This window comes from Cupressus sempervirens, chromosome 3 (assembly GCF_028749045.1).
Source record: "Cupressus sempervirens isolate cs-2001-9-10 chromosome 3, ASM2874904v1, whole genome shotgun sequence".
In the NCBI taxonomy this organism is placed as follows: Eukaryota; Viridiplantae; Streptophyta; class Pinopsida; order Cupressales; family Cupressaceae; genus Cupressus; species Cupressus sempervirens.
The window spans coordinates 323,725,470-323,797,558 of NC_143120.1; positions in this window are offsets into that span (position 1 = coordinate 323,725,470).

Here is a 72,089-nt window from a genome sequence, read left to right on the forward strand (position 1 = left end):
AGGCCACTCAAAGGACCTTCTAGCACTTAATTGACATTTTGCAAATCAATGATAAAATAAGTTTTACATGATTGTTTAACAGTTTAATTCTTTTTGAATTAGTATCAGATGTTCAATAGATCAATTTGAGAAGTTAGGTGTTGAATTTGATTTTTTTTTAGTTGGACCTACTTTTAGGGGCTTGACTGATTTGAATAGATTGATACAACATAGCTAGTAGCTCTCGCAAACACCACCCATATTTTGCATAGTTCTCTAATAGTATGGTTTTGTGGAGCTGAGCACTCTTTATTACCTTTTCTAGTACACTAGGAAAGTGATCTCCAATGGAAAGCTCTTCTGAATCAAAAAAAATCTTCAATCCCATGTCTTTGAGTACTCTAATAAAAAATAATCTACAAAGAAAGTTATGAATACAAAACATAGATGATGAAGACTGAGGATTTGCAACAACAATTTGAAACAGAGGCCTCTAACTTTATAAAACATCCCTCATGGTGCAAATTGGTACTCATTCATCTACATTTGATCATGTGTATTGCAACACTAGTTCTCCATCATCAATGATTTTTGGAGAATGTGTTGCTCCACTTGTTGATGGTTTATTCCATGGTTATAATGCCATAGTTCTTTCATACAAATAGACTAGTTTTGGCAAGACATGCACCATGGGCACTAGTTATGTAGAAGATGAAGATATAGGAACTATTCCTCAAGTTATGGATGCGATATTCAAAAAAATTGAAACATTGAAAAATCAAGAAAAATTTTAGTTAAGAGTTTCATTCATTGAGATTTTGAAAGAAGAGGTGCATGACTTACTTGATCCTAGCCCTTCCTTTGTTTTAAAGGTAGATGCAATCAATGTTCTTGGACGAAAGCCAATGATGCCTGGAAAAGTACCCATACAAATTTGGGAGATGACATGCAGGGGAAGGAGACCACTACAACATAGAAGTGGAGATGCCCAAGTAAGACACTTACATCCATACAACTATGAGGATGTACATGAGTAGTAGGGGATCTCCATGTGGGAATAAAGTCTTGAGCTTCCACACCAAGGAGAGATGTTAACCGCACACACAAGGAATGCCAAATCGATCAATAGATTCCCTCAAACTAGCAATTCAAACATAGTTGCCGAAAAGATTTAACCATTTGTTAAAACACTGAGTATGGGTTTTATTAAGTATTTAAACCAGAACAACCCGCAGCATAAAGGAGAGGCTAGCGGCCTTAAAAGGCATTAATTTTATTTACAAGAGGTAGGTAGGCATGTTAAAGTCAAGGAAGCCTTGTGTTAGAGTCAAACCACATCAAAGGCAAGGGAGTCCATGCATAAGGGAGAACAAAACTAACCAAAAGGAAAGAAGTCATGACATGGAAGGTGGCCCATGGATAGAGCACATGAATGAAGAGGAGTACCACGTAGGAGGAGAGAAGATTGTTGGCACATGAAATATGGCATCCACTCTAACATGCATTGAGCAGTAGGGGGTATTAAAGGAAAAAGCCACAACATTAGCACAAGATGCCTGTGGCTTGCAGGGCCTCCAAGGAGGAAGATCACACAATAATGAAAAGAATGGAATGGTGGAAGTCATGAGCAAGTGAAAAGAAAATGTTGTGGGAGAAAAGCAGGAGCAGAGTAATCATGAGGGGAGTTGCCTTGGATGTTTGACTCACGACAAGGGAAGCACCAACCATGTCAACAGCAAGGGAGATGCCAACAGTCATTGGCAATCCTTAGGAACGTAAATTGTTGTTTGATGTAGGAGATACAAAACAACATAAACATTGAAAATGAAGCAAGCCATAGTCAGAAAGGAAAAGGAAACTCACAACAAGTAGGGGACATAAGGAAATAGGAGGGTTGTTATTGATGTCAACTCAAAAATAGGCTTTGGATCACATGCCCCATCATCATAAGGTAGCCATCTGCATTGGTATGGGTTTTTACTTGCTTGTAGGAGGAAAACCAGTGTATCATGGTCACGAGATTGTTTCAAAAAATAGTCTTCAGCATGGGAGATGTATTTATTACCTTCCAATCAGCGCCAATACCTAGATGCAATGTAACCAAACCCAAATTGACCAAGAGAAAAGGAGGAGGATGCTGTTGCATGTTTAAAATGAACTTTGCTATGGAGGCCGAGCATCAGATTGCCTATTTTGAGATGCCTTTGCCAACATAGTCATAGGGAAACCATGTAATGAAGGAGAGAAGAGGAAAACCATGAAAAGGTTTAGTCCCACATTGAGTGGGCGATGTTTTCCTTAGGTGTTTAAATATACATCCACACAATTAGTATAGTGTCTTAAAGACACAAAGGCTTTTGAAGCCTTAAGCTCATGAGTGGGTCTTGGCTAAAGATTAAGATGGAATAAATTTTGAACAGTGCACCTATTGACATTATGCTAACATCAACATGATGCAAACTGATGACCAATGAACTTCTGACATGTGGTAATTGAGAACCAATTGAGTGATGACATGTGGCAAGATGGTTTAGGTGTGGTGCAAACAATGAGGTGCTAACATGGCACATGGGACACATGTCGTGAAGGTGCTTTCCTGCATGCATAGTTAGCACCTAGCTGAGATGTGTCAATGAGCCCTAGTCGTAGTTGATGTGGCAAGTTTGAGATGGATGCATAGGATTGCCCCATGTGGTGAATTTGATGGTTGGTGCTTCCTCGCTTCATGGAAGTGCTCAGAAGATAAGGAAAGCAAGAATGCACCTAGGCACCATGTGGCAGTGGGCTCGGGTTGGAGGTGACATGGTGGGGATTAGTTAACATGGTGACATGGAGGTGATATGGTAGTCTAAGGGAAAATAAGGAGATGACATGTGGTGACCACATGTTAGCCTATCATAAGGTGACATGTGGTGCCTAGTGGATGGTGACATGATAGATGTTGGCCAATGGTGTGCTGCCATGTGGCAAAAAGTCAAACCATGGGTTAACCCAAAGTGCATGGGTAGGGCCAAAAATGGAAAATGATATAAAAATTGATTTAAAAAGTTTTATCAAAAGATGCAAATGAAACAATTTTTAAAATTAAAACTAACTATTTTCTAAAGTTTGAACTTTAGAAATTTTAAATTTTTGAAAATTTAAAGTTTAGACTAGAGATTTATAGTAGAGGAGCTAATTTTTCAAAATGACATTCTGGGAGTTCTCGATAAGAAAACATAGGCATATTATATATCGCTGGAACTAGGAGAAGACAAACTTTTTGATTATGGAGTTTGCTTTTGAATAGGGAGTCATTGGTTCATGTTATAAGAAAAAATGTAAAATTTGGGCCTTTTTAGTGAAATGGACAAAAATTGAAAATGCAGTTTCAGGCATGGTAAAAACACATGGTAAAAGGTCTATTGGGTTAATCTTGAGAATATTATGCCAATCTAGTATAATTTGGCTCCAATTTTTAGTTATGATGGATATTTGTTTTTCTAGTTAGTCTGAATTTTGGGATTGAAGCTAGAGTCATGATTGAAGAATAAGATCTTTTGTGAAATGAAAATATCTTCTAGGTTAGGATTGAATTATTTCATCCTATATATGTATCTTTCTCTCTTTCATTTGGGGTCAAAAAATATTTGAAAGGTTTAGGAGTTGGAAATTGAAGCAGAAATGGTTTCATGGAATTGATGAAGTCTGAATGGAAAGCATTTGGGATGTGCTAGTTCCAAACCATGAAGCTATGTGTTGGCTATGATACCCCCTTCCCATCCCATTAGTTTCTCATTCCCACCATTTTCTCTCTTGTATGACAACATATGTTTATTGTATAGTCTAGTTTATTAGGTATCTTGTGAGTCATTTAATGCATTTTCATGCATTATTTCAAGGGAATCAATATAGAGAACAACATGTGTTGAGTTTCATTTTAGATCTTGTCTCCTTTATCAATGATTTGTAATGTTTTATGATCTTTGAACAAAGAGTCTAGATCATAGTTGTAGTCCATTAAGGCTGTATGTTGTTTTATTGTTGCTTTTAATTCAATAAGTTATGTAAATGCTTCAGGGAAATCAATAGGGTTGTGGGAAATTGAGGAGGATATCGAATAAGAATGAGATTTAGATTGAACATTGATATCCAATTTACAAGGTAAATGGATAGATCTAGAGTCTCAGCATAGCATATGTGTTTTAGATATCCAAAATACATGAGAGAGATTTGTGAATTGCCTAATAGACGAGGCACTAATCAGCTATAGGATCATTAGCTTGTTGTTTGTACTTGGTTTTCATCCACTTTCCTACCCACATAAAATCAAATCAAATTCAAAGCATCTTTATATTTTATGTTTGAAGAGATAGAATAGGATGCCCTCACTTAGCTTATGAATTGCATTGTCTTGCACTTAGCTATTGCAGATTTATGTTATTGCATGAGTTAATAGGAGAAATAAGGGCTAAATTTGCTGTTAATAGATTCAATAATATGTTTAGCACTGGTACCATATGAATTGAATTTGAGGTCCACTTGCCTAGGTTTTGCAAAGCCTAAAGTAGAAGAAGGGTCTAGCCTTATATTTGGCCCAGTGTCTGAACTGGTATGTTGAAGATGAGAGTTAGTTGCCCCTAGATGTATCTTATTCCCATCGGGGTAATTTGGAACCGTCTTTGTTTCAAAACACCAACTCTGACAGTGAATCTGAAGAAAACACAACGAACAATGAAATGTTATATGCTATAAATGATGAAGATACTAATGATAGTGATGCTAAGCTAGTCTAGGCAGAGTGGCAACTATAACAACTTCTCAACTTCAAGTTCTAACTTTTGTGTGAGTCAAGTAGTAGGATAGTAGCTTTGGTCTTACAATTTCAATTCAAATTAATTTATGTGCTCTGGTCTCACCAATGTCTAAGACTCTATCTACTAATTAATTATGTTTGTAGTAGTTAATTTATACCCTTCATTCAATGTCCTATTATATATGCTTAATTTTTTTTTATAAACATGTTGAGATTTTCATTGAAACTAGATTTTACTTTTAGAGTCCGAGTCTACACATGTTGAGATTTTCATTGGTTCTAGTTTCTTTAAGAACTCATAAAATTATGCATTTTATAGAATAAGCTTTCTTTAAAAAAAAATTGTATTATAATTTATAATTATAAATCAAAGTGTAACATAATATAGTTAACAATTACAAAAAATTATATAAATATAGAGCCTAGATAAGTAGAATATTAAAACCCTTTACAAATGACTCAATGTCAAATGACCCTAAATTCCCTTTTATAGATACAAGAGAGAAACAATAGCTATAGGTCAGTTTGTAATTATATATATAACTAGATTAGCACTAAATTACGTGTGTACAATCACATTTCCATATTGTCAATTGTACAATTTTTTTCAAGTAGGAGTAGGGAAATTTTTTCCATATGCTCTATATAGTACTAGTATGTCTAGTTGTCCAACTATCCTGATATGTTGGCTCTTGATTCCTATAACAATTAACATTAAACATAGTTGAAATTAAATCCAAAATTTGAAATTAAAGAGAATAAAGTAACAAAATGATTATAGTACTATCACTTACTAAGTTTTTACTTCTTAGTGCTATGACTGACACTAATAGATTTAGTAGATGAGCCAACTCCAATGATGTTCTTTAGGGTGCTCCATTCTGCATCATTTGGAAGCTCTATTTTTTTGAGGTTTTACATAAATAATTGTAACATTGTTAATAATGAATAATTCAAAGATATATTTTTATATGAATTGAGAAATTTATCTATAACTGCATTCATTGTTGACAGTGGTTTGATGCAACTTGCGATTCTTTTTGGAGTGGTTTCCTCAGGCAAGTTGCCTAAATTAGAGTTCATGGTGCTGTGCAACTCTTTTATGCAATCTTCTTTTCCAATTAATTTTCTATTTGAGTCAGCTGGATTTGGTAATCCAACATTTAGCAAGTGAAGTATGTTGTGATTCATCTTCACCAAGTCTCTAGAAGCAGATTTTAGAGCTTCATCTATTTTGATTAGTTTTTCACAATTTTGACAGATAATGAAGGTCATTATATAGGCATCATAATAGTTGTTTATTCCTTGATTTTCCAAATCCTTTTCACTAGATCTTTGCACTATATTCAAAAAAGATTTTGCAATATTTTTTAAGGAAGTGGTGAAGATACTTTTTTTATCGTCAACATCTTTTGTTACATTTTCAAAGACATCTCTAATATTTCTATTTAAATCAAGCCGTTCAAACAAGCTATCACTGATCTACATTAGTTTCTGCCAAATTTCTTGTTTGATAAGCTTGACCATGTTTATCATAGTATCCTTGACATGATGGTCTTCAGAAGATGTAGCTAAATTTTGTGCAATTGCATTCTCCATCTTTTTGTTCATTTCAGACATCTCCATTTCACTATTTTTCTATGTTTCCTCTACTTTCCCTTGCCAATTAGTTTCTCTCTTACTCTCATCCTCCAATTCCTTCTTCAAATATTGGATTGTCTTTGTAGTAGTTACCTCTTTTTCCTTCTCATCCCCAACTTCCCTTTTCATATCATGGATTGTCTTCACAGTGGATTTCTCCTTTTTCTTTGCATTGTCCAATTCCTTCTTTAAATCATGGAGTGTGTTTGCAATATGAGTAGATTCCTTTTTCTCTACATTCTCCAATTCCTTCTTCAAATCAATAATTTTCTTTTTGGTTGACTCCTCTTTTTTCTTCACATTCTCCAATTCCTTCTTCATATGGTGGATTATGTTACTATTTGCAGTTGTACTAGACTCTGTTGTCTTTGCATTCTCCAATTCCTTCTTCAAATCAAGGATTGTCTTTTTAGTTGACTTGTCTTTTTTCTTCATATTCTCCAATTTATTCTTCAAATTGTGGATTGTGTTTGCACTAAACTCCTCTTCTTTTTTTTTCTCATTCCCCAATTCCTTTTGTAAATTATCAATTATCCTTGCATTAGACTCATTTTTCTTTTCATTCTCCAATGTCATCTTCAAATTATGGATTGTATTTTTACTAGAGGAGTACTTTTCCTATCATTCTCCAATTCAATCTTGAAATTATTATTTTCCTTGATAGTAGAGTCCAGGTTAGTTTCAATTTATTGTTTACCTATGCACTACTCTCTATAGACTTGAACAAATCTGTCAAAGATGTTTGTTCATGCTGAAACCCTTTTTTTGCACTCATCCAATTCTTTAGCCAGGTTTTTTAGTTGTTCATTTATCTTTTCTTGCTGAACAATTGCCTTTGTAAGAATAATTCTTTATCTTGTTTTGCAATTCTTTGAACATATTGTCTTCTTCTTTCTCCTTGGCCTTCACGTTATCAAGGTCTGCCTATAAATTTTCTATTTACTTTGCAAGCCTTTTTTTTTCCCTCTCTACTTTTAGAAGTGTAGAGTAGACGATTTTGTTGCTCTATTTTGATATATTGATTTTGTCAATATTTTTCACTTTTGAGAAATCCATTTGAAGACAGGTAACTTGTACATCATTATGATTTATTAGATTTTTTGGTGGATTATTATTTCTAGCTAGGAGCATAACAACCATGAAATTTATGCAAGAGCTAGAGCGAAAGAGCGAGGAATAACTCTCGCCCATTCTTTTGTTTTTCTTTATCTTTTGGCTTTTGGTCTAGCTTTAGGCCGTGGTTTTACTTGTCTTTTTTCTTGGTCTTTTCTCAGAACTCTACTTTTTGGCTGGGATTAATGCTTATTATCAGCCTTTGAACTTATACTTTTTTGGCTGGGCTTTCACGCTTATTATCTGCCTTACATGTTTTAACTATTGGGTTTCAAGATCCCTATAAAACCTATTTATCTAATAAAAAACAACCATGAAATTTATCATTTCAATGTTTGGATCATATGTTAGAAATATACTATTACAAGATCCCCAATGTTCAACAACTGCATCACTTTTCACAGTCTTCATAATTTTCCTAATTCTTTTGCTTGTTTGATCAAGCTTTGATGCAAAGTCATTTAAACTAAAATCTAGGTTTGTTGACACAATTGCGTGTTTGAAAGGTGAATTAGTAGTTGTATTGCTATATGCTCCTACAACTCTAGTTACACTTCACCTATAACTATATTTTGAGGATTTCCAACATACTGAAGATGACCCATTCCAAATCCTAGTGTTTGAGGACTATTTTCATGGTTTTATGCAGAAGCTATTGGTGCATACATTGGTGAATTAATTGTTGACATTAATTGCATTGTAATTGTCATAATTTTTTCTTTTTTGCACATGGTCCACCCGTGCTAGTGCCAATGCCAGTGGGATCAACTACAACTAGATTTGAATATTTAACAAATTTTTTCTTAGGATGACCTTAAGAATAAGAAGTATAGTTTTTTCCCCCTTTCTAGATGAATCATCTTCAATCTCATTGAAGAGTCCAATGATTGGTTTACTTCCACTTTTGGGTGGGTTTGGTACTATAATTGGATTCCAATTCTCTTCACCACTTTCACCAATGGGCCCTATACCTACATAACCCATGTTTTGTATCATACTTGCCCCTTTAGTATGCATTTGTTTAATATAACCACTCATTTGAAGTTTAACAATATGCTTGGTTGACCTGAGATCCTGAGTACCTTGAATGCCTTTATTAGACTCAAGGTCCTTCTGTCTTTGACTAGCACTATCATTGCAAGTGCCTAATCCATAAACTACAATTGGATGCTCTTTATTCCAATAATCTCTAAAAAATTCATCCTCTTCAATTTCCTCAAAATCTGTTGAGGTCTTTGGTTCACCCAAATTTTGACTCATTTTCTAAAAATCAGTCATCTTGGTTTGACACCATAATTCAAATTTATATGCCTCTTTAATTGTTTTTGGCATAGAACTCTTAGAAGGTTTAGATGCTTTCTTGTAGAAATTTAAGTATGTCACAGGCTTTGATTTGTGTGACTTTGATATGTGCAATGTCATAATTTGGGATGATAATTATCACATTGAAATTTTATTCTCTTTTGCATGTTTCTCCATCTCTTTCTTAACCTCATCCCATGAATCTATGTTTTTAAAACTTTTCTATCAATGACATCTCCTAAACTTGATATTTTTCTACAGAGTTTCCATTGGAAATAAGTCTTGTTTTTATTATGTTTAGTGGATCATAATTATAGTGATTGACAAAATCAAAGATAAAAAAATTTGCCAATTCATTTGCCACTTTGAAAGCCTTTCTCTCAAATGTGAGGCCTCCAATTACAAAAGGAAAGGAAGAAAATATCATTTTCTTTTATTGTCCATTGAAAATTTCATCAATTCTCTCCATCTTTTGTACATATTCTAGTGAAAAAACCCTTTCTATAACATGCATTAGAAGTGTGCATAGTTCAATCGCTGAACTGTAAAACCTTAACACAATGTTGTCTTCCATAAAGAACTAATTAACTAATTGAATTTGACTTCTAGTTGAATGCAATCATTACAAGACACAAGAAATCTAGGCATTGAAGTGCCTATGATTTTTTGGTAAATAGGTGCCAAAAATAAGTCTACAAAATGGTTGTAGTTATTATTGTTACCAATCATACTCATCTTATGTGTCCACTCATATACTAGACTTGGAGTCTTTGATTTCTTCTAAGTTTTCTCATCAAACTTATAGACCTCAATATCAAGCTTGTTGTTCTTTGTCTCAAATATTGGGTGGTGCTTTGCTAAAAGAAGGTAGCACAAGTAACTTGTGAACTTAAATATCTTCATCTTGCCTATAGTTGTACTTTGTTTTATCATTAGTAATTGTTCTTGCATAGATTCAATACTATGTTGAACATAATTATATCTTACTTCTACCTTTTCAACTAACTAACCTCAAAAATGGATATTATAAATCATTTCAAGAACATTGGCCCCCACTTCCTTGTTACTGTCCAATCCCAGACAAAATGATAATAAAGAAATACTATTCTAAACCCATGGCACAAAAATATCAAATTGATAAGGAGGCTTATGGTCTATTTCCAGTGTAACAGTAACACTAGAATGATCAATAGATGACTCTGAGTTTATTAAACCCTTAATATATGAATCTTGAAAAACTCTATCTAGTTTGTCATAATTCTATAGTAGTTTATCCAAGTCAATGCACTCATTAAATCTTTTTGATTTAAACCCTAGCTCTGGGTCTAATAGAGTGAAAAATTCACTCTTAGTTATGGATAAAATTTCCTCCTAAGTGTTTTGGTTTACAATTATCTTTCTATTTTCATCATAATTATGATTGCATAACATTACAATTTTAGGGCAAGAGGGCACTTTAGGTACAACAAGGTTTACTAATCCAATAACCAAAGCACCTAGTTTATTTGTATGTGTCTTAATACTTTTGTTACATTTCAAATAATTTCTCCCCTTTTTTGGATCTTTCCACTTATTAAACAATGAATGTCTAATTCCCATGATTCCCAAATCTCCATGGATAACATGATAAAAAATATTATGACATTCATCAGTGAAACCTGGGACTTGTAGCACTTGCCTGAGTTCTATAATGTCTTTCTTTTCCTTTATGATTGCACTTGTACTAGAGGTTTTTCACTTTTTTTGCCCATACTTGCTACTAGTTATTACACACAATTATTCTTCAAGCCTTGACCCCTATTTTAATTTTTTTAAAAGAGTAAACCTAAGACAATAAGAATCAAGATTTCTATTGCTGCAATAGCACTGTAGTTTTTAAAAAAAAAAATTAAATACATGGAATCAAGATTCGATAATACTAGTGCTAGTAGATACTCAGATAATTGGTGCTATCCTATGGTACTCAAGTTTCAGACTTTTACTCTTTAGAACAGAAAATGGAATTTAGTCACAGTCTTTAAAAAGTTAAAATTTGAAAACCCTATAGTATCAAACTGATGCTCTCGAGAACTCTAGACTTCATAGTCTAAAAACATAAAAGTAAAAGGTTAATAGTTAAAAGTTAAAATGTAAGTAATTAATCGTTTAAAGTACTTTACTATATACAATGTACTTGTAACTGTCATCAATAATGTGCATAATTATAACAATAAAAACTAATAATTAATTATATTAATATACATTTGAATTTTGAAATTTGTACATTTTAAATAAACTAAATAATAAAAATTGAACTTCATAATCAATATGATTTTTGGTTCAATTTGTTGAATGTTATTTTTGTTGTCAAGATTCATCTAGAATCATGACACTTATCATGAACACAGGTCATGATTCCAGATGTTTCTTGACAACAATGATAGCACTCCCAAAATTTACCCAAAATTCATCTCGAGCCATTGACCTGTCTTTTACTTAACAGTAGTGATTAGCTAATAAATAAGACTAAATATATTTTTTAATAACTTAAACTAATTCTTGACACTTAATTGAGCATTATGATGACTAGACACATGTCATGATTCTAGATGAATCTAGGCACATACCAAATCAATCCAAAATTTATCTCAATTCTTAGGCCGTCGATCTTTCTTTTAATCAATGGTTGAGAGTTGGACATAACTATAAGAAAGAATCTTGGACTACATGTGTCTCAATTTCAGGTAGTGGAATGTTATTGTTGTTGTCAAGATTCATTCAAAATTGTGAAACTTGTCATGGACACATGTCCTTGACATGTGTCTTGACAACATCGATAACATTCCAAAAAATTCATCCTTGGCCATTGATCTGTCTTTTACTTAACAAACTATTAATTAGGATTACCTAATAAACAAAACTAAACATAATTATTAATAACTGAGTCTTGACATTTATTTGAGAATTACAATGATTGGACACATGTTACGATTCTGGATGAATCTAGGCAGATGGGAAAACATTCCCCACATCGATCTAAAATTCATCTCAAGCTATCAATATTTTTTTAATCAACAACCAGGACTTGGACATAATTATAAGAAATATTATAATTAATATTTTCTAAATTCCTTCAGCTTGATAATGATAAGTGTGTTGGTGAATAGATTGTTCTTTTTTTTTACTCTTTGGATGCCCAATATTTGTAAACAACAACTGATTAGAACAATTGGAAATTTGTTACCAAGTGACTAACCTCCCTATGAATTCTTAGGTACAACTCCCATTTGTATTTATAATTTTCAATGAATTATGTTTGTTCCTAACTCCAAATGGGGTATGTTCTTAACCTAAGATTAGGAAAGGTGAACCAAGTTAGGCCTAAACATGAACTAACTTAGGTGAGGATTTCAGTCGTAGGATTAGTCAAATTTTTGGATTCACACATCTTATAAATCCACAAAGTTTAACAATTCAACAATGAGTTCTATCTACAACTAAATTAATATCAGTAAGATTCTAGTTCTAGGAATGGGAAAGACTAATTTGAAAGAAAAGAATGGAAAAGATTCTCTCTTGAACTTCCAATAAAAATATTATTATCTTCAATTTTCTATTGCGAAATAGGGGAATAAAACTCTATTAATTCCTTGACTCAATTAAGACCAAAAGAGAAACATAAAAATAATATAGAAACAAATGGAACAGAAAATGATTGATACAAAATACCCTCAAATTGTCTTTGCAACATCAAGTATTTTACCAAAAATTAGCTGACCTTCTATTAATCTTTCAATTGGATACATATAGGATTCCAAGATGACCGTTACAAAATGGGATTCAAAATGGTTCATATCATCAAAATTGTCAAATGGCAAGGAGCCAATTGGTAGTTACAATCATTACATCAAAATGTGAAAGGGTGGGATAAGAATTACATTGCCTTCTTTCCTTTTTTTGACTTCACCCTATAGGCTTTGGTGGCAACAATGATTGGGATCAACTCCTCATGTCTATGAACATGAACATTAGTGCATCTCAAGAGCCATTTGGAATTCTCTTTGGCTAGATCTTTCATGATATTCAACTACTCTTGTATTTCCTCCATGGCCATGCATATACAACCCCCAAGTTTTTGGAGCTCTGACACTCTGCACTAGTGATCAAAAGATTTCTCTATTCTAGATAATTAGAGAATTTTTTTTGCATGATAGCCACTCCAATTATCCCCTTTCCTTGTCCACTAGCTTGGGAATCTATATGTAGACCTCTTAATAATTCATAGTCTTTATCTTCATCCTTTTTAACTTTAGCTTCCATTTCCTTCAATCCTTCTTCTACCACTAGGATCATTTTAGATTTGAATTGCATGCTCTATAGCCATTCAAAGAAGGGCTCATCTCCTCTAGGAAGAATCTTTGCCTCTATAACATCCTTAGCCTTCATGTGAATGATCATCTTTAGTAAGGAAATGTAATCTTTGTTTTTGGCTTTCTCTACTGCCAAGGTAGTTCGATTATCTAAGATATTATCTTTTTTTGTTTTAAACCTTAGCATTGTATTGCTGATTTTTTCTATGATTGCAAGTCCCTCAGACTTGAGTTTTCTACTCCACTCCCTACTATTTTTTATGAAATGCTTGTCTTCCTATAATTAGGAAATGATAGCCTGAATGATAGTGTGTTAGAGTAAGTAATTTATTACTCTAGGTGCTTTAGCTCTCTTAGGTGCATATAATTAATATCTTATATTAATTATAATGCACAAACCTAGCTTTCTTTCCTTTAGGGTTTTGTTCACCTTAAAAGGTTGAACTTTTGTATTTTGTTTTCATAACTTAGAATACATTTTTTTGCTCTCACATTCTTGAGAACTTCTAAGCTTTGCTTTTTCCATTTTTTGGCTTCTATTCATTGCAAGATATTTCCATGCAAGTGTTCTTGAGGATTTGTGAAGTTGGTTTTCTCAACTTCTACATGGTATAAGAGTAGACTTGCTGCTTCCTCATTTGAAGATTGTTGAAGCCATGATTCATAGTTAGAAACCCTAGCTTTTTTAGAGTTTTTTTCTTCAAAAGGGTGAAGGGAAAATTTTTGGGGCACTTTGGGCTCAAACGAACATCGCCATTGGATTCGGAAGGCTGATTGCAATCAAAATACATAAAAAACCTGTTGTTTTTGGCCTCTAGGCATCTTGGAAAATTTTTTAGCCCCCCGGGAGGTCATACAAACATGTTTTTCAAAAAATAAAAAAAAATAGTGATTTTGGGCACTCTACCCATGGGCCACCTCAGCGCCACCATGCAGCCACCGGAGAGCTGCCTACACCCAGCCTGTGCTCAGTCATAGTCGGCACAGCACCAGTGGCATGGCCAACACCTCGCTGCCACCAGCTGGCTACCTAGGCTTTGCCTCCACTCTGCCTCAGCTAGAGGGCACCGCCTGGTTCTCCTCACAGGAACCACCTCCGCTAGTGGCACTATTGAAGTAGAATCTCTGGCTGACATTAGCTTTTCATCTACTAAAGTCAAAAACTGACTGCTGACGTCACTTCATGGTGACATTTTTTGGCAACTGCTGACTTCACTTCCCAACATGATGTCATTACCTGATCACTGACATCATTTCCTAGCTACTAGATTTTTTTCTCAGTGATAGCCTGTTACGATTGTACGGGCGTCAAATTTAAGCCCCTCTTTGTAATTATCTAGAGAGCTCTTTTTTTGGACCAACAGTTAGTTTTTCATCCATAACTTGAGCATAAGGACATATTTTTGCGATTTGAAAGAAGCGCCAAAAAGCTAACTCAAAGAAAAAGATAATGGTGCTAGTTTTATTTTATTTTGAGTTCATTTGAGCTTCCAAATTTGGTGTTGAAGTAGAGGTTTCTATTTTCCTCTTCTCTGCATCCTAATTCTAAGTTCTTTTCTCAATTTTTGTGTTTTTCCATAGTTGTTGCTTTGGTTTTGGGGAACATTTTTATTCATTGTGGGGGGGAGCATTTTCTATTTTGTAATTTACTTCAAAATTAGACCCTTCTACTTTCGTCTTTTCTTTCTCTCAATGTTGGATCCTTCTATGATTTGGCTAATGCCGCACAACTATCACATTTGGAAGACATAGATGGCTAGGCTTCTCATGTCCAGAGGCTTATGGTCCTGCTTAGATGTTAACCAACCTATTCTACAATGCCCTTTTGAGGTTCTTTAGCATAGAAACAAAATGGATGAAGCCATGGGATTGATTGCACTAAAATTTTTAGATAGTCTACTATTTCACTTGGATGGTTTGACTACTCCACAAGCTTATTGGCTCAAATTTTAGACTTTGTTTGGCCAAGTGAATGAGTTTCAGGCACTTCAACTTGATGCAGAGTTGACTTCTTTGACACCTGATAGCTTTCCCACCATTAAGGACTTCTTGATGAAGTTCAAATCTCTACGTATAGTCTTGCAGGGATGTGGTAGAAACAAAATAGATGATGAGTGTAATTTTTTGATACTCTCAAAGTTGCAAGGATAGTATCAGATCTTTTCTTCCACTTTCTACTCCACTATGGATGCCTTAGGTAACAAATATCAAATGCCCTCTTTTGAGATATTCTGTGACAGGTTAACTTGTGAGTAGTCCAAGCTCATTCAGATGGATTCACTTACAAGTTCACCATCACAAGAATTACTTGCCAAGGATACATAGGAGTAGAAGCCGAAGTAGATATCTAATTCCTCTTTTCAGCACTCTACTGGTCCATCCTCTTCTTCTAAGAAGAAGGAGAAAAAGAAGATTGAGATTCCTTCTTGTTCCTATTGTCAGAAAGGAGCTCATGATGAGGCACATTGTTTTCAAAAGAGATTTGATGGCTTTGAGAAATAGATTGTAGATTTGCAAGCTCTTCTTCAAAAGAGCTCTATTTCATCCCCATCCTCTTCTACCTCATAGGGGTCTACCTTTCAGTCTTCATCCACCTCTTCAACATCTTCATTAGATTTTGGATAGGGTCATGCATTACGAGCTTCCCTTGTATCCCCTTCCTAGGTCCCTTGGATACTAGATTTAGGTGCTTCTCACCATATGGCATCTTCTCAAGGGGTCTTCTCCTCTATTGAGGCTTCTCTAATTCCTCATATTTTCATGGTCAATAATCCTACTCTAAAAATTTGCGAGAAAGGTTCAGTTTGCATTCAAGATGGCACATTCCATGATGTATTGTATGTTCCATCTCTCTCTACAAACCTTCTCTTGATGTATCAGATTACACACAGTGGATCGAGGAAATTAGTTGAGTTCACTACAGGTTCAGTCTACATTTGGGATAGTGCAATAGGAGGCCTTGTTGCTATAGGGATAGTTGATCATACCACCCATCTCTACACCTTCTCACACTTTGGTCCACCATCTCCATTATCAGTGCATACTTCTTCTCTTTTGCAAGAGCATCATGTGGTGCAATCAGGACATGTGAACCTTTGTATTGTTCCTGAGTTCACCACACCTCATTCCATTAAAGTCTTTTCTTCTTTAGCTCTTCTAGACTCTCCAACTCCACTCACTGAGCCTTCAGGAGCACTTGTTGTGGATTCTATTGAGGATGGTCATCTCCTCTTTCATGACAGTGTCAGCACACTTGCATTGGGGATTCCTTTTCAGGATCCTCATGTCTACTCTTTTGAGCATCAGTTAGGCCTTCCTATCATTTAGTGGTTTCCTTGTTCTATGCCCTTGTTTCTTCCACATTGGAGTTCCATTGGCACATTCATTTCTATAGGGGCTTCATCATTCTATGGGGGCTTTGATGTCACATCTCTCTCTCACAGGGGGGTTTTTTATGGTTTTGAGAGAGTCTCTTGAGCCATTTTATTTCTGTTGTTTTTTTTTTAGCATGTTTGTTCTATCTCTTTTTGGAGAGGGGTTTTTTCCACTAGGTTTTCTCCTTTGTCTCTAGTTCACAGAGATTTCTTTGTATTAGGTACTTGATCAAGGCTTGTTGCCGGGATCCATTTTCCTGCTTTCATAGCTTTGCTAGGTTAGCTTCCTCCTAAGCTTCACTTAAGGTGGGATGTTAGAGTAAGTTATTTATTACTCTAGGTGCTTTAGCTCTCTTAGGTACATATAATTAATATCTTATATTAATTATAATGCACAAACCTAGCTTTCTTTCCTTTAGGGTTTCATTCACCTTAAAAGGTTGAATTTTTTTATTTTGTTTTCATAACTTAGAATATGTTTTTTCACTCTCACATTCTTGAAAACTTCTAAGCTTTGATTTTTCCATTTTTTGGCTTCTCTTCATTGCAAGATATTTGCATGCAAGTGTTCTTGAGGATCTGTGAAGTTGGTTTTCTCAACTTCTACATAGTGGTTGTATGATCATTGGTAGTTGACATTGTTGACATTCCAGTCATGTTTGTTATTAGTGACATACACTTATTTAGGTTTTAAGTATCTACCAAGCATATTATATAGTTAACAATGTTAACCAAGCATTTTAGTTGCTATCAAGTTCTATAGTTGCTACTGTATATGAGAAATATGTTAGCAAGTAATACTAATATATTAAAAGAACAAAAGCATTAACTAGCATAAAAACCATAACATATATGAGAGACAAAGTGAAACCCTCAAATGAGAATATGAGCCATGGAATGGCTCTCCCAATGAGAATAGTCACTTGATTTAGAGATGAGTCTAATGGATTAGTGTGGTAGGATTATGGGATGTATGCTCAAAGCTTCAAACTAGCTTCAATGGAGATTTTGAGATTTTTGGTGTGGATGCATGCAAAAGTATGGATTTGGCTTCAAAATGGCATTATAACTTTACTTGATGGATTGTGATTGAAATGGCTTGGGAGGGGATTCAATTTATAGGCTAAGGGCTTGAGAGATGGAGGGCTAAGATGGAAGGAAAGATGAAAGCTTAAGGAGGGCTAGGATGCACTCAAAAGGGAGCACATGGATTGTGCTTGTTTAGCACCAATCAGGGAGTGACACATGTCACAAGGTGATTGGATGGAGGAAAGGGGAAGGATGAGTCAACAAAGGAGGCTCAAAGGATAATATCTTCATAAAGACCCTTCATTATGGCTTGTAAGAGCTTGTAAGAGTCTTTATGGCTTTTGTAAGAGCATTCATTGTTGGGTGGTTGGGATATTTTGAGGGGAGTTGAGATTGTTGACTTTCCTTGGCTTAAGAAAGTCTTAAGCTTGCTTAGGGAATGTGACAACATTAGGGGGTGGATTAGGCTTGGGTTTAGGATTAGATTAGGGATGTTAGAGATTTGCAAGTGGATGGCATTCATGAGGGTGGGTGAGTTAGTGGCTAAGCTTGGTTAGTATGGGTGGATGGGGTGGATTAGGCTAAAAAGAGGGTTTAGGAATAAGTTAGGGGCTTTTAGATTTGAAGGTTTCATTTATCAAATAGGTTTATTTAATAAATGGGGATTTTTGAATTAGATAGAAGAATAGGATTTAATTGATAAATAATAGGTTATTTGATTTATCAATTAGGACTATAGATGATTAATTAAATTAATTAGCTAGGGGATGGTAAAGGATTAATTAAATAGGAATTTAATTAATGATGCCTTTAGAGATAACTAAATAGGATTACCAAAGCAATGTAATAAAATTTAGGTGTCTACATTTTGCCCCTCTTTGACATAGTGTTGAGACAACACTATTTCAAATAAGTTTGAATGAAGACAACATGAGGAAGATGTTTTAGCAATGAGGTTGCCCCAGTCTCGGATAAGAAGAGGAGAGACTAGACTTAGATGATGCCCCCTCAAGAAGGTGGTGGGGAGAGAAATGAGGCTCGAGGACTTCTTGAAAAGTAAAAGAATTTGAGATGAGCAAGGAGACTTAGATTGGCAAAAAGAAGGGGCTGAATTAGCTCAAACTCTCACTACGAGAGGATGATAAAGGGAAATCAGGGGCACAAGAGGAAACAAGCTTAAGACTCTTGGGATTGGGGGAAGGAGTAGAGCGCTATAAAAGGAATCCAGGATGGAGAGATGGATGAGGGGATTAAAAGGGTAACGCAACAGGATTTCAAAGAGTCAAATTGGCACAAGATGGGTTTTTGGAGATCCCTAGGACTAGGATTGTGGATCTCGAAAGATGAGGCTTGGTGGATTGATTTGATTGGTGGATCCCTAAGACTAGGATTGTGGATCCCTAAAGCTAAGCGTGAGGAGAAATTGAAAGAGGTATTGATGCATAAGCTGGGGCAGGAGTGACAGATACAGGATATGGATGGGGGATAATGGAGATGAAGGGATTCCATTGAAGCTTTTTGAGCGGGGGGATACTTCAAAGAGAAGTACCACCATGTGGTTGAGCACTAGATTTTCTATAGGACTATTGGTTAATTGCCAAGGTTACCAAGAACATCAAGGCCTATTCACCAACTATCCAGAGGACTGACAAACTGACTCGAAACAAACACGCAAGGGTTGCCCCAGCATCACACATGAATCCCAGAGGAAGCAGTGCAGAACCGACACTGGGTAACCCACAAGCAAAAAAGAAAAACAAACAAAAGACATGATCAAGACCTTACACTCTAATTGCCCCATTCGTAGCATACCATGATATGGAAGATCATGGCAACCTTGAGGAGGGAACAAGGAGATTGCTTGGAAAATATACTTCAAGACCCAATAAGGAAGATCCCAAATCGAAAGAAAGTGAAAATCCAAAAGAGAGCCATTTGCCAACAAGATGGGTAGGACGAGGTACTAACAGACCAAGATCAGACATGAGGAAAGCTATATCCTGCAAGGACCTATCAGAGAGCACCTAAGCTGGTGGATCGGGATGAGTGGTGTGTCTGGCAAGCTGAACTAAGAAGGATAACACTTTGATGATAGGAGATCTAGCTAAAGGATGCATTGGAATAGCTAACCAACGGTTGTGCAATGTGTGCAAGATGCTGATCAAGGACAAACTGACACGAACGCTGGATAGATACAATGGTACTAAGCTAAAGAGGATGTACAAGCTAACAAACCAAGATATTTACAAGCTAAAGCTGATCAAGATAGTTACAAGCAAGCAAAAGCTCAGGATGATAGGGTAGCGGGATGGTTCGATGTTGTGCAAGATGCGAAAGCTAAGGGTGGGGTGATAGTGAAAGATATGGATTTGGCAAGATGCATCCAATGATGATGAGAGATTTTGTGACCAAGGATAGCTAGAGGAGCAGGATGAGATGTCTAGATAGGATGGTAGATAGCTAGGATCATGATGGATATAAAGAGCTGACATTGGGTTTGCATGAGGATAGCCTAGAGCTAGATACCAATGACAAGGAAGGATGGACAAGAAAAGATCTCCAAGGAATACAATGCCCCTAGTTAGAAGATGACATGTGGAAGGATGTCTTATGATGGATGTGATAGGAATAAAGCTAGGATGGAAAAAGCTGAAGGGGCTACGGAGATGGATGATAGCTATGATGGTTGGCTGAAGCTGTAGGAGATAAGTGGATGGTGATAGATGGAAGATGGAGGATGGAGGATAGGTGGATAGATTAGAAGATGGAGTTGGATGTCAAGAGATGACCAAAAGCATGAGGGTGATAGGCTAAGCTGGGGATGGCAGGATTACGCATGACGCTTGTTTGCCAAGTTTTCATCATGGTACTTGTCTAAGGCGCTTGAATTGCCAAGTTTTCACCAGTGGATGCTTCATTTTTCTTTATTTTTTTGACTTTTTGACTTTGGACTTAGCTAGAATGATTTTGGCTTTCTTCAACTATTTTGGCTTTTTTCTTGAGATTTTTCACTAGCTATTGGAATGTTCAATTTTGTTGCTAGCTGTTGGTACACCGGATGTGTGATTTATGCAATAGATTGGATTAGATGGGATTGATGATAGGAGATGGAGGGATGAAAAGATTGGAAAGGAGCATGAGATGGAGATGCTTGCAAGATCAACATTGGCACATGTTGGGACATGTGTGAAAAGAGCATATGGGGAATATATGGTAGATGTAGCCTTGATGGTGGATTTATGGAAGTGCTCTTGGGGATATAGGCACCCAAGATGGAGTTAGGAGATGGGGGACATGAATCACTGGATGGGGGATTAGTAATGGTGGATGCCATTATGCCTTGGGTTTCAACTTTTTTCTTTGGGATCCACATGGTTTTGGATTTTCTTTTCATAGGCTTTTGCATTGTTTTGCATTCTTTGATTAGATTTTTCCTTTTTGGAGTATGTCTTTTAGAATAGACATATGATTGCCTAGGATGTGGATTTTTAGCTTTATGTATTTTGAAGTTGGCATTCACATTGCTATGGTAAGCCTTGGGAAGATGGTTAGGAGAAGCTTTGTGAGATGGAGAGAATATGGGAGAGCGTGTAGGGGGATGATGATGGATGATGTGCCCTGATATGTGCCTTTGTTGATCTTGCATAGGAATGGAGGGAATAGGATTTGAATGATGGCTGATAGGAGGATGGAGGATGGTAGATTTTGGGACATAGGGACCCAAAATGGATTTAGCGGATGAAGGGGGGATATGGTAGGTTGTTTTAGGTTGCAAAGATGGTGGAGGGGGGATGACATAGGATTTCTTGAAGGAGTGATGGGAGGCTGGCATGGTGGGCTTGGAGATAGGCTTGGTTTGGGGGTGTGGTGTACCAACACCTTTAGATGGTGAGCCTTTGGATATATATCCAAGACCATGAAATCCTGGATTCTTTTGTGCAATAATAGGCTTTATGATTCCTTGCTCTTGTGGTCCTAAACCTTGACCTTGATAATGCCATCGATTGAGCATTTGAACTAGCTGAGGATAATTTTTGTTTGCAGAAAATGGTGGAAGTGCTTTATCAGATGTACTGCAATAGGGAGATACTATTCTTAATTCTTCTACTGAGAGGAGGCCACTATGGATGAATGTAAGTGAACCAAGAGGGTATATTATAGATGGTGGGATAGCTTGGATAGGTGGTAAGATGGAATCACAGAGCGGAGGATATGGTAGGATAGGATCTTGATTTGGCTAATGGGATGAAAAGATATCCTTTAGTAGAGGAGGTATGGCTTGAGTTTTTGGAGATGGAGGGGATGGTGACTACGCTATGGATGGAAGACATGGTATGAGGATATCTTTATTTATGCTTTGGAGGATGTCAACATGCTTTTGGGCAGGATCTTGATAGGATTGGTTTGGAGTGGATGGTGTGATAGGAGGTGAAGGGATGGACTCTTCAAAGGCAGTGGATGGATAGATGGGAGATTCAGTAGTGGAGATGGGTGAGTAGAAGATGGATGCATAAGGGTCATTATGGGAGATTTGGGAAATGCTTGGAGGTGATGTGGATAGGATTTGGAGGGATTTGATAGGTGGTGGGATTTTGATGCTTGTGGGAAGTGGAAGGATTTTAAGCAATTTGATGGATGGTATGGGGATGATAGTTATGGGAGATGGAGATGACATTATGGATGGGGAAGCTTCATCACTGACTACTTTAGATGGTTGGATTGGATGACATGGCTTATTGACTGCTGGAGGCTCCTTTTCTTGTATTTTCTCTAGGAGATTCCTTGGAGACTTGTGTGTCAGAGATGGAGGTGGATTGACAGGAATAGCTAGTGTAATGGGGGTGAAAGATTGGAAGATCAGTTGATTGGGTGATGGACGAGAAGCTGGGATATCAGATGGCATGACTAGATAGTTTGGAATAACTCTTGAATTTTGGGAGATGGTTGGTGGAATGTTTCTAAGGCTCTCAAGATACCCTTCATAGTCAACAAGATTTTCATCATCATTGGAATAAGAGGTGGCAGAAGCAAGGACAATATGACCAAACACATCATGATAGGATTGGTACTTCATGCTTTGATGATGAGTTTGATGGGGATGGGGTCTTGCATATGGATGAACACGAAAGCTCATGGTTGGATTTGGATTAAGCTCAGATTTTGGATTGGTTGACGAAGGATTTCCTAGGGAGAGTCAAAGCTGTATGACAGACCTAAGGAGGATTGGCTGGAGATTCTTGACTTTCTTGTGGATGGAAGACTTCAAGGGCATGCTATCAAAAAGTGAGAGTTTTTCTTTCCTATGTGCAGGATTGGTGGAGATTGTGTCAACTTGAGGATAGACTAATGATCCTATGGGCATGACATGAGATTGACCACTTGTGGATCCCAACCTTTAGCTCAAGGTGATGAGGGATAACAAGTGACAAAGCTAGATTACCCTAGACAAATCTCTGTCAAAGGGATAACCTTGGTGAGGCTAGTGGATTGGTCAGATTGATTGGATAGCAAATTCTAGCAGAGTGACAACAACTCTCTAAAGGCTTGGGTGTGATTCTGGATTGGGTTGCTGGCTGGCTAGGGGGAATGATTTGGAGAGACTTTGGATTTTGAATTGTTTTAAAGCAAAGAACTAAGGGATCTTGGATGATTTTCTAATGAGGCAGTGACTACGCTAAGTATGCCTTGAGCTGGGAGATTTCTGCTTTTCTGAGATTTTGACCAAAGTTGGAAAACATTCATTCAAAAGCTATGAACAAACAAGCAAACAAAATTTTGGAGCAAGCACATCAAACACACCAACATCCTAGGAAGCTTTCTACAAGGATGGAATTTGGTTTAGCTAGGGAGTCCTCGATATATGCAAGGTACGTGAGGACCATATCCGTAGATGAAACCAAAAAGATGTCACATAGCCAAGAGGAGCGGTAACCCACTTCTCCTCTTTCACTTCTCAAGGGTATAAAGTTCCTTGAGGCTTAGCCCAAGTGACAAAATCTTGATCCCAATAGAGGTGTCTTTCGATTCACCTCCCAATCTTTATACTCCATCGGAACGCTGGAGTTGAGGTCATCCAAGGGGTGATGAAATCTCTAAGCAGGCCTCCTAAAAAAAGAAAACAAGGTTTTGGATCCTAATCTTATGCACCCAAGATGGCCTCGAAAGACGACAAGGGGAGAGAAGACTTGGATGACCTTGGGCTAAAAAGCAGAGTTCTTTTCCAATTAATGTTTTAAATTTTGTAAGCTATGATTGAAGACACTCGTGATTATGGCATATAATGTTCATTCCAACTTGACAGCGTCGTCAACATAATGGAAATCGAGAATTCGTCAATGTAAGAAATTTGAGCGTCATTGAGATGCGGCAAAACCATGCAATGTTCATTGATTGTTAGGCATTCAAGATTGTGTTAGAGTGTTTTAAGCCCAAATTGGAAGTGTGAGATATTGCAATGGTTAATTGATCCTTGGCATTCAAAATTGGATTTGTTGTTTTAAGCATGCATTCCAAGAAAGATTGATTTTAAACCATTGCATTCAAGATTGTGTTTGAGCGACATACATTCAAAGGAAAAACGTGTTTAAACATGCAAGTTCATTCCACAAAAAACCTAAGAAACATGATTGAGTTTGTTGCTCCAACCTGCAATAAGACAAAAAAAGAAAATTGATTAGTCACCCAAAATCTTCCAAAAGGAAAGCTTAACTATGGGAAAATTTTTTAAAACTTTTTTTGCTGTTTTTCCTATGCGTAAAAATGCTTAAAATGGTCTAAATCTTACGGAACCACTAAAAGTCAAATTTTGATTTATACTCTTTAAAAAAAAAAAAAAAACTACAAAGTGCAAAAATAAAGATTTTAAAATAGAAATGCAACATAAACAGGCCGAGACGACAGTCTATCAAGCGGAGATGCCAGACTACGGAGACGCTGAAATGCAAAGATGCTAGTATTCAGAGACGACAGAGCAGAGACGACAGGTCAGATTTGTGGCGCAGAAAATAGGTGACAAGCGAAGACACTGATTTGTGCAGACGACAATTTGGGTTGACGATGGCGGAGACGACAGAACAGGTTTTAGAGACAACAGAGTAGCTGGCAGAGACGCGGATCTGCGGAGACAACAGTTGAGGATGCGCAGACGACAGTCTAGTGGTGGTGCCGACAACAAAAAACCAGGCGAAGATGCCAAACTGTGGAGATGTTGATTTGGTTGCGTAGATGACAAAGTAGCCGACGAAGATGACAGTTTGCAGGCGCAGACGCCAAACTGCGAAGACGACACTGCGCGAAAAAAGATGAAAAACGCAAATTTTTTCCAATTTTTTTTTAATTTTTTGCTATTTTCGGATTTCCAAATGGTATTTCTTCTTCCTAAGTGCGTTCTTTAACCTTCAAAAACAAGAAAAACACCTTACAACACACTCAAACAACAACAAACATTAGATGGTTAAAAAAAAACAACATATAGATGAAAATGGATGATTAAATGACCCATAGTGGGATCCCACCGGGTGTGCCAAAATGTATATGAGAAATATGTTAGCAAGTAATACTAATCTATTAAAAGAACAAAAGCATTAACTAGCATAAAAACCATAACATATATGAGAGACAAAGTGAAACCCTCAAATGAGAATATGAGCCATGGAATGGCTCTCCCAATGAGAATAGTCACTTGATTTAGAGATGAGTCTAATGGATTAGTGTGGTAGGATTATGAGATGTATGCTCAAAGCTTCAAACTAGCTTCAATGGAGATTTTGGGATTTTTGGTGTGGATGCATGCAAAAGTATGGATTTGGCTTCAAAGTGGCATTATAACTTTACTTGATGGATTGTGATTGAAATGGCTTGGGAGGGGATTCAATTTATAGGCTAAGGGCTTGAGAGATGGAGGGCTAAGATGAAAGGAAAGATGAAAGCTTAAGGAGGGCTAGGATGCACTCAAAAGGGAGCACATGGATTGTGTTTATTTAGCACCAATCAGGGAGTGACACATGTCACAAAGTGAGTGGATGGATGAAAGGGGAAGGATGAGTCAACAAAGGAGGCTCAAAGGATAATATCTTCATAAAGACCCTTCATTATGGCTTGTAAGAGCTTGTAAGAGTCTTTATGGCTTTTGTAAGAGCATTCATTGTTGGGTGGTTGGGATATTTTGAAGGGAGTTGAGATTGTTGACTTTCCTTGGCTTAAGAAAGTCTTAAGCTTGCTTAGGGAATGTGACAACATTAGGGGGTGGATTAGGCTTGGGTTTAGGATTAGATTAGGGATGTTAGAGATTTGCAAGTGGATGGAATTCATGAGGGTGGGTGAGTTAGTGGCTAAGCTTGGTTAGTATGGGTGGATGGGGTGGATTAGGCTAAAAAGAGGGTTTAGGAATAAGTTAGGGGCTTTTAGATTTGAAGATTTCATTTATCAAATAGGTTTATTTAATAAATGGGGATTTTGGAATTAGATAGAAGAATAGGATTTAATTGATAAATAATAGGTTATTTGATTTATCAATTAGGACTATAGATGATTAATTAAATTAATCAGCTAGGGGATGGCAAAGGATTAATTAAATAGGAATTTAATTAATGATGCCTTTAGAGATAACTAAATAGGATTACCAAAGCAATACATTGTCGGAGTTATACAGTGTGAATCAAGTGATTTAGTTTATATGCCAACTTTCATAGTATTGATCAAGTCACTAGTGTAGATTGAGTTTAAGACTACTTGGAAGTGATCAGTATGGACTGAGCTTCTACATCTATTGAGTGCATGATAATGTTGAGCATTGATAATGGATGCTGAGTATAAGAACCTCAGTAAGTTAGTCTTCAGAACCTAAGTTTCTACACTTGGCCAACTTTGCAATATTTGTGTAAACTATTGTTGTGGCCCACTTTGTAATTTTGTAATTGGATTGATATATATGTAATTTATTGTATCACATCCAAAGCATTGTATTGAAGTAATGTAATCATTAGAGAAGAGCAAAAGAGTGAATTATAAAGGCTACAATAGTATAAGGAGCAGAAAAGATTTATCTATCACAACAAGGTGATTTGTATACCCAAAGGAATCTCATTCAACAAACTAAGTTGTAGATCAAAGATTAACTATTTCTTCATCCTAATAGGTGGATCAGTCAAATCTTTTAACAAGGTAGACCTAATAGTCTTATGTAAGTCTCTTTGCCATTTGCATACCTCATTGTATGTTTGTAAATATTTTTGCAAGGTTGACCTCGTAGTCTTTAGTGCTCCTAATAGGGTAGATCATCAAAAGTGATCATTGTAAGCCTTAACAAGCCAACTTTATACTGCAATACTAAAGCTTGTGGGTGTCATCCCCACCCCATTTTTAATTTCTATTTGGAAGGTTTCTAGGTCATCAAATCATGTGTCAAAAGTGTTATGAATGATTTAATGTTCTTAGTTTCTCATGCATGCAATTAGATCAGAATTCACATGAAGGATTAATTGCTAATTAAGGATTAAGTTTTAAAAGTTACTGATTCACGCCTCCCTTCTTAGTAACTTAGCCTATCATAATATTTCCAACAATTGGTATCAGAGATTTTTGGTTCTCAAAGAAAAGTTTAACAACTTGAGTAAAGATCAAAGGCAATGGAGTTATTCAAACTTGACAAGGCTATTGAGAATGAGAAGCTAGATTTGGAATTGGCTATTGGACAACTCAAGAAAGCAAAAGAGAAAATCTCTCAATCCCTGAAAAGAAGAAAAGATCTTGCAATCTAGATGAATGATCCACTCTACATTGAAGACATCCATTCAAGCAATTCAAATGAGGTTGATGAAGAAATCAAATTTTTTTTGAAAAATAATAGTACTCTTCAAGAAGAAGTAAGAAAATTAAGAAGAGTGTGAGAAATTTAGTTAGTAAGATTTTGTGAAGTCATGGAAGAGAAAAACTAGATAAGAGAAGAGATAGAAGGAAAGAACAATCAAATTCAACACCTATCCCTTTAGTAAGCAGACTTTATTGATCAAATCACCAATGCAAATGAAGAAATCATGAACCTAAGATTAGAGAATGAAAGATTGTAGAATGATCTAAACATTGAAAGGAATACCAATGAAAGGATAATGAAATCTCAAGTAGACCTAAATTAGTTGAATGAAAAAAGTCATTACAGACAAAAAGGGAAAGTAGGAATTAGATATATAGAAGAAGGTGAATATCCAAGTAAGGAGGTCAAAAGAATCAAAGACCTACTTGCAGTCACTATAGTAAGATAGGTCCTACATCAAACAAATGTTGGAGCAATGGGAAAGAAAAATTCAATGGAAAATGCTATAATTGTAATCAACATGGTCATAAGGAAAATGAATGCAAAGAGAAACTAAGATTTGAAGGTGAATGTCACAAATATAAGAAGCGTGGATACAAGTCATCAGAATGTAAAACTAAGATATTGAATCTAGCAGAACAGATTGTAAAAGCTATATTTGGTTGGGACTACAACACTTGGTATAGATGTCATTACTGCGGATAATTTGGACACATTGGAATGAATTGTGAGAAACATCACATGAGGAAAATGTTAGTTTGTGGTGACTGATCAGGGAAGTACTATACATACTTATGGCTAATTTTATGGCCAACGTATGGCTGACATATGGCTGACATGTTTTAACCCTAAAATGGCATAAAATCACTTGTGTAAAAGGGCTTAGGGTTAGGGATTATTTTATTATTGTGATGCAAAATTGGTTCTTACAGTGCTATTGAGTTGTAAGGGATTACAGATTGTAATTAGGTTGTAATCACTGGATCATAATAATATTGGACTTGTTGTTTGGTGGATGTAGCCTAGGGATTGGGTGAACCACACTAAATCTTGGTGTCTTGTATTTTTTGTGTGATATATTATTTTTTGATATTGGTTATGTTTGCATGTAATTGTTATTTTTGTCTATGGTTTAATCCTAACAAGTGGTATCAGCGTGAGGTTGTCTTTTAGTTATCCTCTGTAAGAAAGTCTTATAGTTGAGTGGAGCTAAGGGTTGACAAGTTTAACAGGAAGAACTTTCAGTTATGGAAAATGCAAATGGAAGACTATCTTTATTAGAAGGATTTATGGAAGCTGTTGGAGGGCAAAACCAAGAATCAAGAATCTATGTCAAATGGTGATTAGGATCTTTTAGATAGAAAGGAACTTGGAAGCATTCAATTATGCCTATCACCATTAGTGACATTTAATATTACAAAAGCAAAGACAATGAAAGAGTTGATGCAAACCCTAGCAAAACTGTATGAAAAGCTCTCTGCTTCAAACAAGGTATTTCTCATGAAGCATTTATTTGGATCATTTAAATGATTTTAATACTATTACTAGTTAGTTATCTGCTATGGGTATCAATTTTGATGAAGAAATTAGGGCTCTCTTGATTTTGTGTTCTTTGCTTGAAAGATAGAATGGCTTGGTAATGGCTGTGAGTAATTCTATTCTTATATCTAGTACCCTAAAATATGATGATGTGATCAGTGTTATTTTGAGTGAGGAAACTCATAGGATATGCTCAGGTGGATCTATATCAGGAAGTGCTTTCAATGCACAAAGTAGAGGCAGAATGATTGAAAGAGGAAGTAATTCCAAAAATTGTGAGAAATAAAGAGGAAAGTCAAAGGGGAGGAGGTCTCAATCGAGAGGACCAAATAGCTACTAGTACTGTGAGAAACTAGGGGATAAAAGGAAAGATGGTTGGAATCAAAAGAAAAATGAAGGAGATAAACTAGATGGAGACAAGGAGGCAAAAAATTTGAAGAGGATGCTTTGCTTCTATCTTTAGAAAGTGTTGATGATTCATAGGTTTTAGATCCTAGTAATTCATTTCATGGTACACCTAATAGAGGTTATTTCATTGATTATATCCAAGGGGATTTTGGGCTTATTTATTTGGGGGATAATGAACCCTATCAGATTGTTGGAAAGGAAAAGTTAAGATTAAGTTGCAGAATAGGAATCATTTGCTACTACATAAGGTAAGACATGTTCCAAGGATAAGTAGGAATTTAATTTCAATAGGGAAACTCGGTGATGAGGGTTGTGTTGTTACTTTTAATAATAAAAATTGGAAGGTTTCAAAAGGTTCCCTTGAAGTAGCAAAAGGTGTGAAAGTAGGCACTTTATATGTTTGTATAGGTCATATTTTCATTCTACTTTAATTTTTTAAGAGAATACTGAATGTTCAAGAACAGTTGCTATTGTTAAGAAGGGAGAATAAATAGCTACTATAAATTTTGATACAATTTTTTGGCACAATAGACTTGGGCACATGAGTGAGAAAGGTATGAAAGTACTTCATTCAAAGAAAGTTTTACTAGGTCTAGAATGTGTTAATATGGATTTTTGTGAAAGTTGTGTATATGGAAAACAAAAGAGAGTGATTTTTGTGAAGACTAGGAAGGAAAACAAGAGAGAGACATTAGAGCTTGTGCATATAGATGTATGGGGACTAGATCAAGTATCTTCCCTTGGTGGTTCTCATTATTATGTTACATTTATTGATGATGCAACTAGAAAAGTATGGGTTTATTTCATTAGATAGAAATATGATGTATTTCAAACTTTTAAGAAATGGAAATTCTTGGTTGAAAATGAGACTAGTAAGAAATTAAAATGTATCAAATTTGATAATAGTGGTGAGTATTATAGTCATGAATTTGAAGATTATTGCTCCACTAATGGTATTCATAGATAGAAAACTATTCCAAGGACTCTATAGGAAAATGGAGTGGCTGAACTCATGAATAGGACAATAACAGAGTGTGCAAGGAGCATGAGGTTGCATGTTGGGTTGCCCTTACACATGTGGATAGAGGCTATCAAAACTATTATATATTTGATTAACAGAGGTCCCTCTACTCCTTTGGGTTGTGGGGTTCCAAAGGAAGCATGGACTTGTAAGAAGGTGAGTTATTCTTTTCTCAAGAGTTTTAGTTGTGAAGCATTTGCTCATATAGATTCTAAAAATAGAACCAAGTTGGAAGCTAAGTCAAAGAAATGTGTATTTTTTGGATATGACATTAATGAACTTTGTTATAGGCTTAGGGATTTTGAAAATTGTAAAATTATAAGAAGTAGGGATGTCATATTCAATGAGAAAGTGTTGTATAAAGATTTGTTGCAGCAACATGAGAAGAAAGAAGATGATTATATAGTACTGGATGATACTCCAAAAGATGATGTTCCAAAAATTCCTCTTGATGTGCAATGACCACAACAATAAATATCACAAAAACCTATGAATGTTAGGTGGTCAACAAGGCTAAGTAGACCTCCAAATAGATTTTCTCTCTCTTTGTATTCTATTTTACTAACAAATGCTAGTGAACCTAAATGTTATGATGAAGCTGCATAGGTGGATACTAAGATTCAGTGGGAGTCTACAACAAAAGATGAAATGGACTCTTTGCTAAAAGATAAGACATGAGATTTATTTAAATTACTTGCAAGTAAAAGGGCTTTATAGAATAAGTGGGTTTATAGGTTGAAAGAAGAGGATGGAGGTAAGAAAAGATTTAAAGCTAGGTTAGTTGTAAAAGGATTTGCATAGAAACAGGGCATTGATTTTGATGAGATATTCTCTCCTATTGTTAAAATGACTTCTATCCATATTGTTTTAAGTAGTATGGCTAGTAAAGATTTGCATTTAGAGTAGCTTGATGTTAAAACAACCTTCCTTCATGGTGATTTAGATGAAGAGATATATATGGCTTAGTCATAGGGATTTGAGGTCAAAAGTAAGGAGAACTTAGTGTGCAAATTGAAGAAAATTCTATATGGCTTGAAGTAAGTGCCTCGGCAATGGTATCTAAAATTTTACAATTTTATGCATCAGCATGGATATAGTAGGTGTCATTTAGATCATTGTGTTTACTTTAAGATGTTGGATGATGATAGCTACATTATATTATGTTTATATGTTGATGATATGCTTGTAGGTGGGTCTAACATGGATTAGATTAAGGGGCTGAAACACTAGTTAACACATGCATTTGTTAGGACTAAACCTCAAAAAGAAATAAAAATTATATGCAAATATAACCAATATCAAAAAATAATACATCACACATAAAAGAACACAAGACACCAAGATTTAACATAGTTCACCCAATCCCTAATCTACGTACACCAAATGGAAAGTATGATATTATTATGATCAGTGTTTACAACTTGATTACAATTCATAATCCCTTACAACTCAATACTGCCACAAGAACCAATTTTTTCATCACTCACAAAAACAATCCCTAACCCTAAGCCCTTTTATACAAGTAATTTTATACCACTTTAGGGTTACAACATGTCAACCATATGTTAGCCATACATCAACCACAATGTTGACCATGATCAGTCATCACAAACTAACAATCTCCCACTTAGGGACTATCAACAGATATGTTGACAAAGGTAGTGACAAGGGAGAAGTTGAAGTCCTCTTTAGCTTTAGTTGGTCTTCTTGACTAAACATGAATAAGAGAACAATAGAGTCCAGGGTGGTTTGATCTAGTGGGAGCCCCATGCAGTAGGGGTATTGCTATAGGATCAGTCTCCAAGTGGGAGATTGTTGTCTAGTGTGGAGTTTGATTAGTCCCCAAGTAGGAGATTGTTAGTTTGTGGTGACTAATCAGGGAAGTACTATATATACTTCATAAATTTTTGGGTCGTGGCTGATGTTGTGGCCAATGTATGGCCAACATGTGGCTAACATGTTGTAACCCTAAAGCAACATAAAATTACTTGTATAAAAGGGCTTAGGGTTAGGGTTTGTTTTATTATTGTGATGCAAAACTAGTTCTTATGGTAGTATTGATCTACAAGGGATTACAGATTGTAATTAGGTTGTAACCATTGGACTATAATAATATTGGACTTGTTGTTTGCTGGAAATAGCCCAGGGATTAGGTGACCATGTTAAATCTTGGTGTCTTGTGGTTTTTTCGTGTGATCTATTATTTTCTGATATTGGTTATATTTGCATGTAATTGCTATTTTTATGTATGGTTTAATCCTAACAAAAAAGGAATACTACTAGAAGATGTTTCATTTGTACAGAACTTGGTCATCCTACCAAGAACTATATGAATATTGGAAGAATTGAAAATAAAAAGAAGGAAAAAGCTGATAACATCAAAAAGAAGATGAGACAACAATACTTTCAAAAATCTTCTAAGAATGCGAGTCCGAGCAATAATGATCAAGTCACTCAAGAACCAGGTGACTCCACCATGTCCACTTGATTTCTCAAAGGAGAACTAGAACTAGGATACTAAAGAAGACATCTAATATCAGTTCCAATTGGTAGGATGAAAGATCCATATCAACATTCAAGATGCAAAGGGATCACCGAGTAAGAGATGATAATCACTACCAAGTTACTATTCTTATCGAGCAAGGTCAGGTTATAGACTCTATCAAGCAAGGTAGGAAGTAACTAAGTCTTATGTGCTTATTGAGTCATAGAAGACTCTACCAACTATTCAATGGAAGTAAAGTGGATGATAGTCTATCACTTGAACAAAAAATCATACTACGCATTTATGGCAATCAAAAGGATAAATTTGATAAAAGGGTAAAATTGAAGTGATATCTCACCACGAATTTTTTAGAGCTATTTGTGCAAAGCAATCTTCAAAGCATTCAAGTGATTTGAGTCAATTGTTATTGAAAGTTTTCATATTCTCTCAAACCCTACTGAGCAAAGATGACATCCACCAGAAAAAAGTTAAAAAGAGGTTTAGACATGTTGGTTCAAGGTGTGGAATGGAAGGCACTGGATTTCAAGTTGACTCCTATAGTTGTAGAAACCCTAGATCTAAGTGGAGCACAGTCTCAAATCCATACAAAGGTACTATTAATTTTAGCTATCTATTTGCATTTCAAATGTGCTATTCAAGATATATGAACACTAGAGATGGATGAATTTTTGAAGGAGTTATGTGTTGATGGTGTGTTGAAACCTGAGCATCAAAATCTCAAGGCAAAAGGTTTAACTCACATTCCTCACATGCCACAAGATTTCCAAGTGAAATGGATAAGGTTTATCCTTAGTCATGTGCACAGTGGTTAGATGTGGTTGGAGCAACCAATATTGATAACTAAGAAGATGATCCACAAGATCACTGGTCTTCCCATGTTAACAAAGGCAAAAATGACTAAAACCTTAGGTCAGGTTGAACTAGAAAAGAAAACCCTTTCTGAGTAGGATGGAAGGGGAATGAAGATAACTTGTGTAACTGAGATGGAATAGAAGTTTGAAATTCATGTCATCACCCACAAAATCTATAGTTCGAGTAGTTTGAATAGTGTATCTTGCAAAGCAGTTGATTTAGCGTATAAGGTGGTCAAGAATAACCTTTCTCTTAAACTTGCTAAGTTACTATTGAATCAATTCAAAAAGAACATGGAGAGCATTAGAAATTCCAAGAACAATACACGTAAGTTCAATTCACTCTTGACCTATTTATTTTTCTATGTTTAGAAATTCTTCCCATCAAATGGTACTATAGTTTGGAGAAAAGATGTACCAATCATTTATCAGATTAATGAGTATATTGTTGAAATAGGAGAGAATTATGCAAGCATTATGGACAACTACTTTGATGCATTTAAAGAAAAAATGAATAACAAATTCCTAATTCCAAAGAAATTAGTTGAGGATTACAAAGATGATGTTTGTTTCATGGTTGATAGTGATAAAGTGTACATTCAAGTAGTTAGGACAAGAATAGCATGGGAAAAACCTCTAGGATATGAGCTGAACATTGATGAAACCAAGGACATAATTGAGGCATTGATAAATGAGACAAGTAATCTCAAAGTTGCTTACTTTGGCACCTGTGATAAGGAAAAGGCTAGGATAGAACTAGAAATCAAGCTTCCTCAGATAGTTAACAAGGGCAAAAAGAGGATAGCCAAAATAAAAGCTAGTTCCACTCTTTTGTTAACTAAAAGAAAAGGAGAGGATGAAGAAGCATAAATGAAGAAAAAATAAAGGAAGAAAGGCCACTAAAAAAGAAAGGTAAGGTAATCATTACCAAACTTGCTAAGACATTTACTACTGTGTTCACTAGGAGATCATCTAGGAAGAAAGTAGATAAAGAAGGAGGAGACATAATCTTTCAAATGTTTCCACCCACCTTTGAGGAAAGAATAAAAGATTTAGAATTGGGATCCAGCATCACAAATTTCAAGGCACTAAAATATGAGACTAGGACTATAGAGGAGCAAAAGAAAATAGAAGATATATTAATATCCAAGATGGGTAAGTGGAAGTACTCACTTGACTAGCTTGCTCAACAAATTCCTAGTGTTTTGATGGAAAAGATTAAGCCAAGATGTGAGCATGCCATGCAAACTACAAAAGATATATATGAGCAGACCCTGAGGCAGCTCATGCCAAATTTGGATGACAAGGAGATAAAAGAATCTATGAAGAAAAATGAAGAAAAATTAACTTTGAGATTCAATTGTCTTATATTGTTGAAAGACATTGATCATGTTGTAAAGAACACTGCAAAAAAATGGAAGAATGTTTGTCTTCTTCACAAATTGAGTGATTTTTTAGTTAGTGTAAGTGATAAGGATTATGATGATGATGATCAAGAGAAAGATGATGAAGAGGTGACTTATTTTGATAATGTCTATGATGAAGAGGAATAGGGGTAGGAAGCTACTAAAGAAGATGTGCAAGATGTTGAGGAGACTGACCTAGTAAAGATTGTTGCAATGGTCATAGCCTCACTTCCTCATTTTTCTAGAAAAATAATGAAAACACCAAGCTTGAAGAAAGATACAATAGGATTGATTGTGACCAACACTAAAAGCACAAGCACTCAATCAATCTATACACCTTTCCAACTCAGTACTTCATTCATAATAGTGCCAAGCACTTCATCTACCAAGCAACAAGCTCTTCCCTCTACATCAGTTTTGGCTACATCAAGTATTCCTACTACTAGTATTTCAATGAGTGTAGTATCTACTTTTTCAGCAAGTTCTACCATTTCTACAATTGTTTCCATTCCTAATATGCAAGTAATAAGTGCAAGGATAGTTGAGAGCCTCAACTGAGCACAATTTTTCTGGGAAAAGGCAAAGAGAAGGAAGAGGATATAGATCATGATGAGGAGATTGTCATTCCTAAATGGGACATCTCATATCTAAATCCAGATTAGATGCAAATTTTTGGTGAACTATTTCAAAAGAAAGCCAAGAAAAAAAGGCTTAGAGAGGAAAGAAACAAGGAATTCAAAATAATTGAGGATGTCAAGAATATTCTAGCAGAGGCTCTAGGAATAGAGGTTGATACTTCTCAACCAATTTTGTATCAGTTGGTAGAGGTAGTCCATAAATATAATGAAGATTTGGATGGATAGGATAAATTATTGCAGAAAGTTGGGAAAAAGTTTGAGAACTTATTGCTCAACAAATTTCTATTCATCAAAAAGAATTATTTACTATCTTAGGCTCTCTAGAGACCTCTTGCATCAATGTATCTTTAATTTTTTGTAAATTATGTGATACATCAATCTTCACAAAAGAAATAAAAAATAAATTGTCAAAAATTGATGAGGATCTTAAGTCAAGTGTACAACAATTGCAGCTTGACCCGAGTTCAAGCTCTACCCACTTCAATAAGATTAGATTTCTAATAGATATGCAGGCACCAAAATCATATCAACATTGATAGATATTCAGAACATGATTCTCCCAAACATGGATGTACTATAGAAGCACATTGCACATTAAAAAATGCTCATCCATGACAATAACTTTTCCATAGTAGACCACATGATAGAATTGGAAGTAGAAGTGCAAATTGCATTGCACATATGCAAGGTCTTGCAAGAAAATTGGGACAGGACTTTAGCACTTATCTTGAAGGTACATTCAAATTTCTTGTCACTTTTTGGTATTATTGTGTAAATACATATTTCATAAATCTTTGGCATTAATGTCAAAAAGGTGGAGAAGATGTATGGAGAAAAGGGGAGAATATGTAAGGAGAAAGGGGGAGAAAATTGAAAGAAGATTAAAAGATGTAAGAAAATGTATATTGTATAAAGATGTAAGAAGATGTATATATTGGATGTATAGTATACTATATATTATGTATGGGGGAGCATTACCATGTACAAAGATACATCTCTTACAAAACCAAAATTGAAAAATCTCAAAAAAAAAATACTCTACCAAATTGAAAACATAAGGTGATGGATAAAGATGTTCTTGAAATACTATATATTATGTATGGGGGAGCATTACCATGTACAAAAATACATCTTTTACAAAACCAATTTTTAAAAATCTCAAAAAAAAAATACTCTACCAAATTGGAAACATAAGGTGATGGATAAAGATGTTCTTGAACATTCTTGAATTCAAATTTGATAAATAAGTGGTTTTGTCACTAATGCCAAAAGGGAGATTGTTGACATTCCAGTCATGTTTGTTAGTAGTGATATAAACTTATTCAGATTGTAAGTATCTATCAAGCATATTGTATAGTTAATATTGTTAACCAAGCATGTCAGTTGCTACTAAGTCCTATGGACAGATTTTAGTTTGTGTTGAGCAGTTACTACTATGCTGATGATCAACAATGTAAATCGAGCATCTTAGTGTATGCCAAGTTTACTAGTGAAAACTAAGTTGTGTAGTGCTTACCAAGTTCACAGTTGATGTGATGCAAGTCTAGTGTTCAATGAGCTACTTAGTGTTAACCAAGTGACTCGGTTTATATTGAGCTTGTAGTGATAACATTGACTAAGCTATGTCATGTGAATCAAGTGATTCAGTATATATGTCGAGTTTCATAGTATTCACTGAGTCACTAGTGTAGACGGAGTTCAAGACTACTTAGAAGTGATTAGTATGGATCAAGTTTCTACATCTACTGAGTGCATGATGATGTTGAGCATTGATAGTGGATGCCAAGTATTAGAACCTCATCGAGTCAGTCTTCAGAACCTGAGTTTCTACACTTTGGCTGACTTTGTAATATTTGTGTAAACTTGTATTGTGGCCAACTTTGTAATTTTGCAATTGGATTGATATATATGTAATGTATTATATCACATCCAAAACATTGTATTGAAGTAATATAATCATTAGAGGAGAGTAGAAGAGAGAATTACAAAGGCTATGATAGTATAAGGAGGAGCAAAGAATTATCTATCATAGCAAGGTGATTTGTACACTCAGAGGAATCTCATTCAACAAACCAAGTTATAGATTAGAGATTAGCTACTACTTCATCCTAATAGGTGGATCAGTCAAATCCTTTAACAAGGTAGACCTAACAGTCTTGTGTAAATCTCTTTACTGAGTGCATACTTCATTGTATATTTTTAAATCCTTTTGCAAGGTGGACCTAGTAGTCCTTATTGCTCCTTATAGGGTAGATCATTGGAAGTGATCATTATAAGCCTTAATAGGCCAACTTTATACTCCTATACTAAAGCTTGTGGGTATCATCTCCACCCTAGTTTTACTTTCTATTTGGAAGGTTTCTGGGTCACCAAATTGTGTGTCAAAAGTGTTATGAATGCTTTAATGTTTTCAGTTTCTCATACATGCAATTAGATCAAATTCACATGAAGGATTAATTGCTAATTAAAGATTAAATTTTAAAAGTTATTGATTCACCCTTCACCTCTCAGTAACTTAGTCTGTCATAATATTTCCAACAAACATTCCTAAGATGCTTGCCAGTGGGGTGACTAATTTCCTAATGAAGCAATTAAGTTCATGAATCTCTACCTTCATTCTGACTTTAGCTAGCTTAAGACTTTCAAGTTGTCCTTCTATCACATCATTTGTTGACTTCCATTGTATATGAGCAATGTTAGTATGCTAATAGAAACCAAATTTAAATAAAGCTTCTACAAACTAAATAAAATTCATAAACTTCAAGATAGACTAAGATGAGCTCTCAATTGAGAATATGAGCCATTAATGGGCTCTCTCAATAAGAAACTCTCTTTTTGAGTGGCTTTGTCTAAATAGATAGGATGTATGCTCAAGCTTTATGCTTCAAAAAGGGCTTCAAATGGAGTTGGAATTTGGGTGTGAGTTTATAGTTTTGATGTAAAATGGCTTCTTAAAATGGCATTACAACTTTACTTCATGGATTGTGTTAAAATGGCTTGGGAGAGGATTCCTTAAATAGGCAAAGGGCTTCAGGGATTGAGGGCTAAGATGCAAGGATGGGAAAAAGCTCATGGAGGGCTCAGATTGCATGAGAGGAGAGCACATGGATTGTGCTTCCTTACAGCCAATCAGGGAGTGACACATGTCATAAGGTGAGAGGATGGAGGAAAGGGGAAGGATGAGTCAACAAAGGAGGTTCAAGGGATAAAATCTTCATAAAGACCCTCATAATGGCTTGTAAGAGCAATAAAAGGGCTTGGAAGAGTCATTTATGGCCTAGTGGGCTTCATAAAGTTTTATGGTTGGGATATTTTGAGGGAGATGAGAGGAATTTTGACTAGGGCTTGATTAGGAAGGTTTTAAGCTTGCTTAGGATTGTGCAAATGATTAGAGGATGGATTAGGATGGTTTAGGATTAGCTTAGGGATAGGCAAGTGGATGGCATTTAATGAGGGTGGGTGAAGGAGGAGATATTTGTTAACTTTGGCTTGGGTTAGTAAGTCTTAACCCATGTTTAGAGAATGTGACAAGGTTAGGAGGGGATTAGGATTAGGTTTAAAGACATCTTCTAGAAGAGTCTAGACTTTGGATGAGGATAAAGACTTTCTAGAATAGTCTAGAACTTCCTAGGATGATGATGAAGACTTTCTAGAAGAGACTAGAACTTCTTAGGATGAGGATAAATTAGATTTTTAGGAAATAAATAAAGTTTTATTTATTTCAAGGGTTTGGGTTGAGGAGATATTTATTAAAACTTTTTTAATAAACATGAGGATTAATATTTAATCTTAATTAAATATTTTGAGTTGGGATTAGGGGTAGGAAATGATGGGATTAGCCTTTAATCAAAATTAAAGAAGGATTAGAAGATTTTGGAAGAGGTTAGTGGTCTTAAGGAAATTGGCCAAGTTTTGGGCAAAAAATAATTTTTTTATTTATGTTGGGTTTTTTGGTCTATTTATTAATTAAATAATTAATAAATAAGGATATAATGTTTAAATAAGATTTAAACATTTTTGGGAAGGATTCCTTAATTAAATATTTTTAATTAAGATAAAGGGATTTAATGGCATAAAAATAAATAAATAAATTAAATAATTAATTAATTAATTAATGATGATGTCATCAGGGACTTTTTTTTCAGAAAATAAAAATATTATTTTCTAAAGGATTTTTAGGTGTCTACATCCATAAGCCTGCCTTAGTGTCATGTCTAACTTCTATGAGTTCCATAGAATGCAAGGAAAAATCTTTCGTAGACATGTCTTCAATCCTCCCTTCTTTAGTGGGCTTAGTAATCACCATAGTTAGATGTCTCGTGTCAGGATCTTGTCCAAGAATTGATATGGTCTTCTTCTTCTTGATTTCACTCAATGCTGATCCATAATGGATAGCCAAAGATAAAGTTTCTTTATTAGGAACCCCCTCTTCCTTCCTCATCCTATTTTTGTTCAAAGTGTCTTCTAACCATGATCCTATGCAAATCACCTGAGATGCAGTCCCAAGTGTGTCTCTATTGAACATTTTTCTTTTAACTTAGGCCAATGTCTTTGTAGTTGAAGAGAAAGGGTTCCTTGAGTCCTAGGAAATGAGTTTTGAAGCTTTGGGACCTTTCTCTATTTCTATAGTCTTCTTTATGGCTTTGTCAGATTTAGTAGAGTCAATTTCATTGCTTCCAACATCTCCAATGTCCACCACTTGTACTTGGGAACTACTTGGTTGTAGTACAACATTCACAAATGGTATTAGACTACTATGGGTTGAGAGAGCCACTATGACTACACTGTCTTTAAATTTGTCCACCTTCTTATTCTTAGCCTCTTTTTAAATTTTGATTACTAGTACTAAACCATCTTGACAAATTATAATCAAGGGGTATGTTCTTGTTAGGAGGTTGGTCACCTCCACTAGCTAGTTGAGCAGGACCTTGAGTGATAGGAAAAATTGTGCCTGAGACACCACTTTGGGAAGAGGAGGTTGCAACTACATTTGGAGATGCTTGGGAGGTTGTACCTTTGCTCCTTCTTCATTATGTTGTAGTCTATTCATCCCACTTTCTAGTCCTCTTATAGATTTGAGCCATCATTACATCCAACTCCTCCTTGATGTCTTCATAAGACTCCAAGCTTATGGGAGTACTACTAAGCTTAGTCAGGTAAGTGTTGCTACAAATATTTTGGCTATCATCTTCCACCACTTCTACATCAATTTAAACTTTGTATATCTTCACCTGATCAATTGTTAATTTGGCGAAGGCTCGATCACTACTCTCAAACTCATTCTTGCAATCATCCTAGTAATCCTCAATGGTGGTGATATGTTTTATCACACTTCCTATCTACAAAACATCCCTAGTGTACTCATTTGGGTCAAACATGGGCCTTAAGACTTCATACATATCCAACTTATACTTCTTCTCAAATACCTTCAATATTTTCTTGGTGTCAGAGCAGGTGTCAAACTTATACTTCTTCTCAAATACCTTTAATATATTCTTGGTGTCAGAGCAGGTGTCGTAGCTAAAAGCACCCACCTTCATGGGAAATATGTATCCTTTCTTCTTCAAGCTCCTACTCAATATGTTCATTTGAATGGCTTGCCTCACAACCTTGATTAACATGAGGATGTCACTAGGATACTTTGGTAGCTTCAAGGGGAATCCATTGAAGGCTACAAGATGCAAATAAGAGAAAGATGAGAATTGAATGAAATAACTGCCAAACTATTTTGTAACTATGAGCATGGATAAAATTGATAAGATTTCACATCATTAGGAAAAGTCTCTAGTCTTGGGAGGCCTAGCCATAGTTACAATGAGGCCAACATATAAATCAGGAAAGAAGACATATAGAACATATTATAAAATTTGGCCGCTTAGAGAGTATTGGATAGAATTTTTCTTACTTCTTGAACCTAATCTATGTATTGACTATCAGAGAAAATGACTTGTACTAAAAAGAAGTACTACTCAACAAAATTCAAAGATTCTAACTCACCTTTCAACCTAGGTAGGAGAACCAAAACATCAATAATCTCTAGTTTGAGGTTTGTCCCAAACAAGGTTTTAGAAATTTTCCTCTTAGCACCTCGTAGTTTCTAGAACCATGTCTGCATGATTATTTTCCTCTAGATCATCTTCTTTGCAAAGAACTCAGAAACAACTCCCTTAAAGGTCAAGTCTAAGAATTCTTCCCATTTTGGCACATCAAGGCAATTTTCCATATTTTTCTTAAGAAATTAACATTGTGTCATCAGGCAACACAATCTGCCTTGTCTCTAGGTTGTAATGATGTATGAACTCATAAATCAGCTTTAGAGCTTGAACTACAACTAGAAAACCAATGACTTTAAGTAACCTGCATCCTTAGAGTTTCTTAGTGATGGGGTAAATCTGTTCAGACTTTACTCTCTTTTGAAAATCATCCATGTCATAGAAGTGAAGAGAAGTGTTTGTGAAATTCTGCAATTAATTTTTAATTTTAGTCAATCCATCGAAACCCACAAACATAGTTGCCATGATTTTGAGGATAAGATTTGAATTGAAGATGGAAAAAGGAATAATGAATGCAACAATCATTGGTTTTCCAAAAAAATATGTGCGTTAATAGAATAATAGTTGAAAGGAAAAGTAATATCTCATTCAACTATTTATGTTTCTATATATGAGAGCCTTGATTCATCTGTTGTTCTTCAAAATTTGTGCCACATAGATGGCAGGGTACCTTGTGGGATAATGTTTGCCAATTGAGATCCTAACTATCATTTCTTTTCCATAATGGTTTGATTCACTTTAGTATCATTCTAAAATGTTCTAAATATGACTTGTGAATCTAATTTAATCACTAACTTGATTTTTCTTCAAAATTCGAGAAACTGTCCTCATGGGTTGAAAACCCACTGAGGAGAAGACAGTTTTTGTTTCTCTACTAATGTTTCCTTTTTTAGTCAAATTTTGGACAATTTCCCCCCTTGAAGTCAGAAATGTCTAAATAAGGTGTGAAGACCTTTCTGAAGATCAATTAACATCTCTTTTCATTCCAAACTGCCTTTTTTGGAAATTTAACTTCATGGGTTGAAAACCCACCAAGGAGAAGTTAGATTTGAGTTTTCTACCAAGAAATATTATGTGGACCACAACAAATCAAAACCATATTTGGTAGTCATAATGATAAATGAAAACATTTATTGTCCGCATGATGCCTTATTACTTGCATGTTTTTGATATTCCTATATCATTTAGTGCCCTACGTAGGAAATCATCCTCATGGGTAGGAAACCTGCTAAGGAGAAGATGATTTCCAAATTTTTGCAAGCATTAGTTTTTCAAATAGCGAGGTGCTATAAATGGATATAGAATGTAGTTGATCTTCGAATAAGTAAAATGAACCTCTATTGGACTAGGCACTAACCTAACCATTAGACCACTCGGCAAAATAAAAACCAACACAACTATGAATGAAGAGGGAGAAAAGGGAAAATATGATAGAGACTCACCTAACTTAAAGGGACTTAGAACTAGACTCAAACAAGACTAGAACTATACTCTTTTCACTTATATACAAGAACTCAATTTTTCCAATCAGTTAGAAAACAAAAAGTGGGGCAACAAAGTGATAACTTAAATTAAATTTAAATAAAAGTGGAATTTTTCATTTAATTAAAAATATGATAAAAAATTAAAAAATTATGATGATCACGATATTTAAATAAATTTACATTTGAAAATAGGAACTAATGAATAGATAAATTAATATTCAATATTCAATATGAACATTTCTATATAAATATAAGCTATAATTTGAGCTTTTTATTTTGAAATCAAATTTTAATGTTATTTTTACAATTTAAATTGCATGATTCATGATTCATGAATCATTATGTTTTTGATATAAAAGTGGCCAAAAACTAGGAGGTTGGCTCTTTACAACAGTGGTAGATCATCCATCAAAAACTTGCTAGCAACCAACATATAACCAAATAGGCCCCCTAACAGTTCATATGAAAAGCATCATAAACAATATACCAAGAAATAGAGTTACTAGTATTCCTACTTTTAAAACTAACAGAGTTCAACAATTTAAAAAAATGCATGTAGATGGTCATCACATCGTAACACCTACAACCCATAAACAAGTTCAACATAATAAAAAAAACCATCAACAATAGATTAGGAGAGACTAGAAGAGTACCAAAGAAACAACATAAACTAGAAAGCCATTAACTAGCCTCTTTCTTCTTTCCCTTCCCAACCATGAGAATTTTGGACCAATCATCAGTGAGGAAGCTATAAAGAAGATTCATGTCCTCCTTTCCAAGGTTCTCCTCCTCCAAGTTATTAGCCAACAACTAAAGACTGATAGCCACTATGTGCATCACTTTAAGAGTGAACTTGTAGAAAAGGTTGAATCCTTCTTCCAATGCCATGCACTTGTCCATCAACTCCTTGTGTTCCTTGCATGTAATAGGTTCATTCTCCTTGGTTTATAGCTTTAGGGTCCTACTACAATTCTCTAGGGGGTTTTGCTTAACTTGCACATCAGAAATGCTAGTATGGTAGTTCAAGTTATCCTGGCCCTTTTTACCAACTAGGGAGGAAATAGTGTTGGGGGACTCCTAGTTAACATTAGAATGAAGGGTGATGGCAATAGAGACATGTGTGGAGTCAAGGGAGGTGTCCTTAGTAGTGTTGTCTACCTCAAAGTCCTAGGTAAAATCAAGAGTATCATCCCATTTCTCTACTTTATCCATATCCTCTTTCCCCTTATCCATAATATCCCTTGAATTCTTGTCACTCTCCTTAAAGTTGGTATCATCCTCCACTTCTTGAGAGTGATTGGCCATTTGTTTGTATCAACCCTCGGTCTTGGAAATTCTTCCCAACCTTCTTCTACTCCCACTAATTTCCTCATCAGAGTCACCAATTTCAACCTCCACCCTCTTGTCTATTTTAATTCTTTTATTGGGCTCTGGGTCAATAGTCAATATTTTGTTTTACATTCCCTTAGTAGGGGTTTGACTAGGAGAGTGCTAAGTCGTGGGGCCTTGGCTTCCACTAGTAAATTCCAAATGTAGGGGTCCTCAAGAGGGGAGGATGTTATCAATGACAATCACATGAGGAGGGCAGAGGGCCAAGTGAAGTTGGAAGAGGTGAAACATGAGCCCTTTTTCTTCTTTTCTCTAACATCAATGATAGTGTCCTCAAGGGCATGCAATAGGAAGAAAGGAATACTAACAAATTTCCTATTATGAAAATGGTTAAGTAGAGGAAAATGATAATAATAATACACACTATGCCTACCCTCCAGCATCAAATACTTCATTATCATTAAACAAACATCATCCTAGGGTTCTTAAAGTTTGTCTCTCCTAAATCCTCCCTAGTATTGGTTAGGTTCCTCATTCTCTCTAAAGAAACTAGACAGGTTCACCTCATCCACCACCTTTGTGATTTTCTGCCATTTCCTTCCCTCCATCTCTAAACCGGTTGCCATAGCAATAGATTCTTCATTCACCTAAAAAGAAATGCCATTAATGGTCAGCCATCTATCCTTCTAGGTAGCGACAAACTGTTGTGAAAATTTTTCATCGTACCCCACCATGGCCTATATGTAGGGGACAAACCCTCCTTCCTTAAGCATAATCCAAGTAGCCTAACTCTTTGAGAAGTCCTCCAATTTTGTGGGCTCTAATCTATTTAGGTCCCCATCCATGGTAGCCTCAACCAAATCTCCTTCCACAATCTTAGTAATTCTCATTTGCATCCAAAAAATTGCCAAGGCATGCCTAAAAATAGAAGAATTGGTGGATAAAAGCTTTCATTTTTTGTTCTTTACAAGCTTGTGAATACAATGTACAAGCCAATTAGTGGTATCATTGCAGGGGGTGTGAGAATTATGCACATAATACCATAATGATCTAGCCCTGATATTAATGAGAACGTTTCCCTTGATCATGCCATAACACAACACAAGAATACCATTAATTTTAAAGCCCATATTGTTTATTAATTCACCTTTTCTATGCCTTTTCATGATGCAATCAATATTATTTCCCTTTGCAAGCCATCTTGTCAACATTATGACAACCTTACCTATCATAATAATAGAAATCCCACTAAAAATGTCAATTTTCCAAAGTTAGAGAGTCATCTAACCTAATTTACCAGAGTCTTTTCCCTGCAAACAAGGGTATGCACATTCTTGGGTTGTGATTCCATACCCTTCCAACTTTTAATGTTCATGAAATCAAAACCACACCTAGCCAAGTTGTTTGCCACCACATTGCCTTCCCTATATGTGTTCTATAAATCATAATGATTTAGTTTTGTAAGACAATGCCATATGTCTTCTAGGATGTGCCTCAATGTCCAACCAGGTATAGCCCAATCCTGAACTAAATCAATGATGAGTTTTTAGTCCCCTTCAATAGAAAATCTTCTAACCTTCATTTCCACTACAATTTTTAGCCCCAGTAGTAAGATGGTGGCTTCTACCACATTGTTGGTTCCTTGACCCAAACTTCTTGAGTAGGAAACCAACACATCACCTTTCTTGTTGTGCAACACACCACCCATTGCCACAAACCCTTTATGTGCCACCCCATTAAAGGTAAGCTTGATAGTGGGGCTATTGGGGGGTTCCAACATGTATTTATTTTAGAAACCACCTTTGCGTTGTCAAAATTATGGAAATTGGGAGGAATATTCCATCTCTCAACAATATCCTCCTCTTTTCTACTTGGGGTTTCCTATGGCAATTTGACTTTAGCACCCATAACATTCTTAGTTATGAGCTTGCCCAGAATCTCTCCCACAATCTCCTCACCCCTTTCCTCCTCTTGAAATACCTTGTTGTTTCACTCCTTCCAAAATGAATCATGATGTTACATGTATCATAAGTTTAACTTTTATAAACTAATTATTTATTTATTTAATATTTCAAAAAAAATTAATAATAGTTAAAACTATTAAATTTCATGGTGCTAGCCCCTGCGAGTGCGTTCATATATTATCAAATTTTATAGGTTTTGTAATTTAAAGGACATACATATACATTTACAAATTTCCATTGGATAATTTTCAATTGAATAATTTTTTACTATAAATCATTAATCAAATATGAAACCATAAAGGGATTGTTGAAACCCTTCTTTTGTTTCTAACTTTTTAACCGTTAATTGTTTATAATAGAATCATAGACTAACATTTGAATAGTGCATTGGGAAGCCAAAAATAGAGTCCTAGACTAACACAAACAATGATTTGAGAAGCCAAAAACTATTATTTCCATTGATTATATTTGAGATTGTGTTGTACAAATTCATAACATAGATATTCAAAATAGCTAATTAAATAAGCTTGATTTTACTATTTCATAATTTACATTCAAGGGCAAGGTCCTATTTGAAGAAAAAATATCTTAAAAACACTTTTTTTCTGTAAGGGTAAGGATGAAGGAAACAAGAAACAAGAAATAGGGAACTAGGGTACAAGGAGCATCAACAGGCTGAGGGCTTGAAGCCTTTAATCATAAAGGTTTTCAAGACCCTCCACAAGGAATCTCTTAGAGATAATAATGTCACTAAACTCATGCAACCATGTGAAGTTGATGTTACTAACTTGTCCAAAAACAACCACTTATGCAAAAAATCCCTCCTAAGCTGCACCCACTTCTGATGGTGAGTCAATTGGCTTTCATTCATGCCGAATAGGAAGGGATGCTTCTATACAATTCTCCCTATGTCTTTCTTCCAACACTTGTCTACTATGTTTGTGAAAGGGATGCCAATGCTTGACCTCAATAACTTCTCAACCAATACAAGAATTTTGACATCGTCTTCTAAAAATGTTTCCTTAAAATTTTTACACAAAAGCATCAAAATGTCTGCTTAAGTGTCTCCAAGGTCGAGAAGAGACACAAGGAAGTGGGAGGTAATATCTATGGATATGTGGTAACTCTTCTCATTTCTTAAGAATTCATAGCCTAGAACCATGAACAAAGTAGAGTAGATAAAAGGACCTCTGACATCTTCCTTGAAAACCATGGCTAGGACATCCTCAGGTATCATGCTCAAAATGAGCTTTTGTAGACCCATTGTGGTCCACTTCAACTAAATTGGTGTATCCATGACAATTACAACTCTAAGATTCTAAGTAACTCTAAAAACCAAATAGAGGTTCAAGAATTTGAGAAATGATAATGAAAGAGGAATTGAAGAGACTCTTTAATGGGAGTTGCATTAAATTGTTCGACATTCATGATCTTTCATATATTTTTCATATTCTTAGTAATTTTGAAGTGTGGGAAATATACTCACATTAATGTCAAATAGTTAGAGTGTTAGCATAAATGCTGATGATACTAGATTGGGGGAGTATCATAAGCATTATAGAGTATTGATATGTGGCATTCATGACTGTATTTGTCATTGATGTCAACATAGTAGTAATTCTGTTAAGACTGGAAGAATAACAGTCAGTAATCTTAGTACGTGCAAAAGCTAAGGAAGTTTTAGATGATGTATAGTAGAGGACATGCTCGTGAGGTTTTCCTAATGATGTGGCTAAAAAGACTAAGTATGATTCAATGGTGTATGGAAATTAGACTTGATTTACTAGAAGTAGTGTAGAAACAAAGCATATGTTTGGCAATTTCTAATGTTTGCATTATATCTTTTAGCCTAGATATAACGAGGAGATGTGTAGTTAGCTAGAGACAGAAGATAGCTAGGTGATGATTTCAGCATGTGTGCAAGATGTGGTTTCTCTCATGCAAAGTTTTGTATAGATTGTAAGATGATAGTGCTATTGTAATTGTGAATTAATTAACTATCTTATTTTAATTAATTTGGAAAGCCTCAAGGCTGACTCAAGGAATTATTATAAAGATATGGTATAAAGGAAAGTTGTTTTCATTAATTTTAATATAATTTTTATCAAGAAGATCAAGTGGAATGCAAAGAATTAGTGCATAGTGCGAGGAGTAGAATGCTTACTAAATGTGTGCAAGCGATCAAAGGGATCATTGGGTGCATAGTATGAGATCTGGTTACAAGATCTAAAGGAGAAGAAGTCTAATTGACATGATAGAGATAGAGGAAGAAGTACATTTTAGTTCTATTATTCTATAAGGAACAATACATAGATAATTTGGATAGTGGTTTCTTTGATCTTAACCTTGAAGCTATTTGAGCAATGGGTCCACCTATCTTTTGCAACTCCTAATAGGGATTCAAAATCTCCTAAAAGGGAGTCATATGTATTGAATGTTATAACAGAATCTTAACAAGGTCTATCCTCTAATAAGTAATATTTATATTAGTACATCATCTTGTGGGTACCATTCTCACCAGGGTTTTCCCTCTGATCAAGGGTTTCCCTAGTTAACATATCTAGTTTTAATTGTGTATGAGTATCTTGTCATGGTTTCAATTAACATTACTCATATGGTTAAGATTGTTTAAAGTAAACGATTGTAATAATAGTTGTATAACTAATTCAATCCCCCTCTCAGTTATATTAGTGAACTATATATTCTAACAATTGGTATTAGAGTGTATGGTCCTTGAATAATAAGCTTAACAACTTTGGGAGATCAATGGTGTGTTACTTCAATAAAGATAGTCCTAAATTAGATGGAGGAAATTTTGACACCCAAAAGATGGAGCTTCTTGGTGGGAGTTTAGAATTGTGTATAGAATTGAGCATTGAGCTTCTAGATAGAAACACAAGTAAAGATAGATCAAAATCAGAAGAAGACATGAAGATCAAGGAAGGTATTGATCTACTTATGAAAAAAGAACAAGAAGGTATGGAAATTTTTTCTTGTTGGACATGTAATTAGTTTGGTCATTTTTCATCTACATGCCCTAAGAGAGTAAGGAAAACTAAAAAGAGTCCACTTTCTAATGAAGATGAAGAATTTAAAGCAAGTATGGAAAGATTCTTGAGTGACTGTGATGATAAAGATAATGAACCTGAATTAGTTAAGAAAGAGGAAGTATTAGAAGAGATAGCTTTGGTAACTATTGTTGATTTAAAGGCTAACCATGCAAATGTGGAAGTTATCATTAGCAATGATCTACAAAATGGGAATCAGATTGAAGAGAAAAGATTCAATCCTAGAGTAGAAGAAAGAGTTGAGTTGAAGACTCCTAAACAAAATGGGATTGCTAAGAGAAGAAGTAGATCAATAGTAGAAGAAAAAAATGGGATGTTATTTGAGAATTGTTGTGGTTTCACAACACACATCCCATTTTGCCTAGAAATGGGGACCTCCTATTTTATTTTTTATCTTTCCAAATCCCTAGTCTAGGGTCCGAGTCTTTTTAGGGTTTTGTCTAATGTTTTTTCCTAATATGGGTCTCTACCTAGAAACCCAATTGCTGGAAACTATATTTTTTAGGGAGAAAATCAAGTTTGCATGGTAAAAGGGTGCACTAGCATACCTAACAAACCTCACTAGGTGTGCTAGTGCACTAGTTCCTTAAGGAAAGAAACACACCCTTGAAAGTGCACTGCTATGCACCTTCATAGCTGCACACCTCCAAGAGGTGCACTAGTGTTAGAAATAGAGATTACTGGGTGGGTGGGGGGGGGAAATTAGTAATCTACAAACTTTAGTTGCCAACTAGATATTATTACTGACTTTAAACCATGCATAACAAAGCAATAAAGTAATGCTAAACATTAAAAAAAATGCAAAAAAAAAGCTCATCATTTTTTTAAACTAGGGAAACCCTAGCCAAGAAAAAAGCTTGGTGGGGATGATACTCACTAGATAATATACTAATATATAAGTTCCTTATTAGAGGATAAACCCTATCAGGAGTCAACAAGAAAATTTATTATGGCCAATCCTTGTTAGGAGACTTTGAATCCCTATTAGGAGATCCCAACCTTGTTAGGAGTTGTAGTATAATGTATGCAAGATGCGCCCACTGCGCAAACATGCAATTTCAACTACAACAAGTAATCTACTATTATTTTCCTTCCTTCACTAATCTCTAATCTTCAACTTGTTCTTGGATCACTAGATAGTTCATACAAAACTTCACATATATCACTTTCACAGAAGTTCACTTACTTTGCAATAACATAAACTCACAAGTTTGCACACTTGATACACACTTCTTATCACAAGAAGTCCTTTGCATAAATACCATGCTTTTACATAAAATAATACTAGGTTGGCTAATACCACAATTCACTTTTCCATATTAGAGTAAACATCTAGGATGTTGACCCTAATTGGACAAGTAGATGTTTTGTAAACAAAACAATTCTTTCCTTCAATTCCACTATCTCACTTCATCAAAACAAGATAAACTCTGTTCCATATAGTCCCTAAAAACCTTTGAGGTTATGCATGTCATTACCAACATGTATACTATCTCCATGTAACTTCACTTGTCATAATATGATGTCTACAAAATGTTATAAACAAACAATACACTGCTACAAACCAAATTATATACTTAGACAATTTTCTGATAGCCAAACACTAAGTATCTTTATTTTCAAGGTGTCCTATCAACATGTACATCACGTGTTTTCATTAATGACAAAAATTACATATCACAATTAGCCAATTGTCAACAGTCTCCCCCTTTGGCATTTATGGCAATAAAATAGGAAAAATAAGCTAAGTGACAAAAATAAACTATTAGAATAATCATTACATCTATTAAAACTTTACCAATATGCTCCTCCTCACAATATACTTCATACTACACATATATCTCTCCCAATAATCTCATGCATACAATTTTTACATACATCTCTCCCCCTTTGACATGAATGAAAGAGGTCAAAATGTCAAGATACTATCCAAAGACTATTCAAAATTGTTGTCTTTTCCTTTATGCTGAAATAATCTTCATATAATCATCAAAAATGGTCTTCAAATTGTCCATACCTTTGTTCCATGTTTCTTTGGTAGATTCTACTAATGTGAGAATTGCACATAATGCATATGATGCAATCTCAACTACATTGATATCTAAATACAAAAAGTTTGTATATGTGTCCTTGGCCTTGACACAGTCGTCTAGCTATTTCTCAACAAATGATAACTTAAGAGCAATGGATTCTCTAAAATCAAATGTTTTCTTTAATATCTACTCTTTTCAAAGTTCCAATTTCCTGATCTCACTATGAATACTAGCAACTTGACTGTCAATATCATCAACTTTGCTAGATGGGTGTTGGATTAGGTTGGATAAAGCCTGTAGCTTATTAATCTTTGCCTCTAATTGACTATCCAAATCCTTTGTTAGTTTTTATGATAAGGTACACTTAAAATAAAAAGCTTTACCTTCCTACTAACATTTGTAAAGTCCTTTAATGATGTATCAAGATTGACTAAATCATTCTTGATGTTCTAGTAGATGGTGCTAAACAAGTTAGCATCATGAGAAATTTGAGCCTTTGCCTCTACAACATTCAACAAATTAGTAAACTCTTCATCAAAAGACTTTAGCACTGCTCATGCTCTCATTTCAAGATTTGACTTAGTGTGTTGCACTATCAAAGTACTATGCAATCTGTCAGTCACTTCCATTAGTGATCTCTATAGTCTTTTCACTGTCTTATTCTTCTATAAAAGTTTGGATAAGGATGAAATCAGATCAGTCTAGTCATCATCATAAATAGCAAAACTTGCAAGAGAGAGTGGAGTAGATGAACTAGATGGTTTAGTCTCATTCTCCCTTTGTTTCTTTGTTGCTTCCTTAGCTTTCCTCTCTTCCTCTTCTTTCCTTTTCCTATCTTTCTTTCTTCTCTTCAAATCTTTTCCTTTCTTCTTCGTTTATTTTCCTTTCATCCTCAAGCAATTTTTTCTTAGCTTTCTCTATGTTCTACTTTTTAATTTCTATTAGCCTCTTCTCTTCCTCAATTTGTTTTAACCTCCTTCAACATCCTTAGTATTTGGTACATTTGGTGTAGGACCACCAAATGGATTGGTATAATCAATGTTAAGAGCAACATTGGTTTGATCAATTTGCATAGTGTCACCACTAATTGACACTTTCAAGGTTCTAGGGCTAGAGGAGATGTTGCTTGTGATTCTGACAACATTTGATTGGTAGCTACTATAGTCTCCTTTCTCAACTTATCCTTCTCACCAACCATAAATAAGAATGGCCTAAACTTATTTCTTAAGTATGGAGTGAGGTTATTCAACAATCTCTTAATTTCATCTTCATCATCAGTCTTGCAGATGGTCCTTGGCATAGACTTCCAAATTCCAAGATCTTCTTCTCTTGCTAGAGTTTTCTTCTCTATAAGTATCTCATAGACTTTCTAGTTCACTACTCTTTTGATATCCTTCATACTAAGATCATTTACAATGATATGTCCTATAGTAGATATATCAATTTAATCCTTCTTGAAATTATTATACAGACCATAAAACTTGTTCATCTAAATAAAGCTTCCCTCATTTGCAATTGTTGTGTTTATCTTCTCAATCTTTGGTTTCCATGGTTGCCGAGCTTTTCCTACTACTTGTTTAGGTGGGGTAACCTTTTTAGCTTTCTTGGTTTCCTATTCCTCAATCTCTTCATCATCACTAGACTCAATTGTAAATAATGCTTTCTACCTCTTAATAGGTCCTGTAGCCATCTATTTGACTCTCTTAGTCTTAGGCGACACTGCTTCAACTTGTCTCTCTAATTTTCTCTTGTGTTCACAGGGTTGAACATCAAACACTACTGCATATGGTATGCTCTGTCCCAAAATTTTCTTAGCAACTAAAATTGACAAGGGTTGTATGTTAACTAGGGATTGTATGCTCTATCCCAAAATTTTCTTAGCAACTAAAATTGATGAGGGTTGTATCTTAAATGCACCTTGTTTCATTATCTATCTTACGACCTTAGATTCACTCTTAGTCATTTTGGCCTTAGATAATGCCTTCTTCATTATTAACTCAAGCTTCTTGTGAGATTATTTTTCCAAGGTTGCTTAATGAGCATGCTGAATGATCTCATCATACATACCAAATCTGTACTCTAATTTATCTTTGTCTAAATTTAACAAGTCAATGTACCCAATTGCAACATCATCATTCAACTCATAACTCAAAGGATCTAGAAATGTCTCTCAAGGTTCCACTGCTTGAATGTAAGTGTGATTTGTATCAACTAATATACAAATGTCTCTTTGAACCTATCCACAATTATAGACGAGATCCTAAATCTCTATTTCATCTCATTTTGAAATGTTCTCATAATCAAATTACCACTGTCCAATACCTTGTCATTAGGGCACCTTCTGCATACCTCTGTGATCTTTTCTGTAGTGCATCTATCACTACTCATTATATTTGTTATTGATAAGTAAGGAAATCTTTTCAACACATCAAAGAATATGTGATTTATCAATGATTGGAATCTAAACACACTATTCTCTATTCGTTTAATCTTTTCAAGGTTCTTCAAGAGTTGCATCCTCAATATTTCACTTAGATTTACCTATTCTTTCTCTACACACATCTTGTAAGCTACATAAATAAATCCAATTGAAAGTTCATCTATCTTAGAACTTGCACAAACTAAAAAAGAAATAATTCTGCTAAGAAATCTCACATCATTCTGCTTGATGGATTTAATTACCATGGCTTTCCCATTGTATATTGCCTTAGTGTAACTTTCTACTTTCTTCTTAACCATCTTCTCTCCTATGGGTACATTGCCTTGTTTTCTAAGACTAGTTACCTCATGAATCAAGTTGGCCGAGATGTCTACTACATTATCATGCATCTATAATTTGCTAGCATGTATCCTACTCAATATGATTTGAGTCTATTCATTTGTATCTAGCTCGTGGTAGAAATGATACTTAAACAAATCAAATTCCTTTAAGTGTTCAAATCCGAGCTTCATCATCATGTTGTGGTTAAAGATTATTTCCATATCTTTGTTCATATATTCACTGCCAATAGACTCAAACATGCAATTGAAATAATTTTCTACATCTTCTAGATAGACTACATTGTTTGGAGTGATAGACAATGTAGAGCTAGGGTTTTCATCACTAGGTTTTATGGAAACTACCTTAAACTTAGGTCTATCCTCATTCTAAACATTGTGAACAACTAACATATCCATAATTCTTATCAACAATATCTTTGATCATACAAATGTTGCAAAAAAATGATAAAATACCTCTTTCCAAAAATAGGTTTTGCCTCAAAATCACTCTGACAAGTCACTTTAGAATGCTCTTTGCTTTGAATGTATTCACAATGAAGTAAAACTGAATTTTGTACTCCATTTATGCATCAACTTGAAACTTGCATTTATTGCATACTTTGCAAATATGAAAAAGTTGTTATTTGCGTTATGTAATAAGATAATTGTCCATAATCATTTGTCCAATCTTCAAATGCCACCAAGGTTTAATATGGCCTCCTTATAGTATGAAAATAAACCTCAAGAATTTGCATCATGAAATTCTCTCCAAAATTTACTTTTCATCTTCTATTACAAAATTAACTTTTACTATAATACTAGTAACTCTGAATTCTATCATAACTTGTTTAGATGAGCTCCAAATCACAAGTGAGCTTAGGTACCATCTAAACACAATTGGATACATCTTGTCCCAACTTTGCTGCCTCTAATTTAGTTTCTTCACAAAGTTCTTAAATACTGATGCTGTGAATAAGCTTAATTCAACTTAATTGAATCAAACTCAACAATTGACTTCGATCTTCCTATCTCATCATCATCTAACTTTTCTTTTGAGATATTTGTTCCTTTCATGAATGCTTCATTGAGTTCTTCTCAAATTTCACTAACAATGTTTCTTTACTCTTCATTTCTTTTGCTAGTTCTAGAGTTCATTTCATAGTTCCTTCTATCATTCCTTCTATTTCTAAAGTTTCTTCCATTGTTCCTTCTATCTCTGAAGTTTTTGTCCATTTTGTAGTACTTTGCTATGTGTCCAAAGTTATTGCACAACTGACATATAGGTGCATGACAATTTTAAGCAATGTGTCCTAAGTTGTTACACTTATAACACATGATCTATCATCTGTTATCATAAGATCTTCTTTCTCTCAATGTCCTTTCATTAGATCTTATTCTATTTGTAGGGTTAGTATTTCTAGAAATTCTATTATTTCTTCTATCATTATCATACTTAGGTTTCCTACAATCAATTGCATTATGACGCATACCATGACAATTGTGACAATAAAAGTCCTTAACATGATTAAATGACTTATTAGTACAATCATTTTTTATATGTCCTATTTCATTACATAAAAAGAACTTACATCCAAATATATACCTAGTTGTCTTGGGAGTCTCCACTTGCTTTGGTTCATCCAAGATTTCAACTTCATTGATTTGCTCAATTTCTTTAGGTTTCTTAGAAGATTGAATAGATTCAATCTTATCATCAGATTTGTCTTTTTCTTTTGGATCAGGTTTCTTTGTAGACATGTTAATTAGATATCCAAGACCAGTCTTGTCATAAGAAGGTCTCTATAGATATAGAATCATCAAGTTTTTCTCTACTAGAATAAATTTTCTCAAGCTATTGTTTGCACTGTGTCAATTAACCTTTCACAATAGTATTGTACTTATAGAGGTCTTCATGATCTTATTTCAATGTTTCAAACTTAGATGTTTTCTTTGCCAAACTTCCTCTCAGATCTGTATTTTTAGTTTTTGAATTAGATTCAACTTTACTAGGATCATTTCTCAAATTCAACTTTAGATTTTTAATCTTCAATGCATGCTTCATGATCTTGTACTTTGTCTTTAGCTTTGCATAGTCATCATCAGTAGTTCTAGATTCAGTAGATTCAAGCTTTGATTTTAGATGTTCAATCTTTTCTTTTAACTGACCAAATTATAACACTTCTCATTGTGAAAATTTATTTTCATAAATACCATGCCTTTACATAAAATACTGTTGGGTTAGCTAAGACCATAATTCACCTTTCCAACTTAGAGTAAAAATCTAGGATGTCAGCCTTAATTGGACAAGTAGATATTTTGCAAGCAAAACAAATATTTCCTTCCATTGTCACACTTCATCAAAACAAGATTAAATTTTTTTTTTATAGTTTTTACAAACTTCCAAGGTTATACATGTCATCATCAACATGTATGCTATCTCCATGTAACTTTTCTTGTCATAATATGATGTTTGCAACATGTTATAAACAAAACAATACACTGTTGTAAACCAAATTTCATACTTAGATAATTTTCTGATAGCCAAACACTAAGTATCTTTATTTTTGAGGTTCCCTATCAACATGTACATTGTGTGTTGTCATTAATGACAAAAGTTACATATCACAATTAGCCAATTGTCAATAGCTAGATCTCGAGCCTATAAAGCTAGGGACCCTTGCCCCTCTCCTTGTTAACTTAATTCTCTCCTCCAACTCTTGCTTGCTGAACCTACTAAGATGTTGAGGTGTCCCTCTATGCTATTTTGTGCCTTCCTACACACATACCAAACATTAAAGAATATCTAAACAAGGTGCATACCTAGCACACCTCCCAAGGTGTACAAGGTACACACTTGCTTTCATTTTCATTAACTAAAAAGAACTTAAAAAGAACATAAAAATTAAACTAACACACCCTCACCTAAGTATAAGATGCATAGGTGTGCACCTATACTAGTTTAATACAACCCTAAGGATAGAAAATGGTGCACACTTAGCACACCCCATGAGGTGCACTAAGTGTGCACCATTCTCTTTCTACACATACCTTTGTGCCATAAGGGTGCACATCTAGCACACCCCACAAGGTGCACTAGGTGCACACCTTTAGTATTGATGTTTTGGTGTGGGAAGGCACACTTAGTGCTCCTCTAAAGTCTGCAAGGTGCACTATTTTTTTCTAGAAGGTTTTTATGAGTTTTAGGTTTTTTTAATTGTTTTGTAAAATTTGGGGCTTTTGGGTTAAATTTTTGTCACAATTAGAGTTTGTCTTAATTAAGTTTTTTAATCTTCTATACTAATAAACCTTTTTTTGACAGATTTAATGGCTTCCTCATCATCTTCCCTCACTGTAAAGATGGTCTCAAAACTAGTAGTTTTCAGATTCCAAGGTGTTCTAGCAAAATCACACTTCAAAGATGAATATTCAGAGATCTAGGACACTGAACTTGGTCATATTGACTAGAATGCCTTCCTAGTTCTATGTAACAAACCTACTAAGAGATCTATAATGATATCTACTCATATTAGATTAGGTCTAGTTAACATAACATCGTACCCAATATTAGTATAGTCTTTAAAATTGATCATGGCATTGGCAGAGAACTATGTCTCAGAAGAAAGGGTTGTGAAAAGTATAACTAGAGAGATCATGCTAGATTTGAGACCTAAGAACATAGAGAAGGTATTCCATCTTCTACAAGTATATCAGTATATTAGATTGATATATCATTAGGTAGAAAGGTGGTATAGAAAACATGGAGAGGAGGCATTTGAAATCATTCAATTCCCATATCTCATTGAGAAGATTCCTCTTGGATGTAAAGTAGGAAAATTGGAAATGACAAGGGGTTATATGAAAGATGATATCAAATATTCTATAGTACTTTCGAGTAGAGTCATAGGAATACTAGCATTAGGACACTTGAATATAAGGATGGTACATGTCATTGAGATCATCAGAATAACAAAGATGCCAATTGATTGGGCTTCAATCCTCAATGAGAATTTGGATGAGAAAGTGGAGGCAATCCAGAACAACCAAAGGTTCTACATGACATCCTATCTAGTGTACTTGTTAGCTTCAAGAGCAAAAGATTATCTGAGATTGTTCAAAATGGGCAACATGCAAGATATAAATGCTTGGCCTTATGTGGTGTATCCCTAGTTGGTAAGGAAAAAATTTTTAGAGCATAGCAAGGAATACATAATAGTGAATGATTCCTTCATTTTCATGATCATCTGATTCATTGAGGGAGATTATGTGAAAAGGATGTTAGATGAGGTAGTGGTAAAGATTACTAAAATCATTTCCCATTACATCTAATATAAGACATTAATTTTTTATGTGTAGTAGGTATGACCTTCAATCCAAAGAAGCTCCCTAGGTATACATGTGATAGACTCATATTGTTGGAGATTGCATGATAACTCTTGTCTGCATATGAGAGAGTAAGGAAGCAACACAAGAAAACCTAGGTATGGCCCATTACTATAGATCTATTTAGTGTTTTCTGGAAATAAGATATTCTAACTTTTGAGTATAAGTGGGATCAATATCCCTTGGAGGAATATAACTCTCCATGTCCCTTCCTTGATAACATTGGCAAAGTTTAGTACTTGGTAGGAAAACAATTCCAACATGAAGATGCCATAGAGGATCATTGGATGAGTACAAAATCTAAATTAGGGATTATTGTAGGATGACTCTCTATTTGGTAGGAAGTGCCTTGAAAATAAAGGTATCTTTAAAGATAATGTAGCAAGATACTAAAGAAGTCCTAGATCCATTGTACAATAGAGACAAGATATCTAATTGACCTATCATAAATGTAGAGATTGATTGAGAGGAAAATTCATATATTAATCATAGGGTGAGGCATGCCATCCAATTGACTAGGGATTATATTAAAAGACCATTCAAGCTAGATCTGATTTCACAAACTGTAGTTTTCCAAGCTACAACCCGCCCAGTGAAAGGTAGAGGAGCCAAGGTGACAATGCTTACATTCATAGCTTAGTATCTAGTAAGGCTAGAATAGTGCACGAAATTGATAAAGAAGTTGGATATTTTAGGGTATAGAAGGGGAAAAATAAGAGGAAAATAACTTCCCCCCAACAAGCTAAGCCTAAAGAGGAGACAACCCAAGCACCAGAGCACCAAGGGGTGGAGAATGTACAAGGGGAATAGAATGTAGAAGTCACATAGACTCAGGATAACCCACTAGTACCAACACCGAAACAAGGGAAAGGAGCATAAATAGAAACACAAGAAGTGTCTCCACCTATATAGGAAGAAGAAGCATCCCCATCAGCTCCAAAGAGGAGAAAGATGAAAACTCTAATTAGAAGGACATGAAGAAAAAGGGTGATAAGAAGGGTTATTCATTTCCAATCAATTCCAAAAGTTATTCTAGAAGAGGAAGAAGAGGATGATGAAGATGAAGAAGATAACCTTCCCTTGAGTCACAAGACTTGTCTTGCTAGGGCTATAGAATTCGAATGGAGAAGAAGCTCCACAATTACACCACCCTCCATTCCTACACAACCTATTTAGTCTACAACTTTGGAGGATGAATTGCAACAATGGATTAATGAGTAGGAGGATGAAGGGGCTGATGTCTTTTAGATGTTAGATTTTGATTTCATGCTGATAGACACTAAGTTGGTGGGTGATAGGATAAAGAACACTTCAAAAAATCAACCTCCACAAGAGGATTGGAGTCAATTGCCACCTTAGTCACTAGGACCCAAAAGTAGTCCACCATCATCAAGTCAAGATTTATCTTACTTGGATAAAGGTTTAGCTATTCATCTCCCTCTAGGTAATGAAGAACCTCAATTGCTGATGAAGTGTTGAAGAAATGGAAAATATATGAGGAACCTCAACTTACTTCCCATGATATAGAGGTAAGGACTATGGATTTGACAGACATAAAGACACTTGATGTAGATCTCTCACAAAAGGAAAAGACTTTGGAGAGGAGTGATAATGGAAAAAGAATAGTAGAACAAACTCCTTCTTCTTCTAAAGGTAAATCTCTAATGGTAAATACTCTGAAATGGTTGAGGAAAGAAGTGATGGTTAGAAACAAAAGGCAATAGTATTCTACCGAGGAAGAGGGAATGAGAGAATTAATTGGAGCTCTCAAAAAGCCCAAGTCACTTGTAGGAGATGCATGAACACTAGCCTTTGTAATGAGTGATTAGAATTATGACTTGTTCACCCATGTTGCTATCCCTCCTCCACATGTAGACATTGAGGATCTAACCCCACAAGATTATCAAATCAGGGAGGTCATGCTTGGAAAACCCACTGTAGATACTGCAAAATTAATGGTTACAATGGGAATCAAAGAAGTGTTTAAGCACTTAAAAAAGGATGAGACTCAACTAATAAACCTCCAAAAGTAGAATGAGATCCTAAGAGGATATCTGAACAAAGTAGTTGGTCTATTGGGGGTCTATTGGAAGCAAAGATCCCATATTTCTTGGCTTTCTAAAGGTGACAAGAATACCTCTTTCTTCCATAGATTATCTTAAAAAAACAAAAAAAGAAACACCATTACCTCCCTTGAAGAGGATGGAGGAAGGGCCTAGAAGGAGTAGGAGGATATGGGAAAATATGTAGTTCAGTTCTTCATAGATGCCTATAAAAGGGAGGACAAGAGGAACAACGATATAATTAGAAGAAGTATGCTCAATACCATCCTAACTATGCTGGGGAATGAGGAAAATGATAAGCTAAGGGAGAACGTCTCAAAAGAAGAGGTGAAGAAAGCTCTATTTTTTATGAAGGCCTTCAAGGCTTTGGGCCTTGATGGCTTCCCACCAACCTTTGTTTAGCACTTCTAGGAAATCCTTAAAAATTATTTGGTTTGGGCCACTAGGGATATGATCAGAACTAGGAAAATTCTAACAAGGATAAATAAAACCTTTATTTTTCTCATGCTTAAGATCTAGACACCTTGAAACATAAGGGATTTTAGACCAATCAACCTTTGTAATACCATTTACCAAGGTACTGGTCAAAATGATTAAACCCCATCTGGAAATGTTTATCAAGGGCCCACAAAAGGGGTTTGTCCTAGAAAAATCTTGGATGCTACTATTACCACCCATGAAATCATTCACTCGATGGAAAAGAGTAGATGACCGAGCATGAGCCTTGCATTAGATATTTCAAAGGCTTATGACAGAGTCAATTGGACCTTCCTATATGATGTTTTGGAGTAGGTGACATTTGGAAAGGATGTAGTGAATGTCACAAGAAATATGGTGGAAACTACACAATATGAGGTGTTTCTCAATGGGATCCCCTGGGGTAACTTTCAAGATGGAAGAGGCTTGAGACAAGGTGAACCTCTATCTCCTCACCTTTTCATTATGGTGGCTGAAGTGTTGGGTAGGTTGATTTTAATGTTGGAAGAGTTGGGTGACATAAAAGGAGTCTAACCTGCTTCTACACTACCTCTTGAAGTTATACAACAATTCATGGATGATACTTTCCTATTTGGTAAATCCTATATCTAGGAGGCTAGAGCTCAGAGAAATCCACTCACTAACTATGAGGGTTTTTTAGATTGGCAAATTAACCTGATAAAAAGTAAGGTCTATTTTTTTAACACTCCTAAAGTCTTCTAGGTTAAGGTTAGAATTATCTTGGGATGTCACTCTATGAACCTCCCAGACACCTATTTGGGTCTCCTCCTAATGATCAAGGATATTTCGACCACCTTTTGAAACACTGTCCTAGAAAGGATGAAAAAGAAAGCTTGTCGAATGGAAAGGTAAAATACTTAGTAATGCAAGGAAACGCCAACTACTAGTGGTATCTCTATAGGGTATACCTATCTACTTTATTTCCATTTTCAAGATTAATCAGAGTATGGCTCAAAAACTCAAAAAATTGTAAAGGAACTTCCTATGGTCAAGTATGAAGGAGAGAAAAAAATTGAACCTTGTTAATTGGGAGACTATTTGTAAACCCAAAGAGAAGGGGGGGTAGGGTTGAGAATAAGAAGAATTGTTGATCTAAATAAAGCACTACTCAATAAAATGGGGTGGAGATTATTGGAAAACAAGACCGGGCGAGGAAGAAACATGAGGGCCAAATACCTTGTTAACACCCATTTCAAGTATCATCTCCTCAATAGTGACCTCCTGAGTGAGTTTGAGGTTTGGAATAGCATCCTTAAGGATAGGTCCCTTCTAAGGAAATGGGTGAGATGGTTGGTGGGAAATGGTAAAATAATAAGATTCTGGGAGGACAACTAGCTAGGGGGAAACCACTAATATACAAGTAGTTTAGTGGTATACATGAACCTTTAAAAGAATGATGAGAGATAAGGTGGCTGACCATATTGAGGGCCAAAGGAAATGATTTTTTTTTTAATCTACTATTGATATTCTTAATAGAGAGGACCCTTTGGTTAAAAAATTGGAGGAATTGATAAGCTACCAAAAACTCCCTTTGCATGCTTAGCCTGATAAGGTGGTTTGGCATAGGAGGAGTAATGGTAAGCTTTCTAATTCTACCTACCACCTTATATTTGAAAAGGATTAGACCTTGATCATCTAGAGAAAGATCTAGAATAGTCCTTGTGGCTAAAAATCAATTTCTTCTAGTGGAATTTTATGCACAATAAGATCTTAACAAATGACAACCTAAGGAGGAGAGATAGACCAATTACTAATAGATGCTATCACTACAAAGAGGAAGAGGAAAGAATAGTGCACCTCTTTCTTGAATGCCCCTATACTTTAAGGGTATGATCCTAAATTTGGAGAGAATTTGCATTAGTTTAGGTCATGAACAAATGAATGAAATAATTTTTGGAGAACTGGATTTGTTCCTTCTACCACTCTAGATTCATAATCCTTTGAAATATCCTCCCCCAACAAATTTGCTAGAGTGTCTGGATGGAGAGGAATAATTGGGTCTTCAAGGATGAAGAATTGGGGGAGGAGGTAGTGGGAGAGATATTGAGGAATCTTGTTATAGAGAATGTTATGGTGGCTAAGTTCAGAGCTCCACAGGAACCCATGAGCATGAAGGATGGGGAGATTGCTAGAAATTGGAACATTCTCCCTAACTTCCAACACTTTGACAACTAATTTTTTTTAGCAAGAATAAGTAGCCATTAGATCTCTCCAACCATGTCTAGTATCAAGCTCAACTTTTATGGTGCATCAAGAAATGGTTTGGTGGAAGTTGAAGGTATTTTGCAAAATGCTAGGGGAGAAGTGTTGTTAGCCTTCTCGAGAAATTTGGGACATGGAACTAATAATGTGGTGGAGGCCACTACTTTACTTTGCTATCTTAAATTTTTATTAGAGATGAAGATTAGGAAATTAACTATAGAAGGTGATTCTAAACTCATCATTGACTTTGTCCAAGGGTGTACTCAACCAGGTTGGGCTTTACATTGTATAGTGGGGGACATTTGGAAATTCCTAATGATCGCTGATCAATATGAGTTACAACACACTTTCAAGGAAGGTAATGTGGTGGAATATGCTATGGAAGGCTTGGGATTTGATACAAATAGCCTAAAAATCTAGATGAGTACTAAAATGCAACCAAAATACATAAATTCCCTCATAAGTAGGGAAAGGACCCCTCTAAACTATGTTTGATGACTATCCAAATTTGGAGAACTAGCATTTTTGGTGGCTTTCCTATTAATATGATGGTTAAGATCATCTTAAATATGACACGACATTTAAGCAAGGATAAATTATGTGGATTTCATCATCCAAGGGCACTGAAAAAGGAAAGAAATTAATAATCCCAACTTTAAAAAAAATGCCATCATTTTTTCATGGTATGGGATGATTACAAAAAATGTCATCATTATTATTACTATTAGATAATTAAGGTATTATGATTGGATAATTTTCACTCCCTATAATGATGGTTTAAGATGGCCTAAACATTCTAGATATTACATCCCTCTAAAGTGTAAGGAAGAAGCCATTTTAACTGCTACACACACCATTTTTAGACCTACTTCTATAATTTCCTGGGTGGTGTTTTCTTGCAAATGAAAATTTCCAAGCTTGTGGAAAGTGATATCATTGACAAGAAATTTTTCATGGGTGGGGACCTTAATAGAATGGAGCCCATGAAGATGGAGGATTTCTCCAAAAGGCAGGCAAATTGGATAATGTTGAAGGAAGAGAGTTTGTACCATACATGCAAGCCATGGATGGCTATGATGAGAATTGTTCTCAATAATTCATTAGCAACTGGAAGGTAAGAAGGGTCACAATCAATGGTATCACCTTCCAAGTAAATGAGGAAACCATAGCTATGGTGACTAGCCTTGACATGATTGGTAGGAAGTGGAAGAAGATCAATAAGGCGATGGATGAAGCTATTCTGTCTAGTTTTTTCAAAGGTAATGAAGTCCCAAATAGGTATCGTGGAAATTTTTGGAGGGATAGGTTAAAAGAGTCCTAGGATGGCATGTACTTGGTCATAATGAAGTACCTCACCCTAGAAGGTAGATATGATGTGTATTATTTTTATCATTTATGTTTGCTTAATCACTTTCATAATAGGGAGTTAGTCTCCATTCCATTTTTCTAATGCATGCCCTAGAAAAGATAGTTATGGATGTTAGGGAGAAAAAAAGAAAGAATATTGAAGGAAGAGGGTTTGTCCCATACATGCAGGCCATGGATGGCTATGATGAGAATTTTTCTCAACAATTTATTAGCAACTAGAAGGATAGAAGGGTTAGAATCAATGGTATCACCTTCCAGGTAAATGAGGAGACCATAGCTATGGTAACGAGCCTTGACATAATTGGTAGGAAGTGGTAGAAGATCAAAAAGGTGATGGATGAATCTATTCTATCTAGTTTTTTTGAAGGTAATGAAGTCCCAAATAGGTATCATGGCAATTTTTGGAGGGATAAGTTACCGGAGCCTTGGGATGGCATGTACTTGTTCATAATGAAGTATCTCACCTTGGGAGGTAGATATGTTGTGTATTATTTTTACCATTTCTATTTGCTTAATCACTTTTGTAACAAGGAGTTAGTCTCCGTTCCTTTTTTCTGATGCATGCCCTAGAAGAGATAGTTATGGATGTGAGGGAGAAAAAAAAGAAAGGGGCCAATTTCACTATTTTGTACCAAGGGATCATGTTTCATTTATTCTAGTTCTACCTAGCCCTTTGCCCTCCTAGAGTGATAGCCATTGATAATTTTGTCCCCACTGGTGCCCCCTTTGTCTAGAGTTTGTAGGTGGTAGTTATGCCCCTACTGCACAATCCTCACCATGCCAAACCCTAGTCAAGAGTAGGAAAAAAAAACCCTAGTTTTGGAGTTGGCTGGTAATAAAAAAGTTAAAACTAGAAAGAGGGTGGAGGTGGAGATTGGGGACTCAAATGATGAGTGTTGTGGGAAAAGAAGAAGATTGGGTAGGCTTGCTAAGACCAAGGGAATATTTAAATAAATGGTTGGATGCTCTTAAGAGGAGTAGGAGGAAGAGACTAATTCAGAGGTGAGTGCTAAGACCTTAAGGGATGTTAAGGAGAAGTTGAAGGAGGATATTGATAACAAAGAGGAAAAGAAGTGGGATGACAATATTGATGGCACCTGGGATTTTAAGGTAGAGAACCCTACCAAGGACCCTTTCTAAGAACCCACTTATCTTTATACCATTTTCACCCTATTATCTTTTGCTAACCAGATAGATCCCAAGTTTGGCAAAGCCTCCCATGAAACTATTTCTTCCCCTATTAGGACGTATGTTCACTAGTACATTTGGACCCAATTTTTGACCAAGGTTCATTGTTATTTTTCTCGTCAAAATTTTGACCAAATTGCAGGTTGGTCAAAATTTTGATAAATACATTCATCCAAATTTCAACCAACCTACAATTTATTCATCAAATTTTTGACCAAGTTGCTATTTGGTCAAAATTTCAATGAGAAAAATAGCAACAAACCTTGGTCAAAATTGGACCAAATTTGGTCAAAAATTGGGTCCAAATTTACTAGTGGTTCTAGAAATCTTAATTGCTCCCACTATCACTCTAGATATGTAGGATAAGAGGAAGTCTCTTGTGAATTGTAACAAAGAACCAAAGATAGGTACTATGGAGGAGGTGGATGTTACTCCCGAAGACCTCTAGGAACTAAAAGATTAGTGTCATGTGCTAGAGGAAGGGTTCACCCTCTTCTCCAAATTCACTTTGAAGGTGACTCATGTAGTAGTGATCACCCTCTAGCTTCTATCTTATGAGAAGGAGGAGAAAGACCTTGGAAAAGATGATTCAAAGTTGCTCTACAATTTTCTTGTGGAGGATTGGGATAAAGTTCTATTAGCTGGGAAAGATAATAAGAAAGATGCCAATTAGAGGCCTTTCCCATGCCTGGTGTTTTTTTGGTATTTTGTCAAATGTTTCTTTCCATCCAATTTATTTCCATCCAATTTAGATGGTTTTGGTTTTTCTATGGAACTTGGGTTTGGGCTGTTGGTGGTATGATGCACTGACCACCTACATTCCTTTTGTTATTTTTAAAAACTTTTTTAGGTTTAAGAGCATGAACTCTAGTACCTTTATTCTACTTTTGTTTTTGGTGTAATTAGTTAAGGGGTTTGTTTGGTTATCTACTTATTTTTTGCTGGTAGTTTCATCACTATTGTATAGGGCCAACCCTTGTTTTGGCTGATTTTATATCAAAACACCTAATGCATATTAGATAAGTGTTGCAACGGCTGAAGGAAGAGAAGTTTTTGATAAGCTTGAAGAAATGGTCTTTTATGAAGGATGAGACTTTTTACCTTGGTTTTATGATTTCTACTAATGGATTGAAGATAGATCTTGAAAAGGTAAAATCTATTCTTGATTGACCTACACTTGAGAATGTGGGAGAAGTTTCATCATTTCATGGCTTGACAAGTTTCGATAGGAAATTTATCAAAAATTTCAGTTTAGTTTGTAATGCTATGAAAAAGGAAATGAGAAATGATAAAAAAGAATTCAAATGGACACATGAAGCAAAAAAAATCTTTGAAACATTGAAAGAAAAGGTCACATAATTAATTGTGCGTGCTTTACCTAATTTTAACAAAGTTTTTCAAGTTGACTATGATGCTAGTGGGAATGCAATTAGCATTGTTTTGATTCAAGAAGGTAAGACTATAGATTTCTATAGTGAGAAATTAAATTATGCTAAGAGGAAATATTTATTCTATGAATAGGAGTTTTATGGAATTATTCAAGATTTGAAGAAATGAAGACAATACTTAATGCATAGAGAATTTTTGTTGTAAATTGATCATAAAGATTTATAGTATTTAGGAAGTCAAAATAAGTTGAATCAAAGACATATGAAGTAGGTTGAGTACATGCATAAATTTTATTTTGTGTTGATGCATAAGAGTTGACAATCAAATAAGGTAGAGGATGTATTTAGTAGGAGACAAAGTTTGTTGATAGAGATGAGAGTTGAAGTGCTTGAATTTGAGGATTTGAAGAACTTGTATGAAACTTACCCTAATTTTTTAGAACCTTGGAAAGTTTTTAAGAATAATATGTCAAATGACAAAAATAAGTGGGTTGATTATTTCATGAAGATATGATTTTTAAAGGAGTTTAATTATACTTTCAGAGATATACTTTTGGCTACAATTGTATAAGGATGTTCTAAAGATGGTGAGGAATTAGATAATTTTTCAAGTAGCCAAAGGAAATAGTCAAAATTTTGGTTTGTGTACACATTTTCCCATTCCTAGTAAATTTTGGGATGATATCAGTATGGATTTTTTTTGCGATCACCTAGAAATTAGAGAGGTAATGATTTGATGCAAGAGCATCCTAGGGAAGTCAACAATCTTGTGTGCATGGGCTTTGTGCTTAAGTCTATGGACTTATAATTTGTGTGGTTGAGGATTTTTTCAAGGAATATTGGGGAACCTTTCCTTAAGAGTGCATAAGGATTGGATGGATTGTGTTGAAGTTAGAGCTATTTTACCTTGCTGTTGAGCTATATTTTCTATTTTCTATGTGCTATTTGTGCATCAAGTAACTATTGATACTTAATGAATTAGACTTTTCACATTTATGGTCTCAAAGAGGACCTAAAATATTACCTTTAGTTAAGAGTGCAAGTCCTTATTCATCCAGAGTTGGGAGATATCTCCATTTTCCTGGGGTATTGATATTCAATTGGTTTTGTGTAAAACATAGAGTTTTTCGTCTTGTGTAGTTTTGTATGATGAAATGGGATATTTATAAGTTAGGGAAATGTTCTTAGGTCATGTGTGGACCTAAATTTAACTTGTAATTGAGTTTTTTTTCATATTTTATATAGTTTTGCTTTACTCTCCCAAGGTGGACCCATAATGTAATTAAATGCTTGACTAGCCAACTTGTGGCTTAGCTAGCTATATAAGGAGCTTGGATTGATAAAAAAATTTATTATCATTGATCATAATTTGGAGGATTTAATACCATTAGTATAGGAATTGATGAGATAGTGAATTTGAGAAGAGATAGTTGTTGTAGTTTAGAAACAAGGAGGTTGTTTGGTGCCTTGTGAGCACAAGTTTATATCTCACTAGAGGTTTCTACCAGATTGCTGTCATGTCACAAATCTAGGCTTGATAGGATTTGAGTTGGATCTTGTATAACTTTTGTAATTTCTTTGTATTTTTCCATAACTGAGAAGGACTTACAGCCTAACACATTGCCTATAATTAGTTATTTTATTTATAAATAGTTATGAATTTGTATCAGATCTTGTATTGTTGTATCATTTCCATTGAATGATTATTCTCTGGGGACTAGGATATCTTCTACCTTTTAATTCATCAAGTGGTATCAAAGTAAAGGTTTTATTTGGTTGATTATTGTATAGGGTTTACAAAGATCTTGGAAGATGCCTCCAAGAAGATTGGATTCTAGGGCGATCAAATATATTTGTGATGCTATGGAAGTGCGGATCTCAAAGAAGGTTAAAGAAGATTTCTAAACTAAGATGGAGCTAATGAAGAGTGATATAATCACTATGATTGTAAGTTCTATTGGTGGTGCACCTAGGAATATGGGTACTAAAAAGGCTTATAAAGAAGTTTTTGAAGAATTTGATGTAGTTGGATCAAGTAGAATGGATTGGGAAATAGGGATCACTAGTTTGATAGATCTGGATCTCAGTTGAAGCTGAAGCATAGGATGGATGTTTCTAATTTTTTAGGTACTTTGATTTCTAAAAACCTAATTGATTAGATTGGAGAATTGGAAGAATACTTTGAGTTAGAGGATATTGAAGACCCACTTAGAGCGAGGTTGGCATAAACTAAGTTGAAATGACATGCTACTCTTTGGTGGAAATAATTGTAGTGAGATTGAGAAGAAGAAGGTGAATTTAAAATTATTAGATGGAGATTGATGGTGACTAAAGTGAAGGATAAGTTAATTCCTATGGATTATGAACTTGAGTTATTTAATCTAAAGTAGAAGGATATGAATGTGAAAGATTATATATAGGAGTTCTACAAGTTGACCATTGGGTGTAGACATAGAGAATTGTCTAAAGAGAAGGAAGCTAGATATATTAATGGTTTGAGATTTAATATTCAGGATGAGGTTGGTATGTTGAATAGCACTTTGATTAAGGATGTTTATTAGTATGCTTTGAGATCAAAAGAAAAGCTAAAGATGAGACATCAAGGTAGTCCTCGAGGAAAGGAGAAGTGGGATCACTTGGTGAAGAATAGACAAATTATCGTAGATGAACCAAAACTTATTGAATAGAGGACGAGAATACAAAAAGGTGCATTTAAGGGTACTTGCTACAAATTTCATGAAGAAAGAGATAAATATTATGAATGTCCTAAGGCTAGTGACAAAAAAAGTACTGTGGCATAAGAGGTCGAAGACTTGGTGAATGAACTTGAGAAGGATGGGGATATAAAATTACTGATTCAAAGAGTGTTTCTTGGAAAGAGGACACTAGAGCCTTGTCAAAGGAGGAATTTTTTTATGACTTGTTGTAAGTATAGAGATAAGATCTATACTATGATTATGGATGGTAGTAGTTTTGATAACTTGTATGCTAAAGAGATGGTTCACACACTTGGTTTCAAGAGGGTAAGACATCCTTTTCCTTATAGGATTGGATGGTTACAAGATGAACATGCTTTGGAAGTAAGGGAACAATGTCTTGTTGACTTTTTGATTGGGTAGTATAAGGATAAAGTGTTGTGTGATATTATGGACATGAGTAGTTTTCACATATTACTTGGCAAACCTTGGTAGTATGATTGCATGGCTATACATGATTATGTCAAGAATGTGATTACTATTGAGAAAGGTGGTAGGAAGCATTCCTTGATTACTTTGCAAAATGAAGAAGGAACCTAAGTATTGGTATCTAAGTTGAGTTGAAGGATTTTGAAAGGGTTAGAGATCAATGTGGAGAGAAAACTTGTTGTACACTAAAGAAATATGTGAAGATGATAGTTGTATAAAAGAAGTTTCGGAAGAAGAATAAAGGAAAGAGTGTACATCTTAATGTGGTCAAGGACATGTATGTAAAGAACTAGTTTAGGGTTTATATGTTGAACCCTAAAAGATGTTCTTCTAGCTATTAAAAATACTACCTTCAGTTAAGAGTGAAATTTTTAATTCATTTGGAGTTGGTAGTTATCACTGTTTTCCTTGGGTATCAATTTTTAGTTAGTTTCATGTAAAATGTGGAGTTTTTCATCTCGCATGGTTTATTATGATGAAATGGGATCATTATAAGTTAGGGAAATTTTATTGGGTCATGTGTGGACCTAAATTTAAATTGGCATCAAGTTTTGTTCATATTTTCTATAGTTTTGGTTTACTCTTCAAAGGTGGACCTATAATGTAATTAAATGCTTGAATGCTTGACTAGAGAACATGTGGCTTAGCTAGCTATATAAGGAGCTTGGATTGATGTAGGAAATTATTATTGTGGTTCATGATTTGGAGGATTTGATATCATCAGTAGAGGAATAGCTGAGATAGTGAAGTTGAGCTAGTGGTTGTGGTTTAGAAATAAAGAGGTTGCTTGGTGGCTTGCGAGCACAAGTTTAGATCTTGTTGAAGGTTTCTAATAGATTTCTTTTATGTTATAGATCTATGATATCTAGGATTTGAGTTGGATCTTGCAGACCTTTTTTAATTTCTTTATATTTGGCTATAACTAGGAAGGCCTTACATCTCAGCACATTGCCTGTAATAAGTTATTTTATGAATAAAGAGTTGCGAATTGGTATTAGATCTTGCATTGTTGTATTATTCCAGCTATGTGATTATTTGTTGGGGACTGAGACATCTCCTATGGGGATTCTCCTTCCTTGCACTGCATCATGATTCTATCTTTGAAGTGGTTCAAAATTTTCCTAAGATGACACATTTTATACCCTATAACAAGACATTAGATGTAGTACACATAGAAAATTTATTTTTCAGAGAGATTGTGAGACTACTTGGATTTCCTAAGATTGTTGTTTCAAAGAAAGATACTAAATTTAATAGTTATTTTTGGAAAACACTTATGAAGAACTTGAACACTAAGCTTAAGTTTAGTTCTTCATTTCATCCATAGAAAAATGTACAAATAAAAGTTGTAAATAGGAGTTTCG